Below are 72,089 nucleotides of genomic sequence, written 5' to 3' on the forward strand. Positions count from 1 at the left end.
GATACATTTTCCATTGTTTTATTGTTTGTATTCCTGCGTTATAAACTAGTAAGAACCGTTTGGAATATTTTTACTGTCCACTTTAATTAAAAAATAAATATTCTGTGATCACTTCACACCTCACTTTTTACGTAAGATGTCTCATCTCATCTCATTAGCCGTACCGCTTATCCTCATTAGGGTCGCGGAGGGGCTGGAGCCCATCCCAGCCATCTCCGGGCAGTGGGCAGGGGACACCCTGAACTGGTTGCCAGCCAATCGCAGGGCACACAGGGACAGACAACTCATTCGCTCATTCACACCTAGGGACAATTCGGACCGGCCAATTCACCTGAAATGCATGTTTTTGGAACGTGGGAGGAAACCGGAGTGCCCGGAGGAAACCCACGCAAGCACGGGGAGAACATACAAACTCCGCACAGGAAGTCTGGAGCAGGATTTGAAACCACGACTGGTTCCCATGACATGAACTGTGCCGCACAAGCGCTAACCACTGCGCCGATGTGTTTTTTCTTAATCCTTGTAATTGTTTTTTCCAAACCAAACTCAGGGTGATTTCACAGACAGATGACAAAAGAAGATTTGTGATAATGTCAATCTGGAATTAACAAATTGTGAACCAAACAGCAGATTAAAACCCATCCAGCTCCCACACTACGTTTTTCCTGATGTGGGAGATTCTCAGCATTATTATCTGTTAAAGTCAAAGTCCCAATACAACTTTTTAATTGCTTATTAGTGTGTGCAGGTGTACCTCATGTGATCAGACTCCAGAATGGGGCTTACCATTTCTTAATACTGCAACATTAAAACTTGTTCATGTCATTGCAGGCAATATATGCAGATGCATTCAGAGAAACCAGGCAGCGGGCATCAGTGTGGAGGATTAAGTGATGGTATTGCACGTTCAGTACATTTACAACCTTGGCTTTGCACAGTGATACTTGCTTTTGTTGTATCCTTTGTATGACATCCTTACAAACTGCCTGTGTCTTTTTGTTACATTTTTAATAAAACAATAAAGCCTTTGGAACAATAACATTCTGAAAATAACATGCTGAAAAAATACTTTTAGTTGCATGTAATTTGCCATTACTTTCATTCATCTCTTTGTCAACAAAAACCTCTGAAGTGTGAATCTTTTTGTGTGAGGCCCTTTTCAATGGATTTTCCTTTTGTTGATTCTCCAAATGCCCCTTTGACACTGTGTTTATCTGTTGGGGCTCTCATGGCCCACTCATTTACTTCACCATTATGACCTTGTACCCTCCACCTTCCTTCCCCCTCTCTCCACCACTAGTTATAGGACCCCTCTCTTCGGCAGCCATTAAAGTGTCGCCTCCGCAGTCCGCCACTCATTATTACTCAGTACATTTACATTGAATAGGTCATTGGAAGCCAACAAAGTGGAACTAATGCGGCACAGAAGAGTGGAGGGTTCTAGTTCAGTGTTACACAAACCGTCTGCCCGCTAATAAGCCATCATTGAATGCCTTTAACAAGCAAGGACAAATCGGTATTTCTATAATCATTAGAGGACAGCAGATAAGATAAATACTTGGTATTATTCACCATTCCCTTTGTTGAAATCTTTGTTTTTTTGGATACAGTTGATCTGTCGCCCCGTGTACAACATCAAGCCTGTAATTATGCACATGCAGAAGGCAAGGCCATATGGTAGATGTCTTCCAGAAAATTAAAAGAACTGGGTCTAGGCGTTTGGGGCTCTTTATGAATATGTCTATAGAATAACAAGGCCGGTCAAAGCAAGGACTTAGCTCTGTGTGAACAAAACATATAATTGACACCAAATTTTGTTCTCATATCAAAATCACTTGATCAAACAGACAATGCTTGAAAAATGAGACATATGCAGAGTTACCAATTTTTGGGCCGTGAAATAATATAAAGCACATATTTTATTTTGATGACATTAAGCTTGTCCCATAAAAACTGAGAGTGACCTCCATCAATAGTTTGGGTATGTTTAGATTGTTTCTACCACTGTGAACAGATTTATTTTTTTCTGGTCCAACAATTTGGGTACTTCTGTGAAATTACAGGTTACCGTTCTTGTTAATACTCAACGGTGCCTAATGGTCTTGCCATATTAAGCACTGTAATTGACAAACAGACGGTCTGCGGCGTAGTATTTCAACATGATGTACGAGTAAGGCCAGGATCCCACTTCACAGATCCTTGCCCCTCCAGTCAGTTAATATCCTATTCCCATGGCTGTTGGGGCAGAAGGAAATAAACCATTTAAATCTATTTAAAAAAATAAACCGTGTAATCAAAATTGTCTAATATTGACTAATAATTAACATATGTCACTCTTTTCCCACATAACTGCTCCATTCAATTGGGCATGCAAATATAATATACTTTTTACCTTCAGTATTCAACTGATTTAAATGCATACACAGTCATTAAAACTACCAGAACTGGTGGCCAAAAAGCATGTATTCAATAAATTGATGTATCAGAAGTGTGGAAAGCTAGTAATAAGGCTGATGCTATTAAATTGATGTTTATGAATGTATTATTTTATGTTCCAATTGCAAAAAATACTATAAATAAGACTGGAAGTCATGTTTCGTGGACAATTTGTCGGTAAAAATATAATTTCATGGTCTGAGGCAAGCATTCTTAGTGTCGTCTATTGACCTTTGTCACACATGCATACTACGCATAATATGTACGTACAACTGTTGGAGACCTCTAAAAGTGTGTTTTCTCAGCAAAGGGTAAGATTGTGATCATTTTCAAGCAATCATCATATTTTTTTTAGAGAATTACTTCAATGTCAAACAACTAGAGAGTTACTGAAAAAAAAAAAAAAATTGCACGCATTAGCGTATCCAGCAGCTTGAAAATGATTATGCTTCCGGGGGCTGATGAGAGTTGTCTGTCCTCCTAAATATGAATTAAATACAAAACCAAACTTTCCCTCCATTGAATGCTCTCCGTTTTTTCGTCCGCCGTGGTGTGTTAAATTCTACGCTTTGCAGAGGAGCATGGAAACCGAGCAGCTGCTGCAAGAGAAATTAAAATTAATGAATCAAAGGTTTGCAAGTTGGAGGAAGCTGAAAACGAACTCTGACAAGTTTTTATCTGTGTGTTTTACTATGAAATCAATACCTGAATAAACCACAACCAAACTCAGTTTTGCTACCACTGTATTTTAAAATATGCACACTTGTATACTTGTCTGTGTTGTATTGAAAAATGACCAAACAACCCACCCTCCAGCATGAAAATGTCACCCTTAAGGCACAAACCTTCTACCTTATATGCGTGGAGGGAAACATGGTGCGGGTGTGCCTCCAGTATTGTTTAATTCTGAAATAGAACTAGCTACAGAGAATGCGCCCTTTCACATGGTGCGCCCTATGGTTGTGAAAAAACTGTCCATGTCCAGGCAGTCATTTTGCTAAACAGTGCCACAAAAAGAGGGAAAAGTCAAGCAAACGGAGTTCCCTTCTACGTAAATCGAGCTTGACTGGATTTAGCTCGTATGAAGTGGGATGGATCAAATATTGAACAAGCCAAAGGTCGGCATCAGCACATCAAAAGGGATGTTAGTGGTGCATAGGGAGAGATTACAGGGAGCCTTGAAGAAGCGGGTGAAGGAGACCAAACTGCAGAGCACATAGCCATTGCCATACAGGCCAGTCAATAACCAAGACGGCTTGGATGCTACCTGAGCATCTTGTCATTGACAAATCGCACATGATAACCTTGAAGAAAGGTAAGGCCGACTATCGAACAGCAAAAGTTTTGATGAAGTCCTTTGATGGGCATTATGCTGGCATCTCACCATCAAAACGTCACAGGTCAGGATACTTTTAGACTGGTCAAGAAGAAACAAATACTGTGGCTTCCTGAACCACTTCAGCTTCTGGCCCACTCCCTCTTCCCTTTCCCTGGCCGGATTTTCTCCTGCATGTCTTCTTGAACTTGGCAACATTTGAAAAAGCATCCCTGTGTGTGTATGTGACTCATAAATATGGATTTGGCCTATGCGGTACAGTCCCAGCGCTCTCTGCTTGGGTTTTTTTGACAAACCTTATGCTCCTGTCACATGCCGGTCTTTCATTGGTTCAGTGTGCCATTTCATACGGAATATTCATAAAAAGGTGTTACACAGATTTAGTATAATTTTAAGGTGAAATGCTAAAGTTTACCCTGGTGAATTAAATGGCCAATAATAAGTCAGTGAGTATGTTTACATTCAGAGAATAGTTGGATTAAGATAAGACTATTACATATATTCAGGTTTTGTAAAATGATGTACTGTAAATGTTCGCTGGAATCAGAAAATGGTCTTATTTAGTCTGCTAATGAACTGATTAGGAAAGTTGAGTTACTCCCTTTAAAGGTAATCTGACTTAATGGCTGGACAAGCATCAGTTGAAAACTTTGATTTCACCATGCCATTTTTTCGTTTCATTTTCTGTCCACACGGGAAACATGCCATGGATCATGTGGATCGGTCGTCTGGCACTACTGAAGACACGACTCTGGACTGCTCTCCACAATGATGATCATTACTAGCCGGAGTTTAGGTCATGGCAAAGTTGGCAACTGTCCATTCCTTGATGTAGCCAGCCTGGTTCCATACCTGTCAACCTGTACGTTTTTGCCGTACAAAGTACGTTTATTATGCATTTTAAGACGTGTACGACGTACAAGAAAATCTGTACGGAAAAACACATATTTGTCAATTATGGGTACAAGCCGGTATACACCGACTATCACAAAGGCAGATCAATCAAGTCAAACGAGTTCGCCGCTATCTTGGTAACTTTTTTTTTTCATTGCAAACGAAGCGAGCGGTTTGATGCTACTGTGCGCATGCGTCTGCAGCCTCGGATTTCATTTGGTAGTTATGTAGTGAAAGGAAGTCCGTCTCTTTTTAGAGAACCGGCTTTTTCGGCTCAACTTATTAAAGAGAGCCGGCTCTCAAACGGCTCACTTGCTTTGATGCATTATATTACAAATTATTATGTTGTATAAAGAAGTTAAGAAAAAAAGGAAATATAAAAGTAGAAAATGTAAAAAGACAGGTTTGTGGTTATCCCTTTAATCAGTATCTTACCAACAATATTTTAATGCAGAACATGAATTAATAATTTGAATAAGAAAATGCATTACTCTACTTAATTATATTTGCATGTATTTTTTCCTTCTACGGTGAACCTCCAAGCTACTTAAATTTTGAACCTTTTTTATAATAAACCTCATTCATGTCGTGCAACTCAGTATCTCACAAAAAATGTTAATTAACAATATATACGATATAACGAAACTAATGTACAATATAACATGTTAAACTACATAAATAAACACGTTTGAAAAAAATGGTGTTAGATTATTGAGTACTTTGTAAGGGAAAATATGACAGTTTGTAAGGGCATGGAGCTGTGGAGGTTGACAGGTATGCGGTTCCCTTTCTCTTTTCCTCTTCTTCTTCTTCTTTGTTCAACTGTACTGGGGAAAATGATCTTGGCAAGTGCAGCAGATCTTGTTACGTGACCATACCAGTGCAGTTTTTGTCCGCGCCCGTTTGTCAACAGTACTTTATAGGGTCCAAGGTGCTCTTTCATGGTAGTACGCAAAGTTAAATCTTCCACATAGTCTCTCTAGCTGGTGTAAGTTTCCTTTAGCAGTGCATCTCCATGGCCTGTAAATCTCTTTCCAGCTCTGCTGTGAGGGTCCATGACTTACAAGCACAGATGAAGTTGGAAGTAACAAGCACTTGCATGAGTCCGATTTTCATTTCACCGCAGTGTTCTTGTCTCTCTAGATCACAGGTGTCAAACAGGCGGCCCGCGGGCCAGATCAGGCCCGTTAAAGGATTGAATCCGGCCCGCGAGACAACACTCAGAGAAGCGCAAGAGAAAAACAAGCTGCGGGTTGAAATATGTCAACTTGATGTTGCCAAAGCCAGGTGCCTCTCACAAAGACACTGTACTTGTATTTATCTCCTCTCTCTCTCTCTCTCTCTCTCTCTCTCTCTTTCTTTTCCACCCCTTTTCTCCCACTCTGTCTCTGTCTCTTTCACTCTCTGTGTCTTTTAACCTCTTCTGCTCTAACTTTCTTTTTTCCTTTTCTCTCTTTTCTCTTTCTCTCTTCATACCCTTTGCACTTTATTTTCTCTTTTCTCTCCTTCTGTCTTTCTATTTCTCTTTAGATTTCATTTCTTCCTCTCCCTTTCTTTTCCCCCTCTGTCACGACTTTTTATCTTTTGTTTCTCACGCTCTCCCCCTCGCTCTTTTTCATTCTTTGTCCCGCGCTCTCTCCTTTTCCCTCCCTCTTTCTCTTATTTCTTTATCTCTCTTTTTCTTTCTCTTTAATGTTCTAGTCCGGCCCACGACAGAATGTTTGTTCTATTGTGTGGCCCCCGAGTTAAAATGAGTTTGACACCCCTGCTCTAGATGCTTTAGTCTGGCAAGTTGAGCTGTGATTTGAGCTACTCCAGCAATGATTTTTGGTCCGGGACCCTCTTCTGGGATGACAGCTACAAGATACAGTACTTAAATTCGGTGCCAGAGTTAACCTCATTTAAGATATAATACTGTATTGTCTTCATTGTCATTCACATGAAATGCCAATAACATTTTCTTTGCAACCCAAGGGTATAGTAACAGACTGTATAGAATAACTATAGATCTAGAAATAAAAACAGAACACAGAATTGCAGTTGAATGAATGGTCTTAATTATCTTATACAAAAGTACAACATAATTAAAGGGCTCTCCCTTTCAGTGCAACAAAGCAATTTCTAGAGCAGCTAGCTTCAGACTAGGATAGAGCATCTCAGAATTGAGCCAAGGTTCTTTGACGATTGAAATACTACTGTCCCGAATGTAGCGGCTTCCCACAAGGTCATCCGTTTGGTGAGATACAGGCTTGGCAAGGGGAGCGTAAGAAAGTTGTTTACCTAGCTGTAGCAGTAGGCCAAACGTTACCTCCCGACGCCCTCTCAGTCACGTCCCAAACCCGATAACAATCCACAGAGCACCAGATGGTGATCAGCAATGCTTTGCGCTCCTTTGACTTTTTTTAGAGTCGAATTGAATTGATAATTTCATTTTCAATCTAGGGGCCCTTGAAATACTAACTGTAGCCATGCACTGCAGTTTTGCTTTTTGAAGGGGCAGACACATTGATGTGCGCCCACCCTGCTGTTTGCCTGACAGTATACACCAGCCTATTACAGTCATGCACACAGACAGTCACATCCCATTTTCACACAAAAAGCCTTCCCTGACCCGCCCCCATTATAACGTGCATTGTGTTCTGTCCGAACACGATGCACTTTACGTTACTATCAATGACAATCACGGAAATTACATCAAAAATCCGTTAAGCAGTGAACCTGTGAAAATGCAAAGTTGCGAGGGGTCTCTTTATACAAAAAGGAAAAATACTTAGTTCATATATTCTGTGTTATATATGTACAACACGGAATGGCTGAGTGAAAAAAGTGTGCTGTGCTGTGACTCAAAGCTACATGGCAGTTAATGGGGATGCTTGTGGTCATACCTTGTGTGTTGTTGGTCCTCTCTAATTTTAGTATCAAAACTATATGAATAAAATTATTTTTCATAAATTCAAATTGTAACCCATACCCATTTCCAGAACGAGACAATTGAATAAATATGCACTTAATAAAGCTACAGGAAAATAAACCGAAAACAATGGGTAGTTGCTCTACACAAAATGATCTTTTTAAAATCCTTAACAACCTAATATGTTGTATTGCCCAGCTCTGAGGAGACACCATCTCTGTTTAATCGGTCTTACAGCAGAACCTGCACCCCTTTTTGACTTTTGTAGAAGAACCACAAAGAGCCATCAAGCTATTGGCCAAACCTTTCAAACTGACTGTACTGTGTTAGCTGAGGAGCGGCCATAACCTTGACGATAGCCTATCAAAATTGTAATCCTTTTATTACAATAACCTCGTCTCCTGCTGTATTCATTAGAGCCAGACTCGGCAGGCCCAATGCCATTCTTCCATGCAAATTTCAATGGAGAGTTTGTAAAAACATCAAAGAAAAAAATGGCACAATGCGCCTTAAATGCAAAAAGGAGTTAATGAGCTTAACGGGAGATGGAAACCTTTGTTAGATAAGTTCAGGCATGCTGCGTTGAAGGTGAGGGTAAGCTTGGGAAGAGTAAAATTGAGGTCAAGCAAAACAAAAAAGAGCAGAAAGTGGAAACTTGCACCTGGAAGCTTCAAAGACCAATTCGCTTTGGAACATTTGCAAGCCCTAAGTTCAATAACCATCAAATGTTTATTTCCTAATGTTTTTCTTAGTTTTCCAAATAGCTTTTATTTTTGGTGTTACATTCTGAAAATGAAAATAACATATCAAATCTATGTAGAGTTATTATTTTCCAAGAGTAAACTTGAAGGTTTTTTAGTGTTCCTATGAGTCATTTTCTTATAGTCAAGAACCTATCTCTCATCACTTCTAGAACATGAAGAGTACCCCATGCTTTCTCTCAGCTTTTTGTTAAATAGATAAGGTTTATATTAAATAACACTCCCACAAAATACAATAAAAATGGATCCTGATTTTTTTTTTTTAGAAAGCTTGATTTGCTTTTGCTGCAAAATTTGGTACAAAATAGTTAGTATCAGTATTGTCACGCAAACTCCGCTGTTCATTCTTGCCAAGGTCCGGCTCATATCCGAAGAGCGGGATGACGCTGTGAGCACCAAAAAACAACGGCAACCAGATGATGCTGATGCTGCATTTAAGTCAGATCAGGAGGCTTCTCCTGCTACTGGTAACAATGGAAACCGGTGCTATTCGTTTCATGTAAGGGAACAATTCCCCACCCCACAAAATAGCCTGTAGAGCAGGTGTCACCAACACGGTGCCCGCGGGCACCCGGTCGCCCGCAAGGACCACATGAGTCGCCCGCGGGCCTGTTCCAAAAATAGCACATCTCATAGAGAGCTGCGTCTAAAAATTAATTTTGTTCTGTTGCTATTATTTTTTTAATCACACTTGTATGTATATAGATTTAAAAAATACTATCTTAAAAATACTTTAAGGTTAACGCGCACAATATTTACCTATGGGCAGTAAAGTAGAGCTTGTGGGATGTGGAGAGTAAGCTAGCGGGCGCTGTATGCACTTTCGTACCCCAAAAACATGGCAGAAAAAAGAAAGAAAACGTATCTCTTTCACAGTGAATGGGAAGAGGAGTTCTTTTTTACGACTGTAAAAGAAACCTGCGTGTGTCTGATTTGCGGGACGACCGTGGCGACAGCAAAACGGCACAATGTGGAGAGACATTTCAATACGTGTCACAAAAGCTACCATGATAAATATCCACCTGCAAGCGCCCTACGGGCAGAAAAAGCCCGTGAGCTAAAGACCGCTCTGGGTAAGCAACAGTCTTTTTTTACGAGGCCGGCCAAAAACTCACAAAAAGCAACCGAAGCCTCGTTTAGAGCTACACATTTTCTGATCAAGAAAAAAAAGGCATTTACAGATGGAGAAGTTGTCAAAGAAGCGATGTTATTAATTGCTAACACTGTATTTAAAGACGAGAAAAATGGAAGCGACCTAATCTCCACTCTTTCCGACGTCCAACTGGGGGCATCTACGATGGCAAGACGAGTATCAGCTATGTCCAGTAACTTGGTCGATCAGTTGGAGCAGGATCTGGCGAAGTGCAAGTGGTTTAGCCTCCAGTGCGATGAGTCCGTGGACAGCAGCAGTACAGCGCAGTTATTGGTTTTTATCCGGATGGTGTTTAATGATTTCTCCACAAAAGAAGAACTCCTGACACTACTGCCCTTAAAGACAACTACGAGAGGAGTTGACATTTATAACACGGTGAAGGAGTTTTTCGTGCAGAAAAAGGTGCCATTGGAAAAGCTGGTAGCGGTGACAACAGACGGGGCTCCTGCTATGGTCGGCCGACAGACAGGTTTCATCGCTCACTGTAAACGTGACCCAGACTTCCCCAAATTTCTGCATTACCATTGCATCATTCACCAGCAGGCGTTGTGTGCGAAAGTGATCGGCTTTGGGCACGTGATGACTCCCGTTGTGAAAATCATAAACAACATCCGCTCCAAAGCAAAGCAGCACAGGATTTTCAAGGTACTATTAGAGGAGATGTCAGCAGAATATGGGGACCTACTGCTACACACAGAAATCAGATGGCTCAGCAGAGGACGAGTTTTGCATCGTTTTTTGTCTCTTTTGCGAGAAATCAAAGAGTTCATGCAGTCCAAAGGCGAAGATGTCTCACTGCTAGAGGACACAGAGTGGACACTTGACCTTGCATTTTTGGTGGACATTACTGGGAAATTAAACCTCCTGAACTGCCAGCTGCAAGGCAAAGGTAAGACTGTTGTCGATATGATAAGTGCTTTAAATGCATTTAAAGCCAAAATGAATGCATTCTCTGCAGATTTACAGAGAAAAAAAGTTCTGCACTTTCCCTCTGTGCAGTCAGTGCTGAAAGACAATGCTTCTGCATCTGAGACATTTGAAAAAGTGGCAGAAAAGTACATTGAAGTAATAAACAGACTTGGGCAAGAGTTTGAGAATAGGTTTTGTGACCTTCATCAGCTTGAACCATGTGTGTTCTTCATTTCCAACCCTTTCATGAATGGGGACACAACATGCTTTGCTGAGCAGTTAAGTGCAACGTTCAACTTGGATGCTGGACAGGTGGAGATTGAAATTATAACATTGCAAAATGATCTCCATCTCAAAGCCTACCAGGCTGCACCAAACTTTTGGCGCCTTGTTGACACAGAGAAGTACAGTGGAGTATGCACAGCAGCCATGAAGGTTGCCAGCCTGTTTGGCTCAACCTATCTCTGTGAATCAGCATTTTCTGACATGAACTTCATCAAAAACAAACACAGAACACGCCTCACTGATGCACATCTGAGAGACTCACTCACAGTTGCAGTGTCAAGTTACACACCAGATTACAACACACTGGTGAACAGCATGCAATGCCAGTCTTCCCACTAACCAAGGACGGATACCAGATGTAGTCAGTGACAACATGGTAGTGCCATGGCAAAGTTGAATTAAAATATTGAAGAATTGTGTTCAATTTAAAAGTGTGTTCATGACATTTAAAAGTTATAATTTTGTTAAACATAACACAGACTTGGCCATTAGTTCAAAATGTGAAATAAAAAATGTATTACATATTTAAAAATATGTAAGTTGATTTTGTTTAACATTACATAATTGTTAACTTTTTGAAACATGTTGCAACATAGTTCATGATTTGTTAACAGGGCATGTCAGTGGCTTGTGCAAATGGGATATTTTTTGCTAAAATGTAGTGATGTAAGTGATCATCTGAAAATGTAACAAATACTGTGATTAATAGAGATAAAGTGTTGAATATTGATATCTGTTTCCCACCTTGTTGTCATTTTTGATAATCATTGTTAGAAATCATTAACATGATCAGTGTCTTTACATAGGTGAGTATTACTAATCATTATAAATAATGTATAACTAAAGGCAAACTGAGCAAATTTGTTATTTCAGAAGAGCGTATCAAACTGGTAGCCCTTCGTATGATTCAGTAACCGTGAAGTAGCTCTCAGTTTCAAAAAGGTTGGTGACCCCTGCTGTAGAGGGATGGGGGCCATTAAGATGTACTTTTCCCAAGAAACAGCACAGGAAGTGGTGCCTCTGTCTGTGAAGGAATCCATGAGTTGTTGAGGTAAGATCAGGTCTAAAAAGTCCAGCCCGACCCGACCGGGCTCAAAGGTGTATAAACCCGAACCCGCCCGAACCCGACGGATTAAATTGATTTTTCGGCAAAGTGCAGCGAAATGAAACGGAACAAAATGGAAAATAAAATTATATTCTGCAGAGTACAAGATTCAAATAGTGAAATAGTGAGCCAAAAAGCAGAAAGAGTTTATGAGGTTTGTAAGCTATTGGTGAGAAGAGGAAATGACGTCTGACGTGAGGGACGTAAAGGTGGAAAAAGGAAGCAACGCATCTTTTTCTGTGAAACCGTGGATAAAAATATATCTGGATTTTGTAATTTGGAGTTAAACTTTGGTAAGCATGTTTTGAGGATAATTCTATCCGAACATTATAACTTTCGGCACCGGACTGCAGTGTTTTAATCAAGTAAAGGTACTGTAACCACATAAAATGTTACTCATGTAGAAGTAAAAAGCAGTCATCTAAATAATTACTTGAGTACAATTGAGTGCATGCTGTGCAGATCCTCCATGAAGGGACAAAAAAGGACGACAAAGAAGTCGGGCCTGAATTTTGGACAGGGTTCGGGCCCAGGCCCAACATTTTACCTCTGGTGAGCTATGAGCCGTGACACTTAGTATTTCAACCACCTCCAGATACAGTCAACAGCATTTTTTAAAGAGAGCTATTTATGAACATTCACCACAAAGCATGTATAGCGGTACCTTTGCATCAGCAAACCTGTCTTACACGATATTAAATCACGACACGATCCTCACAAACGGTACCTTTGGCCCTGCAGTGGTTACTGCAGCTTCTGCAGGCCACAGAGACGCGCCAAGCCTGAAAGCCTGTCCACCCTCGGCCCCGGCTGTCAGCATCGCCGGCAGGCTCCGTTGACGAGGGTAGGCCACTCGGGTTGTCTGTCACAGGGGTTACCCTCAGGGCGGAGACGGTTGAGCTGATTCACTTTGCAGGCGATACGCGGCGCGTGTGTACGGCCGCATACGACTGTGAGCATTTGGCAGGGAGCTAGCAGGGGTTAGCCTCGCCAGATGACAGGTATAAGCAGGGCGAAAAGGGAGAAACATGGGGTTAGCGCTGTCGACACACACACACACAGCAAGATGAAGGACAATTAATTAGGGCCCAAGCAGCACATCTGGGAATAAATACCTTGAGTAAAACCGGCACTTCTCTCCTGAACTCGTGAGCAACTTTTATACACCAGCTTTATTCTGTTTGTTAAAACATTTTTTAGAACCTGCTGCATAGGTCAAGATTGTGGGTCAGAAAGCTGTCAGCATTCTGTTTGTACCTATATTTAATGTTTACTATATACTGTGTGTGTATAGTCTGTTGAAATAGATGTAGACAGACAAACGGACAGAAGGACAGACATACAGAAAGACAAACAGACAGACAGAAACACACAGCCAGACGGATCGATACTAGAACTTGTGTTGCCATAGCAATACACAAAACCTTGCATTTAAGCTCAGATTTCTCCTTTCAAGCTTCTCCCCATCCTTTAGTACTTCATTTCAATATAATCTGTTTGCACCTACTTAAAGTAAAACCATCTGAAACCATTAAATGTGTCTTTTGTGCGTGTGCTTGTGGTTTTATGAGACTTTGGAGTCCATCGCAAAGTTCCAACGACATGCCGCCATCCCGATGCTGACTCCACATTTGAGCATCTCAGGCGCCAGACGGGCCCCGTAGGCCCCTAAACAAACAAGCTCATTTTACAAAGACAAAAAGGGAATGATACTGGATTCTCTGGCATGTCCTCAGAATTATTTCCATAAATCTGCCTGTTCACTGACAAAGAACATTCACATTTTTAAAAAATTCCACATTTCTCTACACACACACCTACACTAATGCTTTGACTGTAAAACGAGCTTTTATGCATAATAAATAATGAAAAGTAAATGCTTATTTTTAATTTGAAAGCCCAAATGAAAATGAAAAATATTTGTGATTGAAACTTTTATCTGGCAGTGGCTACAGTTTTGTGTTTTTGAAGCCATTTTGAAGGGAACCGTTTATTGTTTAGTAGAAATTGCTTTGTCAAAAAATTAATTTGTGATCTTTGTCAATTAAGTCATGCATTCATTATTCTAATATTATATATCCTATTCTAACTGTGGTTTTGTTTTTTAAGAAATAAATACATTTTTCAAATTGTTTATTTTTGTATGGTGAAATGTCCTTATTCAACACACACCTTCCATCGAGTCAGGACGACATAGTTCATTAAATAATTGCTACTGAGATGTGAAACCTGAACATTTTCTAATCCAAAATGGTACCGAGACACTTCAAATATCAATTCAATTCATAAATAATTTGTTACTGACCTTCTAAACTTGCTGTAAAAACAATTACAAAAAAATACAGTTATACCTCGCTACTTCATGCTTCAGCAGATCGGGCGCACAAGTCAATGGGTCCACCCAAAATAACGACGATTGCAATATTTTAGCGGCTTATTACATTGAAAAGAAATTCATCAAATATAAAGGACTCTGAAGAAAGTCAGAAGAGAGCAAAGAATTGGTAATCACCAGCCGGTGCTATTTGGATTGTTATCAAGTCCGGGAAGACACGTTGGCGGTGTTGTGAGAGAAGGCAATAGCAACGCTGCAGGTCCGGCCTTTTGCTACCGCGAGGCTACATAACTAATGCCACGCTTCCGAGCCTTTATCTCACCAACGACAGAATTATTACCCAATAGATGGATGACCTGACACTACAACTTGTGATAAACTGTTATATTCAAGATAGTTGTATTTTCAACATCAAGAGAGGCCTGGCACAGGATAACCGATGCTAGTGTGCATCTAGTCAGCCACTCTCCAAATCGCTTCATTACACTGGAAGAAAAAGCCTTCTAATTGTGTTTAAATTTTGTAGAATTACATTCGGGACAGTAATATCCTAATCGTCAAAGAACCTTGGCTCAACTCGGAGATACTTGATCCTGGTGTGCAGCTAGCTGCTCTAAAAATTGCTTTGTTGCACTGAAAAGAAAAGCCCATCAATTTTGTTGTACTTTTGTATAAGATAATAAAGACCATTCGACTGTGATTATATGTTCTGAATTTTTTTGTAGATCTATAGTTGTTATTATCTTACAGTCAAATAGTCTCAGTCACTGAGTACTTCACCTTGAGGGCTTTTATGGAGGGACGTTGCTACTCGGCAGATATCCACTTTTCGTAGGGGGTTCTGGTCCCCACTAACCGAGGGATTACTGTATAATACAAAATAATTTCTGTGGCAGTGTATGTGCTTTGAAAAGACAGCGTGTGATGGGGTTGACATTTTGTGACTGTGTTGATTGTCCCTAAAACAAATAAATAGCATCAGCAAGTGTGGCTCTCTTTTACTATGTGTCGGTGCATTTTGTAAGTACAGTGTTTATACATATATATATATATATATATATATATATATATATATATATATATATATATATATATATATATATATATATATATATATATATATATATATATATATATATATATATATATATATATATATCATCTCATCTCATTAGCTGTACCGCTTATCCTTATTAGGGTCGCGGGTGGGCTGGAGCCCATCCCAGCCATCTCCGGGCAGTGGGCAGGGGACACCCTGAACTGGTTGCCAGCCAATCGCAGGGCACACGCGGACAGACAACTCACTCGCTCAGTCACACCTAGGGACAATTTGGACCGGCCAATTTACCTGAAATGCATGTTTTTGGAATGTGGGAGGAAACCGGAGTGCCCGGAGGAAACCCACGCAAGCACGGGGAGAACATACAAAGTCCGCACAGGAAGTCCGGAGCTGGATTTGAACCCACGACAGGTTCCCATGACATGAACTGTGCCGCACAAGCGCTAACCACTGCGCCGCCGTGCTGGAGCCCATCCCAGCAATCATCGGGCAGTGGGCAGGGGACACTGGTTGCCAGCCAATCGCAGGGCACACTGGGACAGACAACTCGCTCGCTCATTCACACCTAGGGACAATTTGGACCAGCCAATCCACCTGAAATGCATGTCTTTGGAATGTGGGAGGAAACCTGAGTGCCCGGAGGAAACCCACACAAGCACAGAGAGAACATACAAACTCCGCACAGTAAGTCCGGTAGCTGGATTTGAACCCACACAGGAGGTTCCTAAGACCTTAGAACTGTGCTGCACACGTGCTAACCACTGCGCCTATATATATATATATATGTATATATATATATATATATATATATATATATATATATATATATATATAGAGAGAGAGAGAGAGAGAGAGAGAGAGAGAGAGAGAGAGAGAGAGAGAGAGAGAGAGAGAGAGAGAGAGAGAGAGATATCAAGGAAAAGCTGTGTTGTTAAAATTCATCACGAGATATTTATAAGATTCTTCCTGTAAATATGGAAGGTTCATAATAGTGCAAACTACTCGAAATCCATTTAATTGAACAGCATGGAACTTTGGTGATCTCAGTTCAATTCTCTACCCTTCTTCTGCTCTTCTTTTAATTGCATCCTATACTGCAAATGAGCGGACAGGGGGCTCCAACACTTAACGTTCCTTTAACGTTGCCCTAGGCGTCGTAACGCCGCTGCAAGCATCACCAAAACACTTAGCCTATGCCTAGGATTAATGGCGGGCCATCTAAAACAATTTGGGAGCCAATCAGTCGGAGCAAGGAGGGTGAATCTAATATGATAATTTATCTGCATGGATGCCTGGCGGGACAGGGCGGGGTATGCTAATCGCACGACCCTTCGCTTAAACGTGCGGATGCACACAGCTGGATGCGCCACCTCCATTTAGCAACTTTGAGGGGACTTCGGAGTTTGGTTTCTCCTTGGAACAATGGCGAGCCCCCTCTTTCTTTGCCAATTTCCATAATGTTACCACCTCCCACGCCATGACAGTGAGACACAAGTAAATGCTGATGTTGCTATCTCATTGAGTGGGGGGAACGTCGGTACGAAGCGCCACCTTTTCATCTTGCGGGAGCATTTTAGCCGCTGCGTGGCATCGCTCACGCAGCTCTGACAATCGTCTGTTAATTGATTCATTTAATTAGCCGGAGATGGAACTAGGCCCGCATCCCGCCACGGCGTATCCGAGGGGGTCTCCTCGCCGCATGGACGAACCACTTAGCTCGGCCCAGTCTGATTCCCATTAAAGTGTAATTATATGTAAATGAAAGCTGCATCAAATGTTTCCATTTTTCTCTACAATTTGACCGATGACACAAACCAGTTCTGTGTGTCTTTATTGAAAGAGATTTTGAAGTTTTATAAGGTTACGTCCCTCTTATTTAAGAGAAATTATGAAGGAGCAATGCTGAGAATAGGGGTCCAAACGTTGGCTTCTTGTTTGCGTTTCTCTCAAACTTCGGAATGGGGCTAATCAAGGACGAGGCAACGTCAGTGCAGCTAGCCTTGCACCAGCATACCAGCGAAGAGCTTTTCCTCCGTTACATGTTATCAGAGCTTGTTGGAAGTATTGTAATATTTAAATATGTCAATGCATATATTTGTTAATGATTACGTGCTTTGTTTATTTACAATGTCTTCATTTATTTAGTCGTAATCACATAACTTCAGTTTTGTTTTATTTTATAATATCATCTTACTTCCTAGAGTGAGTTACACAAAAACAGTCAGGAAACATCGATGTCAATTTATTAGATGTCTAAACAAGCACATTCCTGGAAGGATCACACTAACTAAAGTGCAACTTTTGTCCTTTTTAACGGAATACAATTTAATTTCTAATCAAACGGGGGTCTTGCGGATCTTTAAAAAGTCTTAAAAGATATTACATTCATTATTTTAAAAATGAAACCTTACTTTTTTAAAAAATGTCTTAAATCTTATTTTCAAAATCTTAAATGTAAACACTTCAATATGGTTTGTATTGTCTTGAACTAAAGAGATTTAGTAAAATTGATCAATTCAGTTTTTTTAATAATTCACCGATGGTGGCAACATCGCCTGACCACAATGGAACCATCAAAACAGTGATGTGGTTTCAGTCGGACCCCATAGAGCAGACGCATGTCTCAGGTCTACCTGCAATACACATAGCAACTTCGGACAAGTTTAGTTTAGAACATGAGAAAGTGTAAATCTAATGAGAAGTGGCTGTCCAGCGGACATTTTTTGCAATGGCTAAAAGCTGTGCTAGGTACGATGTATTATTTGTAAGTAATAATGTGTTTTTTCATTTTGTTTGTTTCAATTTCATGTTTTTTTTTGTCGACTAGGTCTTAATCTTGAATTCAAAAGGCATTAAAAAGGACTAAAAAGTCTTGAATTTAAATTTCCTTAAGATGTTGGAACCCTGTCAAGGCTTGAGCGGCTTGAGTAAAATATGTTTGACTTGTGATAGTTTTTCAATGATCTTTTGGACCTTTTTCTATAAGAATGATAAAACACATCACCCTTCCCACAATTGAAATACAACAGCCAATATCCATTTGTTCATTTTCCCCAGAATATATTCTGGACTAAAACCTTCGAAAAACTATTCATCCTTTTTCAGCCTCTATTTTGAAAATATGCCTTGTCTGTATCCCCAATCAACAAACACACTAAGGAAAAAAGGTTTTCCTCAACACCAATACAGTATGATGTACTGTGTGTCTGTTAGGTGGAGCATTTCATAAGCCTACTGGGAACAAATCCCTAACAGGCACATAAAGACACTCGGCCTGATGATGAAGATGTTTTATCTGATGAAGTTGCTGTATCTGAGTCAGGTCAGTAGGCTTATCCTACTACTGGTCACCATGTCCAAAGCAAGTCATGTTTAATTGTGTAGACCTTGCAATATTATGTTACTGTGCATTGAGTTAATGTGTCGTTAAGTTCCTGAAACTAAAGAGCATAAACTACATCTGTCTGAACTATTAAGATATAATTGTTTATACATTATAGAAACACTTTTAGAAATGTACGGCACTGCCTTGTTAATCCTACAACATGGATGTGGATGGATTGGACATGCAACAGTTCTCTCAGCCATTGCGTGAGACTACTGATGACATCCAGAATCCCTGAAAAAATGCATATTAACCAATTACGTGCGCCTTGAAGAAAAAAAAAGCGTCTCGAAAGGAGATGCTTGATTATTGGGGAGCCGGCTCTCGTTGTTCACTTCAAGAGGCCAGCTAGTTTAGCGGTTTTATCACCAGTTAGATACCATCAATATAAAACATGTTCCCTTAAATCTTTTCCATTTTTTGCATTTTCGACTTTCTTAAAAAATGACAAAAACTCATCACGGGTTATCCATTTTCAGAGACAGGCACCACTTTGAGAGCGTCCTAAAGGTTACATTGAGAACGACTTCCTCTTAAAGTATATTTTGGTGTGTTTGGAATAGAATAGAATAGAATAGAATAGAATAGAATAGAATAGAATAGAATAGAATAGAATAGAATAGAATTGAATTGGATTGCCCTTGCGACCCTATTGAGGAAAAGCGGTGCAGACAACGGATGGATAATAAATGATTCAAATGGATTTGAATTCAATTGAATTCAGTTGAATTCAAAAGTCTTTATTGCATTCCAGGATAAACAAGATAAGCATGCAATAAAGACTGAAAAGAGAAAATTGGAAATTGCAAAGATATGTACTTGAAGGCTGGACGAATTTACAATTGCAAATTCCTTTCTCTAATAATAGTGCAATGACAAATACTGCCTGCTAACAATAGCAATTAGTAATGAGTGCAATTAGTAATGAATGAATAAATAAAGGAATGATTGATCGTTTTTTTCGGGCCGAGTAAAAAAACATGAAAATAAAAACAGCATCAACCACTAATTAACAAAAGGGAACAGCAAAATATTTTCAAAAAAACAACAAAAACAGAGAAAAGCAGCTCAAGTATACAATAACGGCTGAGCTTTTAAATGCAAAACCCTGTTCCAATTTGTTTTCCCTTTCGGGTAAGACATATTCATAACCAGAACAAGGAAAAAAAAAACACAAAAGGGATTAAAAAACAATCATCTACATCACATTTAGCAGCAAACTCATTTTTAAATACAACTGATTTGTTTTTTTACCATAATGGATAAAGTATGTCCCCACATTATTATCCTACTCAGTATCTCACCAGGTAAAAAAGGAGGGAAGTCGCGGCATGCCAATGTAATAGTTTCCATTCAAACCGCAGCCGCCACTCTTCCATCCAAATCCCATCCATCCCTCCGTAACCCGTGTTGTGTACTTCACAAGATCCCCTCTGACCCCCCACCCCCCATTCTTACTTGCTATGAAGTTAGCACTAAGAGCTGGCGAGTGATTACAACTTCCTTCAGAGTGAATAGTGCAGATGTGGGCCTTAGCCTTAGCGCAGAACAACAATGGCCTCAAAGGCGCCTTGCACACAATGAGGTTTTCTGCCGAGACAGACGCGCTGCTCTATAGCGGCGCGCAGCGTGGGGATGCTAAGCAGGTGCCACACTGAGGGCCTGCGACGAACCCCGGGGCCTCTTTTAAGTCTGACCCGCCTCTGAACTCGCTTGAATAGCTTCAGTGCATACGTGCGTGCGGATCACTTCTATGGTCGGTACCGGCTTTAGTGATCTGAGGTGTCACTTAGCCGCGGATTAGCTCTGCTCGCTCTTCATCGCGGATTTTCTCTCATTGACGCACCGCCAGAGGGACAGAAGCTCGCTGGTGGCGCTTTCTCTGATCTGCTTCGGCTTCGTCAAAGAATGAGGAAGTTACAAAGTCCCTTAGACTTTTTTTTTTGCACATCTTCGACGCCTCTCTCAAACACTTTGTCTTCCCGTGCTTACTCAAATGATTGCCCATTATTTTGAATTGTATTATGGTTAAAAAATAAACACTTTGTAGTGAATCTTGATATTTTGTGCACAGAAGGATGGTTGAATACTCTAAAATCCAACAAGGAATGAAGATAAATTATTAAAAATTCTTAGACCAGTCTAGGAATATAGTTTTTTATTCAAAAATGACTGAATTGATCATTTGAAAGGGTATATACTGTAATATCTGTAATTGTGTGGACCCGAACCCCCTGCAAAATTTGAAAATCTGCAAAGTAGCCACGCCCCTTCATAAAAGCCCCCAAGGGTAAAATTTACCTTGAGATGAGATACTTAGAGACTAAGAATATATGACTGTAATAACATATATAGATCTACAAATAAAAACAGAGAGCACGGAATTACTGTTAAATGAACAGTCTTTATTGTCATGATACAAAAATGCAAACACATGGAGGGCTTCCTCTTTCAGTGTAAAAGAGCCATTTAGAGAGCCTCTGGCTAGCTGCATGCCACCATCAGGTAGCCCCAGACTGAGCCAATAAGAAAACACAACCATCCCGAATGTAGCAGTTTCCCACCGTTTGTAGCTTCAGGTCAACCGTTGTATGGGTAATGGATTAGATGTGCTGAGATACAGACTCGGCAGGGGTGACTAGTGAGAGTTGTTATGTAGCCTAGCTTTAGCATTAGGTTGGACCCGCAGCACCGCTTTTGCCTTTTCTTCCGACGCTGCCTAAGTTGCTTCCTGAACCCGATAATAATCCACAGAGCACCCGCTGGTGACCCGCTTGCGCTCTACCGCCGTTCATCAGAGTTTAATTGAGTTGATGAAATTATTTCAATGTAACGAGCAGCTAAAAGCTCGCCATTTATTTTGGGTCGACCCATAGGTTCGTGAGCCCGCCATGCTCTTTGAGTGACAGCATACACCAGCCTATGACAGTTGCGCACATAAGTGGTCATGCCTACCCACCACACTCACATTCAACCTGCCTAGTGATAGCTTTGCTGTTTTCTGCAGAATTCAATGCACAATTCGTTAACAGTAAGGGAAATAAAGACAATTAAATTCAAAATCCGCAAAGCAGTGGACAAGTGATAAACGAGCTGCGAAGTACCGAGGGATTACTGTATTAGAATATCAGAATAAATCAATGATTTAATGATTACAGATGCTAATGTGTGAAAGGGTGGATGACTAACCAAATAGATCAATCCATGCCTTTAAGATGGAACGAAAAGATAGGTGAATAGGTAAAGCTGTCAAACACAAGTCATGGATTTAAGATGCTTTGTAGCATTTTTGCATTTTGGAAAAAACACTCGTGACATTTGATTTTAAAAAAAAAGTAAGTAATCCATTAATATCTATCTACTTGTTTGATTACATTTTGGGTTTACCTTTTACACAACAAAGGATGTTTTTTTTTTTTCAGAAAAATGTTGTTGATATGTTATATGAAAATCTATATAAAACTATATATATATATATATATATATATATATATATATATATATATATATATATATATATATATATATATATATATATATATATATATATATATATATATATATATATATATATATATATATATATATATATATATATATATATATATATATATATATATATATATATATATATATATATATATATATATATATATATATATATATATATATATATATATATATATATATACATCCCTACCATGTGTTTACCTATAACTCCATACACGCATGCCGGTGATTGTGTGCCTGTGTGCTGCAATTTCATTTTGTCTGATCTTTTTCTTTTTTTGCAAAGCGACGGGTACTAAATGAGAAAGAGTCACCTGGAGTCTTCCCCTTCAAGGTCTGTCAAGAGTTAACATGTAATGAATACATTAATATCTAATGAATTTAAGGGGGTGTTGGTGGGGTAGGGGTTAGTATTAGAGCGTCCGTGCCGCTCAGGGAGACTGCAGAGGGTGATGCCGGTTAAAAAGGGGATGCTGAGAAACTGACAACAAAAACAATAGAAAGCGCCGCGAAATGCTGGTGTGCCTCCCTGTATGCAGCACAACTGCAGTTATTTGAACTTTCCTCACTGGAACGCCATTTTTCTTGCTCTTCCAGGAAGCTTGTCATCCAAGTTGGCGTTGTGCGCCCTAACAAATTTACCTTGGCTGTATCTTTTGTCATTGAGAGATCAAATGCATCATGGAGGCACGTGCGAGGCAGGTCCTGCTGGGGGTTCGCTAATGTGGAGACCCCCTTGCGAGAGTACATTATCTCCAAGCCTTGCTATTATTCCTGAACGCTCTATGATTCCTAATGCATCCATCTCACACAACCTACAGCCTTCGTTAGGAAGACGACTAACTATCCATTATCCATTACGCTCATCGCTTGTCATGACATTTAGCTTCTTGTTTGCATCTTTCTTGACTTTGTTGTAAAATATATATACATATATATATATATATATATATATATATATATATATATATATATATATATATATATATATATATATATATATATATATATATATATATATATATATATATATATATATATATATATATATATATATATATAATGATGGATGATGAGTCAACAGATGGAAAATGATAGAAAATAGATCTGTAAATAGCGAATACATTTGGGGATCTGAACAAAATGTGTTGAAATATTCTTGAGAATTTGGGTAAACATGACAGTATATAGTAGTGGCTAAGACAATCTGTGTCTTACATTTATTTTAAGTGTTTTTGACCTCGACTGAGTATTTTGGATGAAGAAAAAAATAGACTACTGTAAAGAGAAATAGTTCACTTGAGGACACTTATTACAAAGTTACGAAATTAAAGTAAAACAGAGTGCAAATGTTCAAAAGAGTGTTCCTCTTCCATAAGATACGCAAAAAAAAGGCCCAGATTCGATCAAATGGAACATGAAACAACAACAGACCTTTCGGTGGACTCACATTACGAGAACTCAATGTACAAGAGATTAACATTGCACAAAGCTGAATCTTCAAAGATGTATGATAAAATAAGGCTAAAGTGCATCGATATGAAATGATACATTCTTCTGAATAGGGGAGAAAATACTTCATTAAAAATGTGTGGATGAATATGATCTGCATTTATAACTAAATTAATCATATGATTATCAAGGTAATGATGTGATGATTTAAAAATAAATCTCATGCCATACTCAGTCCCACTTTTTAACAATAGCTTACATTTTCAGTTGCAGGAAGTTTTCCCCATTACAATGGGAAAGGTTACCCTAGTTGTTAGCATGGCCCTTGATAAATGTCCATCATTGATACATAACATTTACACTAATACCCTTTTCATTGCGTCCTTTTTAAGTGTAGAATGCACCTTGTCCTCTTGTAGGGGGGGATGATACTTCATGGGACAATCTCAGATGCCAATAATCACAGGGAAAGGATTGCAATGGCAAATCAAAACAAACAGAGAGCAGTGTTGATGTCATTTTTAAGAAAAGCTTATGTACTTAATTGAAATGCCTAAAAGTCATTTTTCCATACGATAACATTAACATCAACCTTAACTTATTGTATAAATGCTAATTCTTCTTTTAAATACTAATTAATGTTTTAATGTTTCATATATATTATTTTTACTTTTTTTGTTTTGATGTAAAAATGCAACCATATACAATACATGAAATTTGACATGAACGGCGTACTTAGTCAAAACATGTTTTTTTAAAGGAACTCAGACAAGTTTGCTGATTTGCTGTCAAGTCCTGATCCCTTAATAGAGAATAAATTTGATATTTATTATTAACGATTCAGCTTTGTACATTTTTATTTGCTTTGAGCATGCATATGACCAAAAACATGTCAAAATATTGAAGAAGCTAAACTATGTTTTTGTTTACTATGATAACTTTTGTAGGAAAAATGCCGCCAGCCGACTACATTTAAGAAAGTAACTGCACTCCCCAAGGGATGAATTTGCCTAGCGTCGACCAATCATGTTGAAGACACATCCCCACCAACCACCTGTAAAACACCATGCACGCTTCAAAAACTCTCTTTTGCTGCTGGCCCGAGATACGGCTCCATGGAAGCTCTCCCCCCAAGGCCCAACAACCCCCTGCCCGACCCTCTGACCAACTCCTGAGTGGTTGGCGGGTTTTCTTGGGAAAAGTACTGACTGGGCTTTGTTTTTTCAGAAGGGCGAGACTCATTTGGTTCCCGTGAGGTTAAGGGCCCGGTCACACAGCCGTTTGCGTCTGTATCGAGGCTGAATCACGGCCAGAAATTTCTGCCTGTGAAGCGGACGCTATTGAACGCTTTGAGATCGCCATACATACGAGATACAGCAGTGCTTTACACGCGGTCGGAAATTCACACGCGGTTGGCAGCGCGAAAAAGTTTTGCTCTGCCCAAAACTTTAGGGCCCGGTCACACAGCCTTTCACGGGCGTATCGAGGCTGAATCACGGCCAGAAATTTCTGCCCGTGAAGAAGACGCTGTTGGACGCTTTGAGATTGCCATATAGACGAGATACAGCAGTGCTTTACTCGCGGTCGGAAATTCACCCGCGATTGGCCGCGCGAAAAAGTTTTGCGCTGCTACAAACTTTAGACCACGTGTTAACCGCGGGCGGCACACGTGGTAAACACGAGGTAATGACGCGGAAATGACACGGCACGACGTGCTATGGCCGCGGCCAGGGCGTGGTTACACGTGGGTAGGACGCAAAATTTCAGCGGGTAATCGTGGGTGGAGCACGGTCATAGCATGTTCTGCGCCTGTATCGCGGTGTTATTACGTGAAATTAGCGTGTTACGCGTGTGACGGTCAAACGCCTTTCTCCACGTATATACAGCGCGATTTGCCGAGCGCACGTCAGTTGTGCTCGAGACGTCAAGGGGTGAACATGGATCCGTATTATGAACTGACTGACAACGGATAATGAATAATGAATAAAGAAGATAGAAAAATAACCCTTAAAAAATCTTATATAAATCACTTTTGAGAACTGTTATGCACTCTACCGTAAAGCTTATTATGCAGAAATAAGCTTTATGGTAGAGTGCATAACAGTTTCAATACGAGCGATTTGAATAGAAAAAGGCAAAATAAACATGTTACCTGCTCAAAAGTGATTTGTATACAGCGTGCATTACCGTTCGATTACATTCACAACAAATACAAAGACGGAATGGTTTAAGTTGTATTACATTCCCAACAAATGCAAGACGAAGTGGTTTTGGTTATATGTTCGCCATTAAATTCCCTAAAAGTGATATAAAAGTGATATAAAACGAGGTAAAAGTGGTTGTAGTAGCGAGGGGACGCAAATCTCGGCAAGGATGCATTTCTCGGCATAACGCTGGCTCAGCAGCTTTTATACCCGTGGTACACACGAGAAAATGACGCGGAAATGACGCGATGAGGAAGCGGAACAGTCGCCGGCGTCTGTTTTGCGGGCAAACCACCGATGAACAGCGGGTTGGCCAATTTTGTGCATTTTCCATCGCGGGCAACCACGGGCAAAAAAAAAAACGCAAAATTTTACCCGCGATACAGACGCAAACGGCTGTGTGACCGGGCCTTTACCAAGAAACGATTTTACAACTAACTGTTTTGGTGCAAGGGCAAAAAATACTTCATTTATGGCATCCTATGAAATAATTTCCAGTCTACAAATAAGTTGATTGATTTAAGAGGGTTTATGGATCAACAATTTTCTCATTGCTAACGAATTTATTTGCCGGTTCATGTTTTCTATGACTGTGAGGGCTTGTTTCAAAGATGTCCTTTTTTTTATGTGTAATTTAATCCTCCCCTGTCAAGTAAATAAATGCTGTTTGTTAGTATCAAACACATGGATTTTTTTATTAGTGTGTGTCTACTATTTTCCTTCTGGCCCGATCAATCATTATCCACATCAATGAACTGAAAAATCGATGATTCAAACAAACAGTTTAGCTTCTTTAGTTTAGTATTTTCCTACCTAAATAGAAGAAAGGTATTAAGTCATTTCATGATAAATGCTTGAGAAAATATGAGGCTATGTCAAATTAATTTGGGTGGGAAACCGTGAGCACCATATGCTGGCCAAATCGGTAACCACCAAATTAGATTCTAAATTCAATAAATAGAATTTAAAGCAATTTACTTTACTCTTTAGCTTATGATTGATGCCCACCTTACACGTTTCTTTTCCTGTCCTTCCCTGCTGCCTGGCTGATGGTGAAATGAGGGAGAAGTATGTTTCGAAATGAGTCAGCGGACCAGTGCCTGGACCTGAAGCATGTCAACGTCTGTATCGACCAGCCAGAAGAGACGGGAAGCTTCGTCGTAGCTGTCACGGACTTTTTGGACAATCTCTACATATTACCAAGGTTTTTCTCATTGATGTTCAATATTTTTTGTGTATTGTTACCCAATGCAAAATCTATTCCACCCTGGTCATCATGGTACGCTGATTACCAATTGTGAAGCCCCTTCTCAAGTTTTTTTTTATTTTCCTCATGTTGAGGTTTTTGAGTTTTTCCTTGCCCCATGTTGGTTTCATTTTAGGGAATGGTGTATTTGTAACCTGTGCAGTCCTTTAAAATATTTTGTGATTAAGGGCTATACATAAAATGTGACTTGACATCAGAATCCTGTGGAACCAATCCTTTACACAGGTTCTAGATTTTTCTTACCTAAAACTGTAACCCATGGCCAAACACACACCTGCAGCGTCTGCGTCAAACGTTGATACAACACCACTCCATGAAAGTATGCGACACAAAATGTATCAAACATTAGGGAAAAGGAAACCTAAACGTAAAAATGTATATGGCTTTCGTTTGACCAAGAACATCAAACAGAGAGTTATGACAAATGCACATTGAGAACTTGTTGGTATAAAGGATTTTTTATTCTAGTATATTCTATCCGAACTAATTATTTTATGAAAAACAACGAAAATGATTAAAATGATCATATATGCATGAAATTTTAAGGCAAAATCTCAAATACCTCTAAACATTACTTACTATTGTTGTTGGGAGAAATAAGTTGTATGTGTGTGGCTTAAAGTGACTGACTTTTTTACTAATATAATAAAGAGAAGTGACTTCAACCTTCCTGAAATAAATGTGTCGGACTCTGTGCATGCCAAGTGCAGGCAGGCAAAAAGATCATCCTGTCATGATGGCACATGTCAGTATGTCAACTTTAATGAGCTAAACTCGAAACCTCAGTAAAACGTACTCAACGCATTTTCAGGCTTTGCAAGAAGATCAAAAGTGAAAGTAACTTGAGCAAATCAAAGGAATTTCTTCAATAGCCTCTACGCTTGACCGTGTGTCAGTTGTCTGTATGAAGTTTTATTTATATGGAAAGCACTTTCAATTATTGTTTTCAAGAAATTTTTATATGAACCATCATGTTTTCCCGACACTGTAAAGCCGATTGATGGAATTGAACAAATGGGAAAACAAAAAAAGATAAAATAAGGTCATCTGTGGCTGCTTTGTTACATATGTTTTGGCAGAAGAAGCAACGTTTGCATAATTTAAACAAAATTTCAACTTGCGTGGTTTTCATTGAAAAGTGAATTGCTTTCTGTCTCACGAAAACGTTTGCTTATGGATTAGCTCAGCAATGCCATGGAGGCTGGCAAAACATAGAAGACAATGGCGGCCCAAATAATACACTGTCTCTTTAACCATCCTCTTGTCCGAGCCTTTAGGTAACACACCCCATGTAAGCAAGCAGGTGGCGACCCGTTTTCAAAACCAAATGTAAAATACACTAAAAATATTATATCATCACATTTTTCCTCACCTCTCACCTTGCCAGGTTTCCTTATCCATGAAAAAATACATAGGTTTTTTTCAATTATTTTTGGTGTGGGTAACGATCTGCTTTATTTTTCTTTACTGTTACCACTATGCTAAGTTTCTTCTTCTGAGGTTCTTGTCCAAGGTCAGAGCTGGTGACAAAAGTGGTCACAAATGACTTTGTGACCCTGTAGTCCAGTAGTCACATGAAGGACCACATAATTTCCTGTTTTCGTCTCAGTGTTGCCACTTGTCGCTTTACCTGTGCAAATCTGAAAATTCCAGATATAGCTAGTTTTGGTATCAAAGGCTGCCCGGATTTTAATGACATACTTCCCTGACTTACGTTCATCTGAAAGGTCTGAAGTGACGTTGTTGCCTGAAAAATATTTACCAGCTCTAAACTGAATAGACCTTCCATTATTTTTTTTTCAGATATACCAGAAAAATGGCAAAGTTCAAATGAGCGGGAGAGGGGCTGGCTGTCATTGTGTTGACAGACAATCCACTTACTATTTCAGTTTTGGGGGTAGTTAGTGTTTTATTACATTTTTTATAGCTGGGTCAAAATAATAGATATGTAACCATTTCAATTAGAGCATTTTATAAGGTAGCAAAAACTTGTTTTTTACTCGTTTGGGTTAAAAAAGACGTTCCCAACAACGTAAAGAAGCATTGATGTAATAAACAAACGTATGTGGTTTTTGTATTTGAAGTAGCAATTGTAACACAAAAAAAGGTTAAGACTGCTTGATTTCATAATAATAGTGTCAATGCTCTTTTATTATTATTATTACTATTTCTGTATTTATTTTGAAATTCCAATTTTTTTAGTTTCCTCAACTTGCATTCTAAGCTAATCTTGGAAAAGTGATTCAAATTTTATCCTACTGAAATCATAACATCTCAATGCCTTGTGTTGCTTCTACATTGTCATGGATGCGCTCACCCACATGGGCCACAAACATTTGGGAGATCTTGCGCAATTCGTACGTGCAATTTACTAACAAGCCCATCACAGTTGCCAACAGAAGCAATGGAGGCCAGCGAAGCCATTAATAAGAGCCCGGCCAGCCCCCAGCAAGAAAAACAAGCCTTATCCACCTGAGACCACAGAGGGACAGGATGCAGGCTACTTATAGCCAAGCAAAAGCCGGCCACAAGAATAGCAGGAAAAAACGCTTGGCTATGGGAGCCCGGAGGAGCCTTTTGAAGTGCGCCACCATCAGAACTATTCCGATATGATCCGCAGCAGCATCTTTGAAGGCAGGTTATCCTCCGCCGCCGCCTTGTGTCCTGTTGTGAACCAATTGTTTCCTCTTTCACTTTGTCTGTATCTTCCTGTAGAAACTGACACGGCTTTATTGTTCTCCTGGGCAAGCGAGGGAAAAGGGGGGGATGGAGGACGAGGAGGACCTCCGTGCTGTTCTCCCGATGATGGAGGTGGACGATTGACTTGGGCACAGGTGGCCAATCTTGGGAGTAACGCGTTACAAAGGAACACGTTCCCGTAAATCGATTATATTTAACGGGAACAAGTACTATAACACGTTTTTAACTCGATTAGGGCAATAACGTAAAAATGCGTTTTAAGAAGCATTGTCCAAAAACGTAAGAATACATTTTCTTTTGTTTTAGTTCAAAGAAACTATTGTAAAGGGTTTGGCGCAGCTCATCAGTATATATCAAGCCTTTGAGAATTATTTTAGAAAGGAAAATCATTAAATGGCGGGAGTGGCTTGGATCAAATCTTTGTCCACACATAAAAGGATCCCCCACTTCCTATTGTTGCTTCTTGTATCCAGCGATTGAAGTGTGAAGGCGACCCCCGTATGGCTAGCTTAGGCATGGTGAAGTGTGTAAATATTATTTATGAATTTTGGTTTAAGATCAGGGGATGGTGTAATTGTAACCTGCAGAGTCCTTTGAGACATTTTGTGATTAAGGACTATGCAAATGAATGTGACTCGACTTGACCTGATAAGTACGAACAGAGCTCATTTTCTTTCCGGATAAAAAAGTTCCTTTGTCGTCGTCGGGGCAGAGAGGGATAAACATTTTTGCACGTCTGCAGGAGTGCGATCACCGATGTGACCTTTCCATTTGAGGGAAACGTCTGGCATTGAATGAAGTAAGAAAAATTTGTAACTCACCTTTGTAAAGCGGTGCATTAGTACACTTTTTTTAAGCAATCATAGACTATAATGTCTTTTTACTGTTTAAAAGTCTTTGTTTGATCACAAATTAGCATAAATCCCTCAATCCGCCAGAAAAACAAAGGTAAATATCAACTAGAAGTTGTGCCCTGTTGAGACACAAAACCATTTTAGGGCGGCATTTCCTTTTTGGGTGTATTGATCGCTTGTGATCTTGGCCAAACCTGTTCTGGCCTGGGTGAGTAGAATATCTCTCTGGGCAAACTGTAGTTATCAAAACCCCAAAAATGCAATGTCAGCTTTTTGGTAAGTTTTCACTTTGGGGATAACCTACCTGACTGCTTGTCAAAGAAGGTGGTCGTATCTAAATACATATACATATATATATATATATATATATATATATATATATATATATATATATATATATATATATATATGTATATATATCCGTCAGAGTGAGCGTAATTCCTCCACACTGATATTCCGACATCATTCCTACCGTATATACTTACATTCAAGCCATATTCATAACTTCAAAATAAAATACAGAAATCTGGAGGTCAGATTATACACAAATATTTTATTGTGTGTAACCAAAGCCAAATGTTAGGTAGCACATGGGCGTGGGGGCGTGCCTTATACAGGAATAATAAAATCAATGGGGCAATCATAAGCACAGAATATATTGTAAATTAGTGATGAGGTTCTCCCTTTCATTTGTAAAATTATTTTGCAATGCACCATGCATGGCGCAAAGAAGGAAATTACCCAAGAATGGAGGAAATCTTCAAGTGGTTTGAAGACAAAAACAAAATGGATATGGAGTGTCTCAGTTATCTTAGTTTGCAAACTCTCAAGATTGCTCAAGCCAAGAAATATGAAGGGTTCACCGTTTTCAAAGATTGGTTTTCACTTTTTCTATTATTTCTTGGATTTTGTGGCTACTTTTAAAGAAATTTAGGGGGTCCGATTCAATGTGCGTGTACACAGTAATTTATCACCTACTTATGTTATTGTGAGAGTAAAACGCTACTTCTGGGTGTCAGTAATTTAGGGGAAACACAATTACTTTTTAAATTAAGTAACTAGTAACTGTAACAATTACACTTTTTTCAGTAACGCGACCATTACTGCAGGTGACAAATGGGTGGATGACCCCCTCCTCAGTGAGCCGTTTCCTCCGGGTTCTCAAGGTCGCGACCGCGGCCCTTCACCCAAAAGTGGCCCCTCGGGGTCGTTTGTCAGCCAGCGCTGGCAGTTATGTCATTGTGTAAACAGCAACAACCAGTGTGAGGGGACATATTTAGGTTTTTTTTTCAGCGCAGCAACGATGGCTTTCCCATCAATTTTCTAAATTTATGGCATTTTCACAGTGGTAGGGAAATGCACCTGCAAGTGTGTGCAGGCGGATATAACATCATCAATACACGCCACGGCAGGACCAGAAGACTCTGTAATAAACACTATTTACGTCATGCAGGAGTACATATTGGAATAGATCTGAAATACAATGTGGATCTTTTAAAAATACACCATCTTCATTTTTTTGTTTGCTGAATGTTATTTCACTGCTTATTTTACTATTGTCATGACACACTATCTTTTTCATTCTTAATTATTGCATTATCATTATGACTTGGGCAATTTTCAAAGCACTACATTGTAAATATTTTTTTCTTATTTATACTGACAGTCTTTTATCATTTTTCTCTTTAAAGTCGTTATTACTTGTTTACCCAGGAGTGCCATGTCTGGTATCTTAAATGCAAACACAATAAAAATCAATGCAGTTTAATTTTATTTAAGCTGTTGTTTTTGAAAGATTAACACATTAGTTGAATACATTTTATTTTTAATAATACAATATCATATCATAAAACTATCCAGCCATTATCTGCACCGCTTATCCGAAGTAGGGTCGCGGGGGTGCTGGAGCCATCTTTGGGCAGTGGGCAGGGGACACCCTGAACTGGTTGACAGCCAGTCGCAGGGCACACAGGGACAGACAATTCGCTCGCTCATTCAAACCTAGGGACAATTTGGACCGGCCAATTAACCTAACATGCATGTTTTTGGAATGTGGGAGGAAACCGAAGTGTCCGGAGAAAACCCACGCAAGCACGAGGAGAACATGTAAACTGCGCACAAGATGGTTCGATCTCATGACCTCAGTACTGTGCCGCACATGCGTTAAGCACTGTGCTGCCGTGCTGCCTTCATGAAACTATAAATCACATTTTTTTTTCAAAAAAAATAAATGAGACATTTATTGTGTTTTCTTAAACTGTATCCGTATTTGTATTTTCTTTTCAATCATGTTGAAAAAAACATCACATCACAAATTGAACAAATTACCTGAAAAAAGGGACAAAGGTTTATGAAAGGCCCGTCCCCAAAATAATCATAATTTCTTACATCATTACAACAATCATTTGTTAATCCATTTAAAAATGATCACATTGTGTGAATCATGAAACATACAATATTACACAGATTCAGAGATATTTTTATTTTCCTATCTTTATTTCCTCTAATCTCTAACAACAAAATGATGTTTAAAACCTAAAAAGAAGAGGCATTTTCACGTGAAACATTTAAAACAAGATTAGACGAGTACCAAGAGTGAGTCACAAGCAGGGGTCAGCAATAAATGATTGGTGAAAAATTAATGCCATTAATTGCGAAAAATTAATGGAATGGTTGCTTAAATTCATAAATCCATTTATTGCAAAATTTAAATAATTAGCAATTATTGCGAGTTTGCGACCCATTAATTGCGAAAATATTGGGGTTTTTTGTTAGTCGATTGCGTCAACAAACGTGCAAATTTTCTCGCCGCGCGAGCATTTCGTATGCGGTAAAGGGCATATACACGCACAATCGGGACAGTGCATGCATACGGGTAAGCTACCGTGTTTCCCCCATTATAAGGCCCAGCTTTTTATGAGAAATGAAATTCAACCTTCCTGCAAATAAGAGGCTCATATTACCTATGAAAACCGTAGATATCAACGTTATTTAACAACGGCAATGCTTTTCTAAGAAATTTTTAGCGAAAATTTATTACTTTTGCACATATTTTTATTTCAAAACCTCAATTTTTGACGATGATTTTGAAGTAAGGCCGGCCTTATATTCGGGGAAACACGGTAGCTGTACGTACATAGTGTGGTTGCTAAGCAGCTTTTTATTGGTCGGGACAAAATCGGGCTTGTTGATTAGCTCACGTTTTGCCTCAAGCACGTACGTCGTGGATGCACATACGCACATGTTGTACACCACTACTATTAAGCTGTATTAATTGTAATCTTCGCACGGTTATGGGACCGAAGGAAAAAATGGTTAGAGAGTACTTCACACAGATTGATGTCGTCAACGGCAAATGGCGCTGCTCATGTGGCGCCGAGCGCATCCAACGGCGCAACACCGGTTGGAGCAATTTGGAAAGCCACATTAAAAGTCAGCACTTGCAGAAAGAAAGTGATGCAAAGAAGCAGGAGTCATCCAATCCTGGATCGATAGAAAATTTCCTGTCGTCACCTTCAACCGTTTGCCGAAAAGGAATACGAATCTTCAAGTGGCTGCGGTTGGTTTGTATCGACCTGGAGCCTTTCAATGTTGTTGATCGGCCTACCATCAGGGACATCAGCAATACGGAGCCAATCTGCACAAACACCTTAAAGAAGTATTTGGCCTTGGTGACACAGGGTGTGCGACAGAAAATCGCCTTCGATCTGCCATCCCGATTCGCGGTGGTATTCGACGGATGGACTTGTTCTTCCGATTATTACGTTGGCGTTTTCGCCTCGTATATAAGCCCACGCGGTCGGGAAAGTGCTCTCCTCGGCTTCTCAACACTTTTGGATCCCAAGGCACAGACGGCTGAAAACCACCTGGTGTTCATCGAAGACATCCTTAGCAGGTACGGCAAGTCTATGGCCAACGTGGTGGCGCTTTGTGGCGACAACTGCAAGGTGAACAAAGCCATTGCAAAGCAGTGCAATGTTCCTCTGGTCGGCTGCGCCTCCCATCGCTTCAACCTCGCTGTCAAAGAACTCTTGAAGCCCTACGAAAAGGTGAACTTCTTTTCTATGCTGCTTACTTATATCTCACAATATCTATATTGAAGACAGAGTGCACTCTGTCACAGCGGTTCCACAATATTTTTTTCACATACCCCACGCGGCCACGCCTTCTATCAAAGGAATTTTACGCAAGGCGATTTTAACCTGCTCAAATTTAGCATATTTCTTATTTCCTGCTTTTACTTTTTTAAGGTACTCTGTAAGTTGAACTCCTTGATGGCTCGCCTGAGATACAGCACGCTTAGTGCACTACTGGATGAGTACACAGACCTTCGACCGTTGACGAGAAATGAGACACGGTGGTCAAGCACGGCAAAGATGGTGCGCAGGTTCTTCGAGCTGCAGAAAATTCTTGCAAAAGAAGTTTTCACCACCGACCCAAGGGTGATGGATTTACTTCTCAACGCAGCGGATGTTCATAAACTCACTCAACTCAACGGTGATTTGGCCAAGTTGGATTCTTTGACGCTTACTTTGCAGCAAGAAGATCTGACAGTCGCAGAGGCGAGGTACCTCTTTGATGTTGCAATGTCGTCCCATCCTGCCATGGCCCATCACCTCAGCCCCGACGCCGAAATCGTTCAAGCGCCTATGTTTGAGAGGGCTATTGTGAAAATTCAAAACCAAAAACATGGTCAACTTACGGCAAAAGAGCGTCAAGCAGTGGAGGCTCTCAAAGTCACCGAAACTGCACCGGTCGATGAAAGTCCAATAGATGAGTCATCGGATATGGCCTTCGGCCAAAATTTGATAAAACGGCGCCGCCTGAACATGATGCTGCCCACCTTTGATCAATTTATCGATACAACATTTATACTGCCAACTTCCAACATAGTAGAACGCTTTTTCAGTGCTGCCGGACGTGCCTATGCGGATGAACGGTACAACTTGTCAACAAATTGCCTAGAAGCCCAACTTTTTTTGTTTTCTAACAACCGCTTCTGGGACAGCGAATTTGTTTCCCACATCGTTTCATCTAATGAAAATCTCTAACATTTTCACTATCTCCGATGTTTCTATGTTGTACACATTTTTGTTCATAAATGAATGTGTAATAAATAGCAAAACCTCTTATTACTAAGGTGTCTTACTGCGCATGATAATGTTGGCGTGAATGTTCTATCATTCACTGTTCATCTAACCTCAGTTAGTGTTCCGACAATTCGCATATTAACTTAGGAGGAATCGACAAATTATAATTATAAAACAAACCCCAACATGACGGTAGCTGATGTGATCACCAATAACTCAGAAGATATTTTTTGTACTAAAAGTAAAGATTAAAGGGACCAGTTTGTTCGACCATATTGACACGGCTAGTATACCATTAAATTACCAATTAATGGCTAGAAATCCAATAAATACCCATTAATTGGCCTTGCCGCAAAAAAATTAATTTTAATTTTTTCGCACTTAAATATTAATTTTTTTTCCAAAAATCAATTAATGATGACCCCTGGTCACAAGGGCCTGACGAGACCAAGTGAGAGCCAGTGCCTGTAGCGTTCACAGAAATATATTAATTTATAAAGGCCAAAGTTATAACACTATAAAAACTCGCCACAATGTAATCAATGATGTTTTTATTTCACAAAATCAGAAAGCATTTTGGTTACGTGAAGTAATTAAAAATTTAATTAGAAAGCTAATTAGATCAATAATTTCAAAGGTAAATGAGTAATTTATGACACGTCATCCGCCAAAAAATAGGAATTTATGGAATTAACATTTTTTTCCCTCCTTAATTTAAAAAAACAAGATTATGATTAAATCAAAAGGAAAACATTAAAAAAGGCTGCTGTGGAAAGGCAGGGCTTATATTTGTCCCTTAAGACTTTCCACAGTTAAAATACTTAAAGAAAACATAATAAATTACAAATTACGTTAACAACATTTTTTTTCTATAAATATGCACATCGTGGATGTCACGTGGGGGACCGGAGCGGAACGGAGGAAGGAAGGGAGAACTCAATTGCGTGACGATCAAAACTTTTATTTACCAAAATAAAAGTTGTCCAAAACTCAGGGACAAGACAGAACAAACAGGCTTTAACAAAAACGTGCAAACACAGGTTTCTTCCAACTCATCTAAACAGGACAAGGCATAACAGAACGGACAATGTGTAATGAGCCAACACCCGCAATACCCACAGCCCAACCTTAAATAGCAGCCACGCAATTAGCTGATCTGCTTCAGACCAGTCGCCGCGGCGACCATGACAGTAGAGTCTATAGAAAATTTACTTTTTAACCATATTCAACTCTAGAAAGTTTTAATTGACTCAATTCAGGAAAATTCTATTGATACCTAAACGGCTAAAATACATTTTCTTTTCAAAATAAAATACAATGTGTTGGGTTGATTACATGTGTGTTTGAGGTGTTCTTAAAATGTTTAAAGTTAAGTACTATCTCTCTTATGTATGTGTTAACAATACCAAACTGAGTTCGAAAAGCCCTTATGATTTACTTCCCATTGTGCCTATCTGCTTTTTTTTACTTTTATCAGAGTTTTTCATGGCAGAGCACATTGGGTTAGAGGAAAAGGGTTTGGGGAGTGCTAGAGAGTGACAATATGCTTGTCTTCACGTTTTTTTTTAAATGATGTTGTCTGTGGAGCATAAAAGTGGTGAAAGTAAGAAAAGGACAGCTTCTAATTTAGTCCAAACGACTATCCAAACCCCCAAAAAGGATGAAAAAGGAAGAATGTATTTGAGCGTGTCCTGAAAAATCTGATTAATGCTGCAATCATGACTTTAAGCCAGAAGAATGCGGTACAGAGTAATGTTTCAAAGCACCCCGACTTTAGTTATTTGATTATTTTTTTTTTTAATATCTCAAATAATTATTTGGAGCTCAAGCTTTGAACCTTAAACTCAAGTAAATTAGCCTTAAAACCTGCTGCCACTGTATTGTGTCGTGCAACGAAAATGAGTGCTACAAAGCACAAAGGAGATTACAATTTATGGAGACTCAAAGTGGCCAAACTGCATCTGTTTTGCCTAACAATTTTTGTTTTTAGGGGTACCCGTAGCAGACAAGATGGCACCTATGTCGGATCACTCTAGGTGAGGCTCCTATTATATATAATAAATGCAAATTTCTCTAACTATGAGTATTAAAAAAAAATTGTGTGTAGGAGCTATGTTTGCTAATTATCTAAATCAGGGGTGTCCAAACTTTTTGCAAAGGGGGCCGGATTTGGTGTGTTAAAAATGTAAGGGCCCCAACCTTGGCGGACGTTCTTTACAATATAACAGCAATTAATTTAAATACATTTCAGCGAGCTGTTCTGTGTTTCACATTTGCTTTTTCATTTTAATTTCAGCTATCTTAAGCATATGTTTTGGTTCATTTGAAACATGCATCCATCCATCCATTATCTGCACCGCTTATCCTCAGTAGGGTCGCGGGGCTGCTGGAGCCCATCTTAGCCATCCCAGTGGGCAGGGGACACCCTGAACTGGTTGCCAGCCAGTCGCAGTCTTCTTAGCATTATTTTGCCAATGCTCAGGCCTGCAACCCACTGAAAACGGGTTTGCAACCCACTTTTGGGTCCTGATCCACCAGTTGAGAACCATTCATGTAAATGATAAACGTCAGGTTAGTTAATACCCCCAAGTCGTCTTTGTCTATGTTTTGGAGTGCATCTGTTGTCCGTGCGTTTCAAGTGTCACTGTATCCGTCTTGATTTCCTCTAAGCTTCTGCAACACACGACTTAAGTACAGGTTAGTCTACAACTCAAGTTCAGCCTCTCCTCACAATTCTCCTTTCCTTTTAAAACAGCTTATCCAGGATGATCTGCGGTGGGCCGTTTACTTTACCAAGCCCCTCCTTCTGCACTCGAAGGCACACATGGTCCATTGTGAGGAGTCCCCGAGTCCTGTGGACGTTGACGTTATTAGCAGACGAATGCCTTTAAAGACCCCTTCCAGGTAATTAGGCGATGACGTGGTGGTCTTAACGACAGCCAGGGTGCTGCACCATTCCCCATCCCATTGCACACCTGCAACCTTTGTTAAGTACTTCCCTTTAGAGGTTAAGCACCCTTCCCCTTTAACTTTATTTGGGTTTCCTCCACACAGCCCCTAACAACAGGTCAAGTGACAAAAAAAAAATCTTCCATTAATTATATCTGCTGCTACATGGACCCAAGAGAGAATGTTGCGGATGCCATGTGGTGGGTCTGTACAGGACACCAATGAATGTTTATTTAGACATGCTACTTAGAATTATGCTATTGTTTTCTGGAGTCCCCAATGGACTTCATTGAATGAATCGGTGCAAAGTGGCATTGATTTATGTTCATCCCTGTCGAGCAAAAGAAAGGAAAAAAAACTAGAGGACAAGGGGCAACTATTGTCAGTTTAGTAACAGATAAGACAGTAAGCACAACTGGTAGTTAATATCTGTTTTGAAAAAGTTGTACCAATAGTTTTGTCAACACAAAGAACAAGAACAGATGGGACAAGAATTTTTTGGGTTGTTGGTCGGTTTGTAAGATCGGGCCATGACGCACCGGTCAGACGAGGTGGGGGCCACTTGGGGAGTTCCTGGCCCGCCCATGGGGGGTGGCCGACGCCCCGACGTGTGGAAAAGACGGAAGTAGAGACGAGAGATGGGAGATTGAGAGGGAGGCTCGACGAAGACTGTTTAGACTAATTCGACAATAATTCGTCTAAATTCGATGGAATTCACTTAGTTAAATACTTTAAGAAAATAAATCTGCCCCCGTGTGGAAATGCCTGTCTCTTGTCAATATTTTCCCTAAATTAAGAAACGAGCATCATTGTTAGCCGAATAAAGTTTGTGTTTGGTTAATGGAGTCAGATAACTAATTCGAACAATTTGGTAAACGCTACATTTTTAATGTTTCTTTTCCCTAACAAATTTGGCCATGAAAAAGATGTACGAACTTTAAATTATATATGATATTACAAGTAGAGCTAACAGTCTGCTACTACTTTTTGGTGGGCTATTCCTGCCAGTTACATGTCAAGAGTGGAACATAATAACCTTCTTTTCCACAAATGTTTTATCCGACAGGTATTTCTAGGATGGTTTGCCCTTGGTGAGTTCTGTGTTGTGGATTTAATCCCTGGCCCTGTACCCTCAGCGTGCAGTGGGAAGTGTGCTGGATGGCGGGTGAGGCCAACGTGCACGGCAGCTTTCCCTTATGAGCTCTACACGTATTACAGTAATCTGGAGGGCCTCCTGCTCACTGTGGCGTGCGCCAGACGTCCCGGGCGGGCAATCTCACAGACGGTGGGGGGTTCATTTTATTTCGGGGCACATTTGGTGTGGCCTATATGGCTGTTAGCAGAGCTAGAAGTGGAACTGAAGTCAACTAAAGACATTTTGTATTTATTTTAGAGCTTGGGGGTGGAATTTTAATAATCCTAGAGGTGAATGTCTTTGGATTTTTTATGTTATTTTGGACATGGCCTGCAAAATACATAGAAAACAAAGATAGATAGCCATGCCAACAAGTCGATTCAAAATGAATGTGCTTTCAACTTAAACTACCGTAAGGACAGTAGTGTGCATCTGTGGCGATTAATCAGAATAAAATGCAGGTTTAAAGCCTTAATTGTATTGTTTCGAAAACAATATTTCTACAAGACAAAACATAAATGAAATCTCTCTGTTAGTTCGTGAAAACATTTACAACTCAACCTTAATTGTCCCCCTCATGCCCCTCCTGGACATATACAGCCCTCGCCTCACCCACAAAGCCACAAGCATTTCATGTGACCCCACCCACCCATTTCAAAGCCTCTTCAACCTGTTCCCCAGCTTCTTCTATCAGGCTGTCAGGACTCTGCCTGTCCTGCCCCTCCCACCCCTAAGCCTTCTGCCATTTCAATGCACAACTGCTCTATTTGAATATCGGGCTATACTTAGCGCATTTTTCATTCAAAATTTTGTCTATTTTTATATTTTTATGTGCATATTTTTTCCCTTTTGATCTTACTGGTTGTTATCATTGATACTGTGGTTTGTTTATTGCATGTTTGCACAGAAGAAAGAAGAAGTAATATAATCTGTGCTGTGTGTTGTCCATTGGCAGCATGGCGTGCCCACGCCACAGTTCTAAGGTCATGGGATCAAATCCAGCTACCAACCTTCCTGTGCGGAGTTTGCATGTTCTCCCCATAATTGTGTGGGTTTCCTCTGAGCACTCCGGTTTCCTCCCACATTCCAAATACATGCATTTTAGGTTAATTAGCCAGCCCAAATTGTCTCTAGGTGTGAATGACCGAGTGAGTTGTCTGTCTCTGTGTGCCCTACGACTGGCTGGCAATCAGTTCAGGGTGTCCTCTGCCTACTGCCTGATGACTGGGATGGCCTCCAGCACCCCTGCAACCCTACTGAGGATAAGCAGTGCAGATAATGGATGGATGGATGGATGGATGGATGGATGGATGGATGGATGGATGGATGGATGGATGGATGGATGGATGGATGGATGGATGGATGGATGGATGGATGGATGGATGGATAGATGTAGGGATGGATGTATGTATGGATGGATGGATGGATGGATGATAGGTAGAGTAGCTCAAGTAAAAGTAGTTACTTCAGAATAATGTTACTCAAGTAGAAATAAAAGTAGTCATCCAAATACTTAGTTGAGTAAAAGTGGAAAAGTACTTGGTGTAAAAAATACTGAAATACTGAGCAACTGTAGCAACGTGGTATTTATTATGTCTTACTCAAATAAATGTAACTCAAATGTACTCTGTTACAACCCACCTTTGCATGCAGCATATTTGAAAATAAGGTTGTGGTCAAGGTTAAAACCAACCATCAAAAGAGTTTTGATTTGCGTCCTAACTTTAGAACTTGGACATAGAAAAAACTTAAAGTCTCTTAATATTGTTTAGTTTTCTAATTGAAAAATTAGAAATGTCTTTATTGTCCATGATAACAAAGTAGTAGATATTGTTTCAGGGTTCGCAGACCCCTTAACCGCGTCTATTGACGAAGCACCACTGAGGATAAAACTCTGGACAGCTTTTTCCACTGCTCACGGTTCCTGGCTTGAGTTTGGGTTGTTTCAAAGTTGGCACCAGTCCATTTCTTGATTTTGTCAGCCCGGTTATTTTTCCGTCTTTCTCCCCTTCTGCTCCCCTGGATTATGACCTGGAGAATAATTTTGGCCAGTCCTAAAGATCTTGTGAACATTGTTTGCAACATAATTAAAAATGGCACTCCATGATAAACATGTTATAACAAACTTAAAAGAAAAAAACAAGTTTAAAGAAATGTAAGGATAAAAATTTTGGGAGACTGGCCCAAGTTGTAAGTTCACCGGAATTTACACATTTTCCGCTTCAAGTTGTAGTAAATTAAAGAGATTAATTAAAACACCCAAGTCGTTTTTACCACTCTATTTGCAATATTAATAGATAGAAACAAAAAAAACAAAAAAAAAACCCATTATAATTAAACGGGACCCCAACGTGGTGCCCCTTGGTTGCCCCCTAGACCACCTGAGTAGCCCACGGACTGGTTCTGAAAATATATCATAGGTACTTGTGTGTTTGAATGGTAACTGGCTTATTTAGTGGTGAACTGAGTCTATTTTACTTCTGATAAATAAAACCTGTTAAAACAGAGCAATAACATATAACAATCTTTAAATCTATATGAAACTGTTAGCCCTTTGCACTAATTAGTAACAAAAAGTAGCTGTTAGCTTCCAAAAGGTTGGAGGCCCCTGAACTAAAGGTCCAAAAACATGGCTGGGTCTTTGCAAATCAGCCAGTGTATAAATGTTGTCTGGTGCTTGTTACATCGCCATAGTTACTCACATGACAACAAAGACGAGCCCTAGGTCATGAACCCATGTGACCTGGGTTCAGTGTGTTGGGGGGGCAGGCTGTTGTGGGTGGCTTTCCCAAGAATACTAAGTAGGAAATCTTCACTTCCCAGACCTCCCAGTAACCCTCAGAAGGCTGAGATTTACGAGGTCCAGCTTGAACTCTCCTGATTTGCTTTATGACAGGACTTCCCCCCTTCGGCCGGCCGCTGTCATTAGCGCCTCTAAACATAGGCGGCCGTGGAGAGCGGCGTCAGAAAGGGGAGGGCCCGGGTAGTTTACTTTGGGTTGACACGTCGTCCGCCGCTGTTCGATTGTGCCCTTAAAAGTTATATTGATATACAGACGGAAGAACTGATGGACAGACGGACGGACTCACAGACGGATGGAGGGAAGGATAGAGAAACAGACAGACAGACAGACAGACAGACGAACGGATGGATGGACGGACAGAGAGACAGGACGGACGGACTGACACAAGTAGGTGTGTAGGTAGGTAGGTAGGTAGGTAAATATGTATTCAGGTAGGTAGGTAGGTAGGTAGATGGATAGGGCCAGGGAGTTAACTTTTCGTTGACACGTCGCCCGCCACTGTTGGATTGTGTCCTTAAAAGTTGTTAACTGAAATCTCGCGGACTCGCATGGCCGAACAGCTGACGTTCACGCTAATAGACACAAGGGCGTGCGCACGAACACACGGACGCGCACCAGCGCTAGTGGAGACATGCACGGGTCACCTGGCAGGTCAGGGACCCCCTACTGGTCATCCCCTGCTGTAAAACCGCATTGATTATGTGCTTGTCTGCGGGCACGCAGTCAAGCATGGGCCTTTTTAGCATCCGCCCGTGCAGCATCATGACACTTGTTTGTGTGTGTTTGTGCACGTGTCGTCAAGTTTATAATTTCTGAAGTTTTCTCATAATTCGCACGGGTTGTTTTTCATCCGCCATTTCTTAATTTTTTTTCACAAAGGTCCTAAAAGTGTCAAAAGAATTAAGTCACTGTAAACCAAAACTCATACCTTTACTTCACATTCATTTGTTTCGATTTCTGTCCGATCTTTATTTTTTGCTTAGTGTTGAACAAAACACAAAAATCCAATAAATAACCAAGCTTAAACCTTAATTGCTAAATAAACATAACTATTCGTTACGCTAATATGATGACATGAAAGATAGTGATTAATGATTGTGATGATATGTAATAATAGTGATAATACTAATGTGAATAATCAATTAGCTAATTTATTATTTATCTAAACCATAACTTTAAAACAATCCAAATCTTAAAGATCATCTGCCTTGGAGTATAGACACATGCAAAACCAGTGAGACTTTGGTCCTTAAGGATCAAGATTAGGTTGACCAGTTAGACTCAACTACATTAATTACTCATTCACCGCTAGTAGTCTTTTTCAAAAGGGAAGACCCAGTGTTAGCCAATTTTTGCCATGGTGACTCATTTTCAAAGGCCGACAGAAAATGTAGTTCTGTTGCTGTATAAGCATAGGACATATCAAGAGAACTCTTGAACCCTCTACTTTCAGTAGAAAAAGAACTGTTTCTACCATTTTTTGTTTAGAAAACAACAGTTGAACATTGCTAAGACTCTTGAAAATATTCGTTCCGAGGAGAACTTCTGAAGAAAAGGGCTTTTTAAGTGAAATTATCCATTTCAAGTAGAGCTTTCACTTTGGTGCCTTTTATTGTATTTGTGATACTTCAAATCTCTAAATAATTGTTTCCAAAAACACAAGGGCACTTTGCTTGCAAAATCACATTTTATTGCAAGAACAAAGATTTTTTTTCTTTATCGATGCATTAAAAATGCATAAACTTTGCAAAAATGTTCAGAGCCCGATGTTTCCGGTGATACAATCACAAAATTTCAGCTACCATGCAATCACGTTCCTGCGGACGTGCACGAAACGTAATCTCGTTGTCAATTATTTTAGAAAGAAAAAAAGCTCCGATGAAGCATGTCTGTCCTTGTCCATATATTCACTTTTCTCACCACATTGCTTCACCATGCCGACTCAGGGGCTGCCTACACACTCTAAATCGCTGGATGCAGGAAGCAAAACTAAGAAGGAGGGGATTCCTCAAATATTTGATCAAGTTTTAATTTTTGCACAATGCTTCTGAACATGTATTTATACGTCATGGTATCGATTCAGTTAAAAGGCGTTTTTAAAAAAAAAAAACATAGAATTAATTCGAAGATTTTAGACTAGTTCAGTTTTGCTGACAAAGGAGTACAAAAAGACAGCAGGTTGCAGGGCAGACAATGTGGCGGGTGCACGTAATAATGGGTCGCAGTGGTCACCCTTTAAAAGCAAGCAATTAAAGTATCAGATGATAAAGTGCCTGGGTTCTCTTAACAGGGTACAGTAGCTACCATTTTACTTCAACTTTTGTGTCATATAACCTATTTTCCCCATTTTATATATATATGTATATATATATACACCCAGTATATACTGTATTTTTTTTTCCATTATGTTTTTTGCATTGGCATTAAGCTAGTAGGCTAAAGAATGGGGAATACATTTTTGTTTTATTTTCTTATCCATGTTCTGTGACAGTTTCAATTTTGATTGCAAAATATGAAGTACCTAGCAATAAAATGTTTTTTGAAAAGCTGAAAAGCACCACTTACTCCAACATTTCTGTTGGAACTCCTACAAAAGTCGTTCAGTGTAGCCACTCAACTATGTGTCGTTAGTGCCACTTCCCTTGCTCTCCGCTTTGTGTCTAGCCTCTCAATTGGCAAAGCAGCCTAAAGAAGTCTACTTGAGTGTCCCAAGTGCATCAAGAGAATAGACTTTGGTGAAGGCTGGTGGAGGCCATATAAGGTGCAAGGATCAAACACTAGAGAGCTAATACCCTCCACACAGGGGACCCTATCTTGCGGCAATCTCCCTATTCAGGTCTGGAATCTTTTAGAACAGGCATGTCTAACTCTATTTGGTTCGGGGCCGGATCCAGACATCCTGTTCTCAGACGGGCCGGATCAGTAAAAAATATTTAGCTTGTTTTTCAGTACTATGCTTTATCATCTAGCCTACATTTGTAGCCTACCATACAAATTATACTCACTGATGATAAGGGATATTTTCTTAGTCAAGTCAAGTCATGTTTATTTGTATAGCCCTTAATCATAAAGAGTCTCAAAGGGCTGCAAAGATCAAACTACAGACTATTATGACACCATCCCATCATCTTAAACCTACATGAAGGCAAATAATACACATATTATCAGCACAAAATATAGGTCATTCATATGCTATAGAATAGAAGCTTAGATTTAAACATTTCCACTGAGGTTGCAGATTGAATATCAGGGGGGAAGAGCATTCTTTAGCACTGGGGCCCGAATGGAGAACGCTCTCAAACCTGCACATCTCTTCTTGGCTCTTGGGATAGCACAGTATCTAAAAAAACAATAGGAAAAAAAAAACAATTTTGATTTTTGGCATTGAATGTGTTATGAAATTGTTTATTTGAACCATCTGAACCAACTCACCACTAAACAAACTCAAATAGGATCGATCAACAAAAATATGCTTAACCTCAATTGTTATACTGCTGATTTTAATAAAAATAAATACACAATAAGATTTCTCACAGTGAATGGGCAAAAACTAGTTACAACTACCAGGCTGGGCCTACCAAAGGTGAGAAAATACTGCACAATATTGGTTTTAACATGAAAACCAGGTACACCTTATTTTTAATTATATGTGCAAACAAATTTCATGCTATCACACATTTTTATCTTCTCTCTCATTGCACTTCTGCAGTCTACTTGCTGCTGCTTGCTACTGAAACTTAGCACTTTGCTAGTGCGTCAATATCAGACGTCAAATCCTGAGTAGCAGCATTCTTAACAATATCATTCAGGTGTGTGTTCGTTAACCTTGAGTGCTGCTTTGTTTTATTATTGTTCAAAACGATAAGTAGTCCCTAACATGGATAGAAACTTTGCTGGACATCAGCTCATTCACACATTTACTGCCCTCTGGTGGCAAGACGGAGCATTCAGTTTCTATTTATTAAAAAAAAAAAAAAATCATACATTTTAATGAAATGAGCTGGAGAATCGCTTCATTTGACAAACTCAGAAATGTATTTATTAATGGCTGCTTTTATGTTTAAACCTACATGTATTTCACAAAATATAATGACATTCCTGTAAGACAGTGGGCATTTTTTTTTCTAAAGGGCCACATGAGAAACAGAATATATTGGGGAAGGCCGGACCAATTCACCGACCTCCATTTTGCATCATACTAATTGTGATTCTTTATAAAAAGCAGCATTATTCAACATGTTGATACCACTGGCACGAGTATACTGTAGGTTTAATCAGATAATGACAAAGGGAAGTGACACAAAATTGAGACTGTTTTTAAAAAAGCAGCAGTGAGAAAAATCACAAGAGCGCAAAGAAATGGTAAACCCCACAAATGCACCGTGGATTATTTTTCGGCCCGAGAAGGAGTAAAAGGAGAAGGAAATAGGCTGCAGTTACAGCCTACTGCTATGGCTAGGCTAAAAACTCTCACAAGCTACCCCTGCCGAGTCTGTACCTTGCCAACCACAGACACATTACCCATTAAACAGATGACCTGGAACTACAAATTGGGAAAAAATGCTACATTCGAGACGGTTGTATTTCAATTATCGCGGGACCTGGCTCAATCCGATGATACCCGATGCCGGCGAGCAGATAGCCAAACGCTCTCTTAATCGCTTTCTTGCAACAAAAAGAAAAGCCATCCAATTTCATTGTACTTTTGCATCACGACAATAAAAAACATTCATTCAACTGTAATTCCGTGTTCTGTGTTTTTATGTAGATCTATAGTTATTTTGTTACAGGTCATATACTCTCAGTCAGTGAGGACGTCATCAAGTAAGTATTTTATGAAGGTGCAATGCTAATTAGAAGATTAGGGGGTTATGGTTCCCATTAACCATTATAACCGAGCGGTTACTGTATTTTTAGTCCTACATTGTCCAGAACAAAACTTCAGGATGGAAAAATGGTTGTGTACATTGTAAGAGCCTTTCCTGTAGGTCGACTTATAGCTTTTATGTCCAGTGAGACCCAAACAGGACCAATTAATGTAACAGTCAAAGCAAGTAAGAGCAAGCATGCGTTAGAAGGTGACAATTTCTTAGCAGGAAGTTTAAAAGCACATCAAATGAAAAAGAGAAGATGGCAGGTGCTCCTATTAAAGAAGGGAAAGAGTGTCATCTGTTGTGAACACCCGATGAGAGGCTGTCGCAAATCAATACACAGCCGGTGCTGTCATCATCATCATTATCAACAACTGCCTCTGTTGATGAGAGTAATTGAAGGGGAAAACGGAGACCATTCTATCACCTTCGACCAACGACTTCGACTTAGTGAGGAACGGTGAAACAAACACCTTATCTTTTTTTTTCTCTCCAAGTTATCTTTTGCTTGTGTTCTATCAATGTTCTTGTACTGTCAGTGTCAACTTGGGATACTTTCAGAAATGTTCAATTACTTTTTTTGCTAGTGATCCCAAGGGCCGATAAGATATCTGCAGGTTCGAGAGAGTTCTCCATTCAGGAACCATTACTTTGGAATGCTCTGCTCTCTAAGATCCGATCTGCAACCTCAGTGGAACTGTCTAAATCTAGACTTAAAAACACTCATATTTTATAGCTTATGGATGACCCATGTTTCATGTTGACGATTCCTGTGTATTGCAACATCCATTGCAGCCTGGTGATCCTGGAAGGGGGATTACGTCATGTGCGGTTCTTTGTTTTTCCTTGCCTTCATGTACGTTTTAGATCAGGGGATTGATTGATAATAGTCTTTAGTCTGTACTAGTATGTGGTCTTTGCAGCCCTTTGAGACTTGTTGTGATCAACGGCTATAGAAATAAACATGACCTGACCTGACTTGACTTGACTTAACATCTGTAGTAAGTTTCTCACATCAAACTTCTCAATACAGTTTGTCATTTCCGAAAACCCATCAAACAAGTAGCAATGTAATGACAATTGTAAATTCCACCTTTGAGTGTGGGAGATTGACAAGACTCAGATTACATTTACAATTTTTACAATTTATTAACAGACTATGGCATCGCAATGCAGAAACCAAAAGAAAGCACAGACTATGAAGTAATAGAGCTGCAAAGAAGCAATGAAGTTGAGGACATTTACAACAAAGTTTCAAAGTAAAGATAAAACAGAGTACTCCGGGCCGGTTTGACCAGGAGACAGTTCTCACTGTCAAAAGGGCATCGAAAATTGTTGACCACAGTTTTTACAGGAAAAGGGTGTGGATTTGCAAAATGGAACATGAAACTTAAACAGACAAAGAAAGGAACTCAAATCTTATTCAAGAGCCCTTTGTTAAAACTGTCCGCAGCTGTATTTTGAAGGTTGTATGATAAGATAAAGTTAACTCATATGAAGACCTTTGCTGGGAAATTATTGATATATAAGGATACAGCAAGTAAATACTGCTTTGGAAAGATGCCTCCCAGCGGTAAATATTCATGGGGGCATTCCCGAGAGTAAAGGCTAAAGACTGAAGCCTTTAAGAAGTGTCGATGTGCGTTCCCGGGGCCGAAAAGCCAGAGGAAGCGTTTGGATCATGTTCTTACGCAAACATGGGGGCGCACAAACGGCACGCTCACGATGCGCATTATTGTTGGAAATGTTAGCGACTATTTTAGTCTTATGGGACGCTCTTTGGGATAACTCACTTTGAAGAAATGAATCCCGACAAGGAGAATCTGCATACAAAAACAACGGGCCCGAGAGCACTCCCTGAATGCGCCCCGACTTCTTTAAATGGCTTCCTTTGTTTATGCAGCATAAATGCGGTCCTTTTTGTTTCCGTCTGGCATCTACAAATATTTTCACATCCTTTATAGTAAACGAGAAAACCTGAAAGGTTATTTTGATTCTCACAAAAAGTTTGCAGGGCAGAAAAGTAAGCATAAGTAACCCCAAAGGCTGCAGAGACCACGGCGTTAGTTACTTTAAAGAGTTCCATTAGAAGACTGAGGATAAAATCGAGAACCAAATAATGCACTTTACTCAGGTTTTCAAGTAAAATGATCGTATTATTTTGAGATCTATTTTAAATATAATTTAATGTTCTCCATTGTCATTGATAACAACATGGTGAACATCGTTTACAATGAGTTTTGACATGGCACTACAGGAAAAACATGAAAGATAAATTGATACCAACTGTTGGTTAAATGAAACAAATAACTTTGACAGCAGCTCATTCATTACATGAATGGAGAGTTTTGTTTATGTTAAGGTTTTGTACAAAATGACTAACTCTAAATTGTTGTTAGCATGAATTATCTTAGCTTAGTTTAGTTTATCTTATAATGTATCTATAGTTAGCAAGGTAATGGGATAATTTTGCACTTTGTTTTTAGTTTCACGGAGACCCTAACAGGGTAATGGTTGAGGCCGCTTTCAGAATAAACAGCAACTAATGACAAAAAGTCTGGTTGTTTGTGAAGTTGTTCACTATCTGTCTAGATAGCAAAAAAAGGGGTTACTTTGGCGTGAGGACAGCAAGGTAGAAGTAAGAGCAGCCCCAAAAAAATCCAGTGCTCCCCTGCCCGGGCCCACGGGTATTAAAGTTTGACTGAGCCTGACCAATTGGATTGATTTGAGGGGTCAAGCCCAAAGCAAACCCGAATATTTATATTTTCATATTTGTGAGTATTCTGGAGGAGTGCTTATCTCTGGCGGCCTTTTTAAAAAAGATTGTCCACCCGTCAATGAGCGGGTGGTTGCAGGCTGCTCTGCGAGAGGGGGCCAGAATCCCTTGCGCGGATCATTGACAAAAAAAAGAAACAAATAATAATGACAGGTGGATGAAAAAACTGAAAAAGTCCAGTGCATCTCATATATGAAAAATATAGCACAAACATATCAAAATATATTATTTTTGGGGGTGTGTGTCTCATAATCTGGTGTGCAATATAGTGCAGAAAATAAAATATATGTAGCTTAAAATTTTCCAGGACCCCTGTTGGGTTTGTGTCCTGTCCTCGCATTGTCCCACCTGAGGATGCGTTTTGATTCCAAAGTGCCTGCTGAAAAGGCGCCATTTTCCAAACTTGTTTCTGACTTATACTGCGCTACCTTTCCCTCGCTCCGTATTGTCTCATTAGGAGCACGTTGGCATCATCTGGGTGGGATAAATAGAGCTGTAGGGACCTGTCATACGAGCGAACGGGGGCCCCACCGCGTCTAGGGATGAGAAAACGTCAGTGATTGAAGGCTACCCCGAGACCGGACTGATGGAGTTGTCAAGGCATCTTGCTCACGGCAGATGTCGTCTGACACATTTTGCTGCATGCACACCGGCACGTGTCGTGAGATTTCTTTTGTGTAGCGGGATTACACTTCTGATTTTGGATTTCGCTTGCACTAACAGTGTACACACACTATGATTATGTCTGGGATGACAATAGGGGTGCAGGATTAACCAAATTGTAATAGATGCTGCAATGCGACGTAGTGTGATTATGTAATCGCATGACACTGTGTTTTTATAAGATTTCAAGTTTTGCAGCTTGCGATGCTACACACCCAGGTCTCCAGTAGAGGATGCTGTTTTAAAACATATCACTATGAATAAGTACTCACAAAAAAATGAAAACTAGCACAGAATATGAACTTTTCTTTTAAAATCAAAAATCGTATCGAAATTGCAATATTAGTCTGAAAAATCGCAATTAGGCTTTTTCCCAAAACTGTGCAGCCCTAGCTGACAATGCATCATTAGATAAGCATTACAAAAACAAAACATACAAGCCAATGTGTGGTGAAAGTGATGTTTCTTGAGGTTTTTGAAAAAAGAGATCTTTTACAACTTAGTTACCGCTGGTTTACTGCTTGGCGAATTTGTATTTGAATGGTCCTTACTATCATTGATATCATGCATTGCGTTCTGCAGCAGATGGCATACAGCAAATCCTCTCGCAGCAAGGCTTTAGGGCTAGGACCTTAGCTTAGCCTTTTGGCTGAGAGTAAGTGTCCCGGCTCCTAGGCTTTGTAGCATATAATGAACTGACCGATAACGGATAATGGATAATGAATAACGAAGATAGATCAATAACCCTTAAAAACCCCAAAACCCCCTCTCATGGGGGCAAGTGCTATACTATACTATACTATACTATACTATACTATACTATACTATACTATACTATACTATACTATACTATACTATGCTATACTATACTATACTCATCATCTCATTAGCTGCACCGCTTATCCTCAGTAGGGTCGCGGGGGTGCTGGAGCCCAGCAATCATCTGGCAGTGGGCAGGGGACACCCTGAACTGGTTGCCAGCCAATCGCAGGGCACACAGGTACAGACAACTCGCTCACTCTTTCACATCTAGGGACAATTTGGATCGGCCAATCCACCTGAAATGCATGTCTTTGGAATGCGGGAGGAAACCGGAGTTCCCGGAGGAAACCCACGCAAGCACGGGGAGAACATACAAACTCCGTACAGGAAGTCCGGTAGTTGGATTTGAACCCACACAGGAGGTTCCCAAGACCTTAAAACTGTGCTGCACACGTGCTAACCACTGTGCCGACGTGCTGCCCACTATACTATACTATACTATACTATACTATACTATACTATACTATACTATACTATACTATACTATACTATACTATACTATACTATACTATACTATACTATACTAATACTATTCTCGATAACTCAGTTCCAAGTAGCATCATAATTATTTTTCTCCACTGTGCCTATCTGCTTTTATCTTACTTTAAGCATCACACATCACAACACATTAGGAAGCAGGAAAGGGGGAATGGGGATGAGTGGTGGACAGTAATTTCATGCTCGTCCTGAGGTTTTCTGCTAGTGTAGCCTAGAAATCGTAAAAATAAAAAAAATCTGCTTTAAATGCAGTCCAGATAATAACACAAAACCTGAATAAGATAAAAATTGGATTTCTTAGGAGGATCAGCTGATTGGTCGTGGTCTGCAATATATTTCCCATCAAAGTACATTCGTGGTCGAAACCAACTGCGGTAAATGATGATTGTAAGTATATATGTAATTTTTAAAAAATTTCAGTCATAACGTTATTTTATTCGTGATTTGGGGACGATTAAGCTTTGTGTTTTTGGTAGTTTTGTTGAATGCTACATGAGAGCCTTTTTGTTGCAATTTAGTTTCGATTGATACCATCAGTGACAATCCATACAAAAAAAGAGGTGTTTTCGACTTAAAATCAACATGTTCGTGACCAGTGTAATCTGCTATCTTCCTAGCTTTAAATCGACAAATTCGCTCTTTAAAGGAGGGTGCCATCCCATTGTGGGAACGCCGCGGAGTTCCAGCTTGTGGGAACTCAGCAGGAAAACTATCCTGTTTCTCACTTGTACCATCAGAACAGGCTGTTGGTTTGGACAAGGTAGATTGCGTTACCGGCAGGACAAAAGTCAAAGGGGTTCTCGTAAAAATCTACGCCATGATATCGGCTCATAGCGTTTCATCACAAGTGTTAAATGTGAGTAAGCAGGGCTTATTTGTTTGTAGAATTTTCTCCCATCATTGTCATATGTAAAATGGTGAGTCTTGGGTTTTCAAAAAATTGGAAGTTGAGATTTGTTTTTACCTTGGTGATTATTTTAATTAGATTTTTTGAGCAATTTTAAATATGTGCATCCTCAAATGCTACAATCACTAGGGGTGGGCAACACTGTGATTTTTTTCCATATAAATTTAGGGTAGTATCAATTGATACTGAGCTGATACTCTTTGCTTTGAAATCTCATGATCATTAAATTATTGAACCCCTCCCCCCTTGAGTTAATTTATAATTATGATGAAAAAGGCCTAAAACTGTTTCTTTTGTATTAAATACGGTAACCGTATAAATAATCAGAACAGAAGTCAAGAGAATCAAACCAAAAAATCAGCAATGGAATGAAAATACAAATGCAACAAAAACCACATGACAATATCACACCAATCATTGCAGAGTATTCTGAAAATAAAATCAAAGTGCAAATAGTGTAAACAATTCAATGCAAAATAAAAAAAAACTTCAACAATAACAACTGTTTCAGGACAAAAGTCAAGAGAGTCAAACTAGAAAACAAAGCAATGTAACAAAAACACTATATAAGAATGTAAACAAATACCTTAAATACTGTAATTTTTTTGCTAGATATTCAAAAGTGCGCCATTATAGAGTCACAAATACGGCAAATGTTTTCTTATACATAAAGTAATCATTTATGAATGAAACAATTAGTTTTTCTTATAAAACCAGATTCCCTACTATTTATGTTTTATTAAATGTTTTTTTTAAATCTTCTTTTTTAGTCTCATGCGCCTTATAGTTTGATGTGTTTTTTTATATAAAAACACATGGGTGTATTTTTCAAGGTGCATCTGATAATCAGGTGTGCCTTATAGTCCGTAAAATATGGTACCTCTAATTGCATATTATAAAATTAAATCAGTAGTGCACTAAAGAGTTGAATTTGAGTATTATTATGTACCCATAATTCCACGACAAACTGACGAGATTATTGTAGCGATTGTTAAAATGTGAAGAGAGTAGAGATATTAAGACAATTTAAGTATTTTCTAATTATTCATATTGATATTTGGATCAATACGCTCACTGTTAATAATCTCAAATACCCACAGAGTAAATTCACCAGCTATATGCCCTTACAAGCCAGATAACTAAAAAGGGAACCACTATTTACAGCAGCTCAAGTTCTATCACCAAGAGACCATTATTTTTTTCTGCCTCGAAAATAGAGAGGGGACAAAATATGGCCACCGTGTGAGCTTTACTTGTCTCCCGCACAGCTGCTTCCCAGCCTGGGGAGGCATCATCCCTGCTCACCCTATCACCCCCTCAGCTACCCTTTATCTGGAGCAGTAGTTGTGGTGCTGGTTTCAGGGCCGTTGGGAATCAGCTGACTGGTGCCAACCGGATGATGGCTGCATTCCGGAGAGGCCAGAATGTACTCGGCTGGGGGATATGACAATAAATGACTATAAATTGCCAGTTGTAGTTTTTCCAAAATTTAATTGTTTAGTGAGCATTTATCAACTCTGGGTTTTACTTTGAAACATGCTATTGAACCAGTTAAAACAGGATATACAGTGCCTGGTGAAAGTATTGCCCCCCTTAAGAACTGTTTGTCAAATTGCCACATTTCTGGCTCCATACTTCCATCCATCCATCCATTCATTATCTGCATCGCTTATTTTCAGTAGAGTCGTCGGGGTGCTGGAGACGAGACAACCATTCAATCAGATCATAAAATCATCAAAGTCCAATCAACAGTAAATTACATTAAATTTAAAAATACGTTTAAATAATCCAGGTAAATTCAAGTACTTTAATAAACAATAAAATAATAGTATAAATCAAAGAAATAAATAAAGCACATATTGCACATTTAAAGCCCCATTACTTTTTTTAGGCTCTGCAGGTAGAACCACAAGCTAGCCCAGAGGTCACCAAACCAAAATTGTGAATGGGCCATATTAGGCAAAAAACAAAGTATACATGTATATATATATATATATATATATATATATATATATATATATATATATATATATATATATATAATGGATGATGATGAGTATACAGGGAGTGCAGAATTATTAGGCAAATGAGTATTTTGACCACATCATCCTCTTTATGCATGTTGTCTTACTCCAAGCTGTATAGGCTCGAAAGCCTACGACCAATTAAGCATATCAGGTGATGTGCATCTCTGTAATGAGAAGGGGTGTGGTCTAATGACATCAACACCCTATATCAGGTGTGCATAATTATTAGGCAACTTCCTTTCCTTTGGCAAAATGGGTCAGAAGAGGGACTTGACAGGCTCTGAAAAGTCAAAAATAGTGAGATATCTTGCAGAGGGATGCAGCACTCTTAAAATTGCCAAGCTTCTGAAGCGTGATCATCGAACAATCAAGCGTTACATTCAAAATAGTCAACAGGGTCGCAAGAAGCGTGTAGAAAAACCAAGGCGCAGAATAACTGCCCGTGAACTGAGAAAAGTCAAGCGTACAGCTGCCAAGATGCCACTTGCCACCAGTTTTGCCATATTTCAGAGCTGCAACATCACTGGAGTGCCCAAAAGCACAAGGTGTGCAATACTCAGAGACATGGCCAAGGTAAGAAAGGCTGAAAAACGACCACCACTGAACAAGACACACAAGCTGAAACGTCAAGACTGGGCCAAGAAAAATCTCAAGACGGATTTTTCTAAGGTTTTATGGACTGATGAAATGAGAGTGAGTCTTGATGGGCCAGATGGATGGGCCCGTGGCTGGATCGGTAAAGGCCAGAGAGCTCCAGTCCGCCTCAGACGCCAGCAAGGTGGAGGTGGGGTACTGGTATGGGCTGGTATCATCAAAGATGAGCTTGTGGGGCCTTTTCGGGTTGAGGATGGACTCAAGCTCAACTCCCAGTCCTACTGCCAGTTTCTGGAAGACACCTTCTTCAAGCAGTGGTACAGGAAGAAGTCCGCATCCTTCAAGAAAAACATGATTTTCATGCAGGACAACGCTCCATCACACGCATCCAAGTACTCCACAGCGTGGCTGGCAAGAAAGGGTCTAAAAGAAGAAAAACTAATGACATGGCCTCCTTGTTCACCTGATCTGAACCCCATAGAGAACCTGTGGTCCCTCATCAAATGTGAGATATACAAGGAGGGAAAACAGTACACCTCTCTGAACAGTGTCTGGGAGGCTGTGGTTGCTGCTGCACGCAATGTTGATCGTGAACAGATCAAAGCACTGACAGAATCCATGGATGGCAGGCTTTTGAGTGTCCTTGCAAAGAAAGGTGGCTATATTGGTCACTGATTTGTTTTTGTTTTGTTTTTGAATGTCAGAAATGTATATTTGTGAATGTTGAGCTGTTATATTGGTTTCCCTGATGAAAATAAATAATTGAAATGGGTATACATTTGTTTTTTTGTTAAGTTGCCTAATAATTATGCACAGTAATAGTCACCTGCACACACAGATATCCTCCTAAAATAGCTAAAACTAAAAAAGCCCCACTCCAACTTCCAAAATATTCAGCTTTGATATTAATGAGACTTTTGGGTTCATTAAGAACATGGTTGTTGTTCAATAATAAAATTAATCCTCAAAAATACAACTTGCCTAATAATTCTGCACTCCCTGTAGTATAGTACAGTATAGTATAGTGGTTCAAATCCAGCTCCAGACTTCCTGTGCGGAGTTTAGATGTTCTCCCCGTGCTTGGGTGGGTTTCCTCCGGACACTCCGGTTTCCTCCCACATTCCACAAACAATCATTTCAGGTGAATTGGCCGGTCCAAACTGTCCCTAGGTGTGAATGAGCGAGTGAGTTGTCTGTCCCCTGCGATAGGCTGGCAACCAGTTCAGGGTGTCTCCTGCCCACTGCCCGATGATTGCTGGGATGGGCTCCAGCACCCCCGCGACCCTACTGAGGATAAGCGGTGCAGCTAATGAGATGAGATGAGATATATATACATGCTGTATGTATCAATGTTAGCCTACTATCAAAATGACTTCGTTGTATACAGCAGATCCTGTGGAGAATGACGTAATACCACCTCAAGTTTACCTCTGTTAAAATATTATTGAAAACCGAATGTTTAATTGCTTTGATAAAGTTAAAGAAATGCAATTTTTATGTTATTTTTACTGTAAGGATTGGAAAAGGCAACAAAAAAGTGTGCATAATGTGTCACATATCTGGGCAACAAAAACAGTGCAATAAATGACAGCATGTATTTGTAAAAATAAAATAGAAACCTTTTAAAAAGATAGAAATAATAAAATCACATTAATAAAGTTTGAGTTTTATTTCTGTGCAGTTGTTTTTTTCTTGCAGCACGGCAGCGCAGTGGTTAGCACGTGTGCGGCATAGTTCTGATGTCATGAGATCGAAAGTTTGCATGTTCTCCCTGTGCTTGCGTGGGCAGTGGCACAGGAGGTAGAGCGCTCGTCTTGAGATCAAGAGATCGCATTTCGAATCCCAGCTCCTCTGTGTTACATGTCGAAGTGTCCTTGGGTAAGACACTGAACCCCTAATACCCCCAATAAGCAGGTTAGCGCCTTACATGGCTGCACGGCTGCTATTGGGAAATGTGAAGCACACTGTAAAGCGCTTTGGGAAGTCTTGACTTGAAAAGCGCTATATAAATGCAGATCATTTCATTTCATTTAATTTTCTCCGGGCACTCATCCCACATTCCAAAAACATGCATGTTAGGTGAATTGGCCGGTCCAAATTGTCCCTAGGTGTGAATGAGCGAGCAAATTGTCTGTCCCTGTGTGCCCTGTGACTGGCTGGCAACCAGTTCAGGGTGTCCCCTGCCCACTGCCCGAAGACAGCTGGGATGGGCTCCAGCACAACCGCGACGCTACTAAGGATAAGCGGTACGGATAATGGATGGATGGATGTTTTTCTCTTTTTACCTTTAGTGTACTTGGTAAATCTCACACACGAACACATCTGTTTGCGACTTGCACGGGTCCTCTAAATGGGAGACGGCTCAGGCCGCAAAGCCGGCTCTTGCACAGGGGACAAGGAAGGAAACAAACGAAGGAGCAATGTGCGTGCTTACTCAGTTTAATGAAGCCTAATGTTGAAGAATAAGAGAATCTTTTCACAAATGTTCTCATGTAAAAGTATAGTCATTTGAAAATACTCCAAGAAGAACAAACTGTCCCAAGACTTAAATGTAAATGTAACCAAGTAAATGTAACTCGTCACTAACCACCTCTTCTTATGTGTCATTACATCGTAGTATTGATGCACCTGATCTGTGATGGGCTCAGAGGTCTGTGAAAATTGACACTGGGGAACAGACAGCATTATGAAGACCAAAGAAAACACCAGGCAGGCCTGGGATAAAGTTGTGGCAAAGTTCGACCCAGGAATGGGATACAAGATCATATAGCAACATTTACACATCTACCCGGAACACTGTACTGTATGAGCAATTATATTAAAATAGAGAAAGCATGAAACCACTGTGAATGGACCAAAAACTGGCTGTCCCTCTAAACCAGGGGTGGGCAAACTTTTTGAGTCGTGGGCCGCATTGGCTTAAACATTTTTTGAAAGGGCCAGGAGGAGAAAAAAATGTTGATTACATTTTTTGTATATAGCGATACAGTCTCGAATACAAACCTCAGCAATACCTGAGTGTAGCTCCTATGCTGTTAGACAGAGGAAAGAAAAGCTACTGGACTTGTTCTAGGTTTGAGGAGTGGTAATATTTATTTTGTTAAATATGTTTAATTTCGGGCAGCATGGCGGGGCAGTGGTTAGCGCGTGTGCGGCACAGTTCTGAGGTCATGAGATCGAACCTTCCTGTCTGGAGTTTGCCTATTCTCCCCGTGGGTTGCGTGGGTTTCCTCCGGGCACTTCGGCTTCCTCTCACATTCCAAAAACATGCATGTTAGATTAATTGGCCGGTCCAAATTGTCCCTAGGTGCAATTGAGTGAGTAAGTTCTCTGTCTCTGTGTGCCCTGCGACTGGCTGGCGACCAGTTCAGGGTGCCCCCGGCCCACTGCCCAAAGACAGCTGGGATGGGCTCCAGCACCCCCGCGACCTTACTGAAGATGAGCGGTGCAGATAATGGATGGTTGGATGGATGTTTTATTTACTTCTCAGTTTGATAGCCGGTCAACTACTCCAATTTCTTTGTTAACCTATTTTTAGAAGCAAAATTTACGTTTATCTGCACTGATAGGGTTTAGAATTAACAATCAATCTATTTTGTGTCAAAAAAAGTTACAAAGTAATACACTTTGAATTTTAATGACAGTTCAAATGAATGACAAGAATGTTCATTGAATAAGCAAAGAAAACACAATTCCAATGTTTTCCAGTTCAGGGATCCCAAATGCATATGTGGAGAAGCACCTTTTCCATTACCGGCTCCGTCTAGTGTTAAAACTGAGAAGTGCAACAGAGTTGAGCTCAAGCGCCATGTGCGGGCCATATTCAACTATATTTTCAGAATTTGCTGCGGGCCAATAAAAACTGTCCCTGGGGCCGCAGTTGGCCCGCGGGCCGTAGATTGGACACCCCTGCTCTAAACTTTTAGCGCAAACAAAAGAAAACTATTCAGATAATATGATCATGTTCACATTGGATTACCTGCAGGCAGCTAAGTCTTTGCAACTATTAGTCATACTCTGTATAAATCTGCCCTGTATGGAAGAGTGGAAAGAAGAAAGCCCTTTCTGAAAGAATACCATGAAAATGCCCATTTTGCGTTTACAAAAAGCCACGTGGAAGACATATAACATGTGAAGAAGGTGCTCTGGTCAGATGAAACCAAAATTTAAAAAACTGAGCTAAATACAAAGTGTTATGTTTGGCATAAGAGTAACACTGCACATCACCCTGAAAACATCAGCCCCACTGTCAAACATGGTGGTGGTAGTGACGTACTCTGGGTTTGTGTCTCTTCAGCAAGGAATGGGAAAATCCTTCGAGTTGATTGGGAGATGAAAGGAGCCAATTACAGGGCGGTTCAGGCAGAAAATCTTATGGGGTTCACCTTCCCACTGGACAATGACCCTAAACCTATTACTTTTGCAAGGCAGTCTCTTTTCTCAATAACATTAATATTACGTTTTTATAACATCAAGCCAGCTTTTTCACAAAACGGATGTTTACTGTGGTCTTAGGTTTCACACCACAGACACGCCTTAGATAACAAAGGTGTACAATTAAAAAGCTTAACCTTAAAATATATACAAACAACACAAGCAACCAAAGAGTTACCATAAACCAGCCTGAACATAAACCCAAGCCCAAGCGAAACAGATCCAAATTACGGGACGATCGGGCCTAAAATGAAAATCATTATGTTCAGGTTGGGCCGAGCTTCTCTCTTGCAGACTTTTTTTGTCGTATCCAGCCGACATTGCTGTTCTGTTTATACATTCTTGTTTAACTTAGATTGCATTACAAAAGACAGGCTTTACGTGTTAGGCGTCCGCTCTTTTTAGCGAGCCAAGCCAAAAGAGAGGATTCCTATCTCTACTCGGGACTGGTGAAAATGTAAAATGTTTCTTTTAGATACTTATTTCTTCCAAATGATAATGACCATTAATTGATTATCACAAATCAATTATGCTTGTCACCATGCAGCAGTTGTTGATGGCACTTGAACTGTTTTAGAATAAAAATTAGAATCGTTCTTATTGTCATTGATCAATGTTGTGCAACAAGTTTAGAGATGGCACCCCAGGGTAAAACATGTAATATAAAGACTTTGAAGAAAAAAACAATAGAAGATTATGAGGAAGAATAGGCAAAAAACGAGTGAATATGTAACCATGAGTTATAAATACTAAACAGTTTAAGTTACTCATTGACAATGTCAGAAAGTGCATCCCTGTCCCCCCAAAAAATCACATAATGTAAAAACTAAAAAATTCCAAGACTTAAATGTTTGGTAACGAAAAATAAAAGTCAGAAAAAAGTACATATTGCGGTTGTGACAATAAAATACAAGATACAGACCATGCATGACCTCAACAGCATATGTACTCAGATAAAAGTATATGATCCGTTGTGCACAGATGTTGTCTTTCCGTGATTTCAAACACACGTTTGTATAACCGTGTGAAAGACAAGAGCAGCATTTTTACTGGTCATTGTGTAAAGGCCTTATTTTCCTCCGCATGAGTTTACACTGCATGGATAATCCTAAAGCTTCTGGAAAATACATTTTATTTTCAATTTCACAGCAATCTTATGGAGATGTGCCCGAGTCAGATTTTTTTCTCAGAATACCGAATCTCTCGAGTGTCTATCCCCAGAACCGAGTCAATAATTCACTGTATTTACCTGCCCAAGCTAGGTGTTGAGCATTGCTTTGCTTGTGAGATAAATAAATGAAGCCAGAGGGCCAACATGGGAATACATGCATACATGCATAACTAATTGAGCAGTGAAGGAAGGTAAGGGAGGGCTATGGGTCGCAATGGTGGGCAAGTATTTTACAGGTTTGTCTGCGCCAGAGGTATGTTGCCATCTTCTGGTCCTGGAAATACACTTCAGGTTAATCAAGGTGCTCTTGATTATTGCTTCCTGAGAAACCCTGGATTTTAAAATATATCACAATGTTGTCTCAAAAAAATTACTAGAGCAACACATTCATTTACCTTCTGCTATTTTTAATCAAAGGATATTAAAGATACACACACCCTTGATTTAAAGATGTCATCACTAGCAACTATTTCAGAATTTCCAGGATGAATGTCATCTATTTTTGTGTACTTTCTTTATACGACACTAATGGTTCCCAAGTGGTCTGACTTGAGGACCCACTATTCAAAGACAGATTATACACACACACACACGCACACACACACACACACATACACACACACACACACACACACACACACACACATATATATATATTCTCATTTACACGTAAACAATGATAATTACTTAAATATGTAAAAAATAAAAATAAGTATACTGGTTACTTAAGATGTTTAAACTTTGCTGTATCTTCAAACAGTGATTCAATAACAAATTATTGTACCATATTTTCATATTTCGCAATCATTTTATTCTTGGACTACATTGTTGTTATCACTGCCTTCGATTTTTTCTTCCCCTTATCAATGAAATTCTTGCGACCCATAATTTTTGGCGGAAAAAGTACATAAAAACTAACAAAATCACAATATAATGAGATGTGGAACCTTTAAATATTGGGACGATGCAGATTGACTAAACAGGAAAAAGAGATCAAGCAGGGCATTATCACCATCTACTTTGTAACTGACCCTCTGTTTTTTCTTCTTCTTTTGGTCCCTCTCCACCAGTTGAGAAGCACTGCACTACACAATAGCAAAATATAGGATAGGACAACACATCATAGAACACAAAATTAGGAGTGCTTGGTAAATTACAGTAAAACAAAATCAATAAAAGTGACCCTTCATTAAATTAGACTGTGTATGGAGATCTCTGCTTTAAACGATGGAGGGAAGACGTTTTGAAAGGGTTTTATGTATTTAAAATAGTGTGCACGTCCTCCTATGACTACAAAACGGACCGTGTTTACTGTTAACCTAAAACAATCTAAAAGGAAGCCATTACTAATTGCCACCATAAGCTATTAATGACTCATTATTGCTAGCAATACGTTTTTTATCTTTTGAAACATTTTTAAAAAAGTTTGTCCTTGCTTTTCACTGAAAGGAGAAGCCCTCCAAAATAGCGCTATAGAAATACACCACAAGAGATACTAATACATAACAGTGCAATGTTACAAAAATGCTAAAGAAATACTACAAGCATGTTAAAATAGAAATATTAAAAAGATACTAGATAAATACAACACAAATATTCAAAATACACTATTTTGGAAATGCCTTACAAAAAATACCATTACATGATATCATGATACAAACACACTACTACGGAAAGAAATATGACAGCAATACAGTACTGCTAAATACAGATACAGTAATAAGAAATATTACAAAAATACTACAGAAATACTACATAAATAAGACAAAAACCTACTACTGCATAAAAAAACTTCTACCAAAAAAAAAAAAAAAAAATACAGTAAGACCACAAAAACACTTCAGAAATAGTAGAAAAATCTGACTTTACAGCAATACAAAAACATTACAAAAATACTACTCGGAAATGTCACGACAGAAATAATGCAAAAGTACATGTAAAAATAGTATAAAATATTAGAGATGGACTACAAAAATTCTAATATTGAAATATAAAAATATAGTACCGAAATATTACAAAAAATACGGAAAAACTACTAAATAAACCGAAACATAAAACTACAGTGATACTGCAAAGAAATAATACAAGAACACAACAAAAACACAACAACAGTTATACTACAAAATTGAATATCAAATTAAGTGCTTAAATCAGTGACCTAATATATTATTTTGCTTTAATGTTAAGTGTTTTAAAACCAATCACAAGAAAGTTATCAACTTAAAAAGCAAAAAGAAATATAACATGACGGCCTATATTTCTTCATAAATTAAAAAAAAATTGGATTGGCCTCCAGGATTGGCCCCATGGCCACATTACTTTAACCCAATGGGGTCTACCAGTCCAAATAGTCGCCCACCCCTTCTCTAGCGGAATACAATTCTATTCACATGCAAATGCACTGTAAAAAAAATGTGTGAATTAATTTTTGTATTTGCCAATTTGCGCTGTCTTTACTCCACATAAGTCTGTTTCTGGCACATGGCATCATTGTGTGGTATGGTGGGAGCACAGCAGCGGATGGGAAAAACATACAGAGAGTAATCGACACAGCCCAGAAGATCATCGGCTGCTCTCGTCTCAGTCTAGAGCAAATTGCTGGCTTATGGTACCGTAGCAGAGCAATTAACATTTTAAGATACTTCCCACAACGGCAACCACTTATTTGACCTGTTGCCCCTCATAATAAGGACACATAGGCTCAGAGACATGCTTCTTACCCAGAGCCATCACCACCCTGAATGGGGACACAAAATTTAGAGAACACATCTTGCAACTTATTTTTTTTCCCTTATTTGTTGCTGCTAAATGTTTTTGCACTTCTTTTCATTGCACTATTTTTGAACATTCACGAATATTGCACTATTGAGTCATAGAACCTTGTCATATTTATTGCACCTTGCCAGCAACAGATTTTTTTCCTACACTTGAAGTGCAACGAAAATAAACAATAACCAATGTATTGATAGATTAATCAGCAGTAAACAATATAAAGTGAGTTTAATAAATCAAATTTACTCTTACAACCTGAGACAACTGGTCAAGTAGACATATGCTTTTGTACTTTTAGTATTTTGTTCACAACAAGTCAACTGTAAAACAATATAAAGTGAGTTTCACTTTTGTAGAGTAAATCACAATCTCAAGTCAGATAACTGCTCTCGTGTACATATGCTACTGTACTTTAAGTATTTTCACACAAAATAAGTAAAGGGTTTAACAATAAAAAGTGTATTTAACATTGCAGTGTAAATAACCAAATAAAACTCTCACAACCTGAAACACTGGTCAAGTAGAAATAAGCAACTGCACTTTTTGTTCACCACAAAAGTCAACAGAAAAAAATTATAAAGTCACTATCCATTACTTCTCTCTATGTGATGGCATGTGCTTAACTACATAAACACTACATTACCCATGATGTCATACTGTTACTAAGCATGCGCGGTGTGTCCCCTAATGTTTACAGTTGTATGTTATGGTTTATTTGCGAAACTAAACCCCCGTCCACCCCAGGATGCCTCGTTTCTGTTTTTTTAAATGATTGCATCCTGCTTGACCATCAGTAACAGTAACGGTGTCGTAACGGTTTTGTAACAGCTTTGTAATGGTGTTGTAACGATGTCGTACCAGCGTTATAACAGCGCTGTAACAGTGAGAAAATAATTAGTTAGATTACCACGTTACTGGGAAAAAAAAGCGCCGTCACGTAATGGCGTTATTTATAATGGCGTCATTCCCACCACTGATAAAGACAATTCAATCATTGTATGAATTATAGTTTTAGACATTCTCCTTGCATACCGTCAAACAGTTTTCCCCCGCTCGGAGGTTCGAGTCCCGCAAAGCCTCAGCTGTATTTGGAGAGAAAATATTGTTTTGCGCAGTCGCAGCTGCTCCACTTTGCCCGACGCGAGCCTTTGAGGAGCGGTTAAGAGCTCGGCCGCCCCCTTTGAAGACCCGACACTGGATATCCCCTCGGATCTGGAACCGAGTCCCAGTGTAAACACTGGCGGTTTGGAGGTTAACCGGCTCGGGCGCTCGCATGGCCCCAGCGCTGAAATGCATACGGCTTCACTGAGGGCGACCCCCCGATCCCTCCACCTGCCCCTGACCCTTTTTTTGCTACTTTGTGCTACATGTGTGTGATCCGTGCTTGTCAGCACCAATTACATGGCTTTAATTGCAAAAACACATTAAGTTAAATCTTTCTTCTGGACACACAATCCCCTGGAATTAGACCTGACATGTTCCTGTCTACTTTCTGATTTTTTTCCCTCTTAACTAAATGATTTTTTTCCCGGGGGTCAGCAACAAGCGAGAGCACCCCTAGTGTCTTCCTGGTGCTTTTTCAAAAAAAGTTGGATAATGGAAAATGATATTGTTTCTGTAGAAGGAAAAACATGACACAAACATTCTTCATGTTATTCAATCAATATAGATGTAATCCGTATAGAATTAGCTTAAGAATTGTCTTTATTCTCATTAATACCAACGTTGAGAAAGATTAGATTAGACATGGCACACTAGGGAAAAACGTGTAATACAATGACTTTTTGTAGCTCTAAATATATGTTGGATTTTTGGGTCCAAAATGGCTCTTTCAACATTTTGGGTTGCCAACCTTGCTCTAAATAAAGGATGTGTATACTGTTGCCTCTAAAGGTAAATTTCACCTTCATCCTAAATTATTTTTCAATAAATTTGGAAAATGCAAATATGTATAAACACATTTATCGTGTACTGTACTGTTTTTTTATGAAATTAAAGACTGAAACCAAAATATGGAACTGTTCCGCCATCTTGTGGACAATATGAAAAAATGCATTTACCTCCCGGTTCTGTCCAGCAGAAACCATATACTTTTCCATTATCAAACATTTTTGAAGAAGCACCGAGGAGCCATTAGGAGCGCCAAAGACCCACATGTGGCTCCAGGCAAAGTTTAGCGGGTTGAGAAGCCCATGTTTGTTGACGATAGAAAGCATCTTCCTCTGTTGAGCCAATGAGAATGCAGAACACATTGTACTGAAACCAAAGAAGAAACCCATTTTACCGACTCAAGCCTTTGTTAACAAATAAAATTCCTGTATACGCATTTTTCTTTACAAATTACTACAGTATTATCAAATAAAAATTACAAAACGCTAGTATAAGGCAAAGAATATAGTAAAAAATTTAAAATGTAGATTCATTTTTTTAGTAATTATTCCTAAAATTCTTAATTGATATAAAAGGACAGCGTGTAAGATTTAGTGCCTCCCAATGGTACACAAAAACTTTTATTCCTTAAAAAAATATTGATTTGAACAATAGGCAAAAATACATGAACAAGCTTACCAAGGTTAGTTTTTATTACAAAATATAGGTCAGAAAATGTGTATTTCTTTACATAGTAGAATCCCTACCTAAGGTCGCCGCCATGTTTGTCTGAGAGCGTACTCTTTGACACTGGTTTTTGTTCATATTGGACAATACAGTGCCGTCTAGCGGACAGATACTACACACTTGGGCTTTAATAAGAGAGAATAATTTATGGAGTGATTTATAAAATGACCATTTTCACCATTTTAAAATATTGTAAAGTCCCTCACGTATTTTTCATAAATATACTAAAGAAAATTATATCAAGAATTTATTTAAGTATTTGCTGCTATGCTATATATAATAAAATACAGTGGCATAAGTACATTTTGAAATGTCTTTTTTGGAGGGGCTAAGGTTTGGATTTTTTAAAAATGTTTTGACCACATAATTAATTGTATTAGAGGTATGCAATTAGAAACCTCAGCCTACTGTCTTAGGGGCCGGTCACACAGCCGTTTGCGGCTGAATCACGGCTAAAATTTTGCGTTTTTTTTTTGCCCGTGGTTGCCCGCGATGGAAAATGCGCAAAATTGGCCAACCCTCTGTTCATCGGTGGTATGCCCGCAAAACAGATGCCGGCGACTGTTCCGCTTCCTCATCGCGTCATTTCTGCGTCATTTTCTAGTGTGGACCACGGGTATAAAAGCTACCGAGCCGGTGTTGTGCCCAAATCCGACTCCTACGCAACACCCACACCCCCCACCCCCCCGCGTGAACGCACATTCTGCTGCGATCGCTTTTGACTTTTTCATCCGCGTTAACAAACGCATTTTGTAGAATACGATCGCACTTTATTGTTTAAATAAACGCGTTATATAGACTAGGATCTCCCAATTGTTATAATTAGCTCGCTTTATTGTTTTAATAAGCGTTTTATATAGAATACGATCGCTTTTGTTGGAAGCGCAGCAGAATGCGCGTTCACGCGAGGGGGGGGAGGATTTACCGTTCGATTACGTTCACAACAAAAACAAAGACGGAATGGTTTAAGTTGTATTACATTCCCAACAAATGTAAGACGAAGTGGTTTTGGTTATATGTTCGCCATTACATTCCCTAAAAGTGAGATAAAACGAGGTAAAAGTGGTTGTAGTAGCGAGGGGATGCAAATCTCGGCAAGGATGCATTTCTCTGATAACACCGGGCTGTAGAAATCATAACCACTCAAGACACAGTCCCGTGAAGATCAAGATTTCAAGCTATGGCATCATTTTTATTTTATTATCTTGAAAAGAAATGTCAAGAAATAAAAATGGATTAAGACGAGGTCACTACGCTGACGGGGATCCATGTTCACCCCCTTGACGTCTCGAGCACAACTGACGTGTGCTCGGCAAATCGCGCTGTATATACGCGGAGAAAGGCGTTTGACTGTCACACGCGTAACACGCTAATTTCACGTAATAACACCGCGATACAGGCGCAGAACTTGCTATTACCATGCTCCACCCACGATTACCCACTGAAATTTCCCGTCCTACCCATGTGTAACCACGCCCTGGCCGCGGCTAGAGCACGTCGTTCCGCGTCATTTCCGCGTCATTACCTCGTGTTGACCACGTGTGCGGCACGCGGTTTAACACGTGCTCAAACTTTTGAGCAGCTCAAAACTTTTTCACGCGGCCAGCCGCGTGTGAATTTCCGACCGCGAGTAAAGCACTGCTGTATCTCGTCTATATGGCAAAACGTCCAACAGCGCCCAACAGTGTCTGCTTCACGGCCAGGAATTTCTGGCCGTGGTTCAGCCTCGATACGCTCGTGAAAGGCTGTGTACCCGCGCTTTGAAGAATTGAGCAGCGCAAAACATTTTCACGCTGCCACCCGCGCGCGAATTTCTGACCGCGTGTTAAGCACTGCTGTATCTCGTCTGTATGGCGATCTCAAAGCGTCCAATAGCGTCCGCCTCACAGGCAGAAATTTCTGGCCGTGATTCAGCCGCAAATGTCTGTCTGACCGGCCCCTTAGGAATAGAATAGAATAGAATAGAATAGAATAGAATGGAATAGAATAGAATAGAATAGAATAGAATAGAATAGAATAGAATTGAATTGAATTGAATTGAATTGAATTGAATTGAATTGAATTGAATTGAATTGAATAGTCTTTATTGTTATCGATAACAATGTGAAATTGTTTGCTACACGATTCTAGAGTAGATGGCACTCTAGGATAAGCATGTAATAAAGATTTAAAAGAGAAAAACAAGATAAAAAGAATGTCAGGATCAGTGTTCCCCCTAGGCTGCGCGTGTGTGCAATTGCGCACTGCTCGCACAATCTCAGTGCACAAGAAAATCTAGCCACCGCACAAAAATGAAGGCTCAAAATTACTAATTAAGAAGCGACTCAAGTCAAAGTTACAGTGCATGAAGGTAAAAATACACGGGTTCCCCTGATGTTGTTTCCTAAATGCGGTATTTTGAAGTCGAGTCGAGGGAGAACAAAGTTGAGTAAAGTTAGTAGAGTTTGTCGGGGAATGGGCTTCTTCGGCTCGGCTCACTAAAAAGAACCGGCTCTTTCGGGTCCTAAACGGCTCTTCAGGGTGTTTTTGCTTCTTTAATCCCAACATGACCAAATATTATGTAAAATTATGCACAAAATGACTCAAAGGAAGGGGGGAATAGAACAAAAAAGAAAAAAATACCAAAATGAAAAAGTAGTGAAAAGCTGAGAAACAAAGAAACAAAAGGAAGAGAAAAAAGAAGGAAACAATTTGAGAAAAGCCATAAAAAAAGAAAAGAAAGAAATGTAGGAAAAAAGTAAATAGAGAACAAAAAGAAAAAAGTAACAGCTCAGAAATAAAACACAATGAGATTTGCTTTAAAGGAATTTAAAAAAAAGAAGAAAAAAACACAGAAAAAATAAGAAAAAATTTGTGTTGCATTCAAATAATTTCCAATTATATCAAGTGAATCTTGTTGCCAACATTGTACTTCCACTAAAAACTGTGATTAAGTACGGTTCCGTATCTTACAACCGACTAAATAAGCCCCCCAAAATGTTAATATTATGTGACAAAATATATCAGGAAATAAAAAGAAATGGATATCTTGGGAAAGAATTGTAAGAACAAACGACGTAGGCCGTACAACCTTTGCAATAGTACATGAGTCAATTCATTCAAAAGAGAAAAATAATTTTGCATTGCCGGAAACTCAGCAAAATGTATCTTGATGTCAAGTTTTGAAAATATTTAATAATGAATTATTTTGCCACACTTTTGATTATGGTTGCTCACTGTTGTTTCAAGCGCTGCTCACCGACTTTGTGTGAACGCTCTGACCCGTGGAAAATTAGAGGGAACATTGGTCAGGATATATAAGTAAAACTATTTCCAAGGTATTGCTTGGAGACTAGCTTAAGTAGTAAGTGCACCAAAATATGAACCAAGTCGTGGTACTGTATAATGCACAATTATGTATTATAGTATGACAATATTTTAATGAACGGGTGATTGTGTGTTAATATGATTTGTTATTTTTTTTCAATTATTTTTTGCGGTTATTTGGTGAAAAGAAAAAAGAATGCTTATCAACATCTGTTCTGTGGGCAGCATTGCCCCTAGAGGCCACACAGAGAACCGCAGGCCTAAATCTCCCTCTTGAATGAAGTGCAGCGCCTTTGTAAGAACGAATAAAGTTGAAAGATTTGTAATTGCGCAGTGAGCTTTGTGTTCATTCCTTATCTTCATTTGACTCTCTTTAGGCTGGCAGCTGCTCCCTCTCAAATTATAACAAATGGTCGCACAAGCGCGCACAAGTGAATTCAGATTTTCCAGTGAAAGGGTAAAAAGAAAGAGAAGGAATTGTCAGGCTTTAATTGCTATTTCATGATCCGGTAACGGGGCGGCAAAACGCGGCGTAAAAAAGCCCAATTAGAGGCCTTTGAGCGGCGGCTGCAGACAGCGGGGTTCGAGCCTTGATTGTCGTTCTCTGCGAGCCGCAAGGTGATCGGGGCCTGGACCCTCAATACCCCTTGCAGCTTTTTGTTATAGTGATGGGAATTCCAGCTTTTTTTAGAGAACAGGCTCTTTTGGCTCTGCTCACTGAAAACAGCGGGATCTTTCGGCTTCCAAATGGCTCTTTAGATTGTTTTTGTTGCTTTAATCCAGGGGTTGGCAACTCAAAATTTTGAAAGACCAAAACAACAAATATGTTTTGACCTGCAAAAAAAAAAACAACCCTTCTGATAACCTATTTGTAAATAAAAATGTGATTCATACATAAAGCAAGTCATTGAAAATGTAATACTCATTTTAAAGAAAACCGTCCATCCGTTATCTGCACCGCTTATCGTCAGTAGGGTTACGGGGGTGCTGGAGCTCAACCCAGCTGTCCTCGGACAGTGGGCAGGGGACACCCTGAAATGGTTGCCAGCCAGTCGCAGAACACACAGAGACAGACAATTCACTCGCTCATACACACCTAGGGACAATTCGGACCGGCCAATTAACCTGACAAAGCTAAGTTATTACAGGTTAATTACTGGGAGTAGTGTTGAATGGATTCAGTCAACCACTAAGAAATTGTATACTGGAAAAACACAATGACACAGCACCGGTTGAGTTATGATCAGAACCGCTGTGTGGGCCACTCTCCGGGCACCACATTAGAGACCCTTGCTTTAATCAATATATTACCAATTATAAGATAAAATTGTGCACAAAATGATAAAAAGATTCAAATACAATTGGAAAGAATAACAAGAGGAAGAAATAAGAAGAAAGCAAGTAAAAAGAAGTGAAAAGCCTTCAGAAACACATGGTGTCTTGGTGAGACCACTATGCTCCTTAGATTTATTTGAGCAGTTGGTAAGCAGTTTTCATTTCTACTGTGCGACGTAATATTACACCCATGCCTTATTGTTCATACAGTGAGAATAATTTTACAGATTTTAGTTTTTTAGAAGCACATATATTTTAGTGAGATTTTAATTTTATAGGTTTTAATTTTACTTGTGGTCATTAAGTGATTTTTAAAAGAAATTACCTTAGATAAAGTGCGGGAATAAAAGACATGTATGTGTGGAAATATATGTTAGCCTGGAGAGGGATGTGTGCCTCTAGGCTGGACTTGCCCAAGACACACCACAGGAAATGGTGCCCCTTCAACCGTTGTGGCTAAGGGATCCAACTAACCAACCAACCAACCAACCAACCAAGCTGTGCCTTTTAATATTTGACAAAGGCAAAGGATGTAATGTCATCACCACAAAGTTTTTTAACCCAGAAATATGAAAGCCGATACCTAATATTTCGGAACAAAACGTTTTTTTACCAATGATTTAGGATCTAATATCAGTATTGTCACATTGTCATTGGCGAGCCGCTGTTTGTCATTGCCAAACGGGATGGGCGCTGTTAGGCTGTACTTACCCAAGACACCGCAGAAAGTGGTGCCCTTATGAACTGTGAACTTTTCATTTAA

General features: G+C 39.5%; 2 protein-coding genes across 3 annotated transcripts; both read left to right on the forward strand.

The window, feature by feature from the left end:
• Positions 1–8,886: 8,886 nt before the first annotated feature.
• LOC148353055 (general transcription factor II-I repeat domain-containing protein 2A-like) lies at positions 8,887–11,633 on the forward strand. 2 transcript variants are annotated; one of them, XM_088353423.1, is made up of 2 exons: positions 8,887–10,380; positions 10,450–11,633. In XM_088353423.1, exons 1-2 carry the CDS (start codon positions 9,177–9,179, stop codon positions 11,022–11,024), a joined length of 1,779 nt encoding a protein of 592 aa, XP_088209549.1. In that variant the 5' UTR covers positions 8,887–9,176; the 3' UTR covers positions 11,025–11,633. The 2 variants fall into 2 exon arrangements, with proteins under 2 accessions (XP_088209549.1, XP_088209550.1); XM_088353424.1 differs by having other exon boundaries at positions 8,887–9,411; positions 9,574–11,633.
• Positions 11,634–33,803: 22,170 nt separating this feature from the next.
• On the forward strand, positions 33,804–35,819 carry LOC148353056 (uncharacterized). The gene is made up of 2 exons (XM_088353402.1): positions 33,804–34,606; positions 34,808–35,819. Exons 1-2 carry the CDS (start codon positions 33,851–33,853, stop codon positions 35,606–35,608), a joined length of 1,557 nt encoding a protein of 518 aa, XP_088209528.1. The 5' UTR covers positions 33,804–33,850; the 3' UTR covers positions 35,609–35,819.
• Positions 35,820–72,089: the final 36,270 nt, after the last annotated feature.

This window comes from Urocampus carinirostris, chromosome 14 (assembly GCF_059441175.1).
Source record: "Urocampus carinirostris isolate Australia breed hairy pipefish chromosome 14, RoL_Ucar_1.0, whole genome shotgun sequence".
NCBI lineage: Eukaryota > Metazoa > Chordata > Actinopteri > Syngnathiformes > Syngnathidae > Urocampus > Urocampus carinirostris.

What these genes read in the sequence shown, in the direction of transcription:
- LOC148353056 (XM_088353402.1), top strand. Translation starts at nt 33,851, where the DNA reads ATGGGACCGAAGGAAAAAATGGTTAGAGAGTACTTCACACAGATTGAT. An exon ending in TCTTGAAGCCCTACGAAAAG is followed by an intron (nt 34,607 to 34,807) that starts GTGAACTTCTTT and finishes TACTTTTTTAAG; the next exon opens with GTACTCTGTAAGTTGAACTC.
- LOC148353055 (XM_088353423.1), top strand. Translation starts at nt 9,177, where the DNA reads ATGGCAGAAAAAAGAAAGAAAACGTATCTCTTTCACAGTGAATGGGAA. An exon ending in CTGCCAGCTGCAAGGCAAAG is followed by an intron (nt 10,381 to 10,449) that starts GTAAGACTGTTG and finishes CATTCTCTGCAG; the next exon opens with ATTTACAGAGAAAAAAAGTT.